The sequence below is a fragment of the Ammospiza caudacuta genome, chromosome 5, assembly GCF_027887145.1.
Source record: "Ammospiza caudacuta isolate bAmmCau1 chromosome 5, bAmmCau1.pri, whole genome shotgun sequence".
Lineage (NCBI taxonomy): Eukaryota > Metazoa > Chordata > Aves > Passeriformes > Passerellidae > Ammospiza > Ammospiza caudacuta.
The window spans coordinates 35,126,781-35,198,869 of NC_080597.1; the positions used below are offsets into that span (position 1 = coordinate 35,126,781).

General features: G+C 37.3%; 2 protein-coding genes across 2 annotated transcripts in view; both read left to right on the forward strand.

Moving 5' to 3' along the window:
• The first annotated feature begins 11,336 nt into the window (after positions 1-11,336).
• On the forward strand, positions 11,337-50,089 carry DCN (decorin). Its single transcript, XM_058804901.1, has 8 exons — positions 11,337-11,576; positions 15,605-15,840; positions 31,105-31,217; positions 41,101-41,314; positions 41,502-41,615; positions 42,735-42,828; positions 46,613-46,751; positions 48,582-50,089. Exons 2-8 carry the CDS (start codon positions 15,633-15,635, stop codon positions 48,774-48,776), a joined length of 1,077 nt encoding a protein of 358 aa, XP_058660884.1. The 5' UTR covers positions 11,337-11,576; positions 15,605-15,632; the 3' UTR covers positions 48,777-50,089.
• A 15,942-nt stretch (positions 50,090-66,031) lies between these two features.
• Positions 66,032-72,089, forward strand: part of LUM (lumican) — a 10,259-nt gene continuing 4,201 nt past the window's right edge. Inside the window, exons 1-2 of the mRNA XM_058805045.1 lie at positions 66,032-66,363; positions 69,420-70,316. Of these exons, the coding sequence (XP_058661028.1) occupies positions 69,440-70,316 (877 nt within the window). The 5' untranslated portion in view covers positions 66,032-66,363; positions 69,420-69,439. The remainder of the gene's footprint in view (positions 66,364-69,419; positions 70,317-72,089) is intronic.

The following is a 72,089-nucleotide window of genomic DNA, read 5'->3' on the forward strand; positions in this document are numbered from 1 at the left end:
ATCTCTGAGACTTCTGCTTCCATTGGGGCCCATCCTACATAAGCTACAGGAGCTTTCCAACATGCCTCTGAGAGCTTCTTACTCTTCTGTTCTTATCTTGGGTTTCTTAACTCTGAGAAACCCAAAAACTACAACAAGGCAGCCCACTGAAATGTCCAGTCAAGGTCAGAGAGCAGAGAGGCTGCTTTTAGTGCCCTCTGTACCACATGCAGGCTTGAAAGGAGTCTAGCACTTAATGATGTTATTCCAGTGTTCATTCCACTCTGTCAGTTTTCTGCCATTTAGAGATTTTTAGGAAGTCCACTTTTTAATTTAGAAACTTGGAACACAGAATTTGTCTTGTAACAATATGGGTTACTTTTTCTAGGAGTTACCCGAGAAATTTGTTGGTGTGAGAGAAAGTAGAAAGAAGTATTACCCTGTGTGAATGTTTAAGTGTACATATTATTAAAGTCTCATTGGTGAATAATGGGAGAAGATATCAGAAAAATATATGTTTCAGGGGAGGAAAACTTTAGTGATCCAATCTGGTAAGCAATAGGTTTTTAATCTGTCTCCATCTAGTACTCTCCTTCCCCCTTTTCTGTCTTATCTTCTGATTTCCTCCTTTAATTTAGTTAATATTTTAATTTATTCCCATTCAATTATCTGCATGATGTATTTTTTCCAAAAGATATGCTTATTCCTAGGTACCACTCATTATTTATAGCACTATGTACTAAAGCATAAACTTTTCAAGGCATACATATTTTTGCTTACTGGACTGCCTTACATTTAGTGACATTTACTACAAAATATAATAAGCACAACTACTTTGCCTTTTCCATATCCACCCTCCAAGAAGGGCTTTCACAAGCAAATATCTGGATTGCAAACAGTCTCCCCAATGCCAGAAAAAACCTGTGGTGTCTTTATATGATTCTACAGCCCTGTTGAGTTGAAACTTTTAAGTTGCCTGCCTGTCCTTTCATGCCTAAAAGTCACATAATTGTGTGTCTCAGCATTAATATGTTCCCCCAGTAACTGGTTCATGTGAAATGGATGGCTATAAAATCCGCATCCACGTTTTCATTGTACCAATGAAAAGGAAAACTTGCAAATTTACTCCAGAATTTTTAACTTCACATGCATCAACAAATAGGAATATATTTTCTTTACCAAATTAAACAAACCACAAGATTTATCTGAAATAATATGTGCTTCCCATTAAACATTTACAAATAATCTATGCAAAGCTAAAAAGAACTGAATCAGTCCAATTTAAATTACTGCTGTAAACCCAGTTATAATAGGTTGGACATAGCCTTATATTAAATTTTATTCTGCAATATTTACACCAGAGAAACTGAAGAAATCCAAGCCTGCAATCCCTCAAGGAGAACAGCAGTCTTTGTGCACGTCTAATTTGTTGTGAAGTCTCAGAAAACTCTCTTACTCCATTTGAAGTGGATGTCCAGTGTCATCCATTTGCTGTTAAATGCAAAAGTGTTCAGAAATAACCTCCCCACCATATGTATATTTTTGCTGCTGCCTCCAAGACACACACAATGGATCTTGGCTCAAATCTGATCAGAACTGTTTTGCTGGGTTCTGCTAGTGTTTACTGATGAGAAGTGCCTGTGGAGTCTTTGGAGCAGTCTTCCAGTACCCTGCTTTAAGATTTAAATAAGAGAATGCATGGGAGAATCATAAACGGTTTAGATTGGATGATACCTTAAAAATCATAAATAAAAGAATAAATGAAAAATCAGAATATTTGGATGAAAAGTGTAGCAAGCAAAATAGAGAATTAACAGTTTGGAGAACAAGAAGGAAGTGATGGCACTTCAAGCACAAAAAATGTTGCTGTGAAGAAGACTGTCATGAGATGTCTCACACAAAGTAGAACAAAGTGTGATTGGCTTAATTTGCAGCAGACACTCATGTTTGGGAAATATTGGGAAACCTTTGCTAACCATCAGTAGAGCTGAGTAACTGAGTTAGATGGGAATAAAATAAATGTGCTTGTATAGGAGTTACTTAGAATCCAGGAGAACCAAGTATTGAATGAAATTCTTTCCACAGAATTTTTACATGGAACAGGATGTAGAAAAGTGGTCTGTAGTAAGAATGGAATTTTTCATTGATTTTACATTTGATTGTGTTGGTTGTTTTAAAAATACTATACAACATTAATTTTGATTCTATTAAATATTATTGTACTTTTTCAACACACAATTTGGAAAATCAGATTTCCTCTCTGATGATTTTGTGTCTTTTTGCCTTCAAAGTGATAGATGATTATAAAGACAAAGAAAATTATATGCAGATAAAAAGGTTAATTCTACGGTTTCTAAAGCAAAATATTCATTGATGTAAAACCATTTTCATGGTGATAGAAAACATCCTTTTACCCAGTTGCTGCCTATATGGTATATGTTGTTCTCTAAGAGCTGAGAGATAGAAAGAAGAAAAGGATGCACAAAAGGATTCTTGGACTTCTGAAAAACTAACACAAAAATCCAAAATTCAGTAAGCAGTAGATCTAAACTAAAAATCAAGCTTTTACACATAAGATAAGCCTGGAAAGTCTGGGAGAAGGGCACACTGCAGGTCAGAGATTGGTAAAGCTGTTGCACATGTCACATCAGTCATTTCTGTTCACCAGCTTTATACAAACAAAATGAAACCATGGAAAAAAAGAGGGTTAGGTACTCTGAATGCCTAGAAATTCCGTATTTAATTAAGCACATTTTGTACTAATTTACTATTAAATTGCCAGCTGCCCTAAGTCAAGAGTTCATAGTCAAAGGAGTCATAGGGTCAGCACAATATTTTTCATGGTCCCACTTATCATCCAACACAAGGCTTATCTATCCTCACCACCAAAACACAATTCCTTCTCATTTAGTCTACAAACTGGCAAATGCCTAAATGCACATCACATCTTAACCAGACAAGATGAAAATATAGCCTTGTGTCTTGGTTAAAAGCTAGAGTATGTAAAAGGTAAAATTCACATTTTTCAGAATAGGCCCAGTAATTCTCAGACTGGTAAATATTGTACAAACTTCTGTCACAAAGCTGTAATTTGCCTCTCTTTTTCATTGATGAAAGATATTTAGTATTATTTTTAAAAGTTCTGACCTGAAATACAACAATGTGAATTTTCATCATCTACATCTGCTGATCTTTTATTACAAAGAGAAGGTCATATTATGGCTTTGGTTTTTAGAAATAAAATATACTGAGATATACCTTTTAAGAAAAGCTATAAAAAAATTGTAATCTAAAACAGGCTGAAACTTTCAAGATTCAAATACTTTTAAGAACTACAAAAGTCATTTTGTTATCTCCAGTTTATTTGACAATTACATTTCATACTTTTTTGGCATCACTAATATTGTTCTCCTTTAATCAGAAACATACTGTAATAAATTACGAGTTCACTATTTGAAAAAGAAACCATACAAAGAATGCTTGATTTGGAAAGTAGCACCAAACTGTTTTCAATGAACACAAGAATGGAGAGGCCGTGGGGAAACTTGCAGGAAAAAAGGGAAAATTTCAGTAGATGGTGCCAGCTCCATAACTCTATATTCATTCATATAAAATGTCTGACCAGCAATATTTGTGGATGGGGGTCAACATATTCAGAGATGAGGCTGTGGGCCATGGGGACAGGGGGTGGCATTGAGATCTACACACAGAGCAATGTTTTGCTGTCATTGCAGGTGGATACCTGGGCTCCACAGAAAAATGAGGTCTTTGAGCCTCTCAGGCTGGCAATGCTTTCCCCTGTGTGTCCTGGGAACAGTAATAACAAAGTGGTGAAGAGATCCCGGTAACCTCAGGTTTAGCACTTCCAATCCACAAAACAAAATAAAGATGTATTAAAGTAATCCTAAACCTGAGTAACCCTGGCTTGTCCCTGCCAGCCTGCTGTAGTCCAAAATACAGATGTTGATTCTGTTAAAGCTGGGGGAATGCAACACCTCTGGGACGCAGGAAGGAAGAGAGGGTTGCAAAATGGAGGCATTCTAAACTATATTTGCTTCCATCCTGGATATTCCCTTAATAAATAGATGATGGTTCTTAGTTAGGCATCTCACACTAGATATCAAGTGTCCTTCAGGCTAAAATTGACTTAACCTATAGCCATAGTGAGACTTCTAGGGAAAAACAAACAAACAAACAAACAAACAAACAAAATAAAGCCACAAAAATAAGGGTTTGTGAGGCCAAAAATGTTCAACAGAATTTATGACCTACTAGCATTTTCTTGGATGTATTTTTAAAACCTGCTTTTCTCACACCTAATAATTTGTACAATAATTGTTTATTTTCTCTGACTTAATTCCATTGTTTCTTTTGTCAACTCTTTCTCATTTTAAATTGACACAAGAATGAACGGCATTGCAGACTAAAAGTAGGTTAGATACAGCCTGAACTCCTCAGAGAGATGAATTTTCTAATTATGACTGAAAGATAGGCATTTCCTCTTGTGTAGCTGATTCAAATTTTTTGAAGGAGGTGCAGTGTGCAGGAGCACACTGAACAACATTTTCAGAAAAAACTGTTCTAACCTATCCAAGTCTCAAAATACAGTTTGGAGTGGGTTTTGTTTTATAAGTGAACAGTCTCTGAATAGATTTTTCCTTGCAGGCACACGTGGCTTCTTCAGAGGCAAGCTTTCCATCTTCCAATAAAAAGTTGATAAACTCATTTTGAAACATCCTATGTAATTTTTACAATTAAAGCACAATATGTTGATCCTTAAATTTAGTATTTGGTATAATACACTGATCTTTTCAAAAGCTGTTAGATAGCATGGATGCTTTGCTGTTTTCTGTGTCCATCCTCCAGTGCATTGTGCAACCCCTGATTTTCAGAAACTGCACTTTGAAAATCAAAATTTGTCAGAGGTATTTCAAAAAACTGTTAGTCACTTTTACTTCAGCCTTTAAGGGTTTGTGTTCCTCATATATTTTGATCGATGAGGATGAGTCAAGAAAATCAGTGGCTAGGTTCTGAAATGGCATAAAACACAGGATGTTGCAATTTCAATAAGAATAGTATGATTTGTGTCTTCTGGAGATGTGTCCCAGCATGCTCATAAATTCATTTATTACATATGCAGATCTAAAAAACAAACCAACCAAAAGACCAAAAGTGAGACAAATAAATGCAAAACAAGAATATTCATAATAAGAGTAGTTTAACTTTTATTCAGCTGGAACACAGCGGATGTGTGCTATCCTCTAAATTAAAATTTTTGGAACATAATATTCCCAAAGGTAACTGAGAAACTAATTGTAAAGAAGGAAATAAAACAATGAGTAATGTAGAAAAAGGTCTAGAAAAAAGGATAGCCTTCTTTATTTTTCTGTTTCCCAATTAACTTTCAGCTGTAATTCAGTAACTGGAGGAATTGCCATCACATTTAAAGTTTTGTCTTGTAGAATGAAACTCTGTTTCATTTAGTAAATCTCACTTTGTTTTATCCAGGTTGGCTATGGAAAATTTCTGTTGAGGAACATCAGTGCAATTTCTTAGTCAGCACAATCCTTTGAAGAGCTCATTTACAAGAATAAAAGTGAAATATATATGTACACTTTAAATAGTAGTCAAAGAAAAGCTCATATGTGGTTAAGGCAAGTTAAAGACTCTTTAGTTGCTTAAGGCAATACAATGGATATTTTAAAGACTCTTCCCAAAATACCCAAGACTTTTATTTTTAGGTCTTTATGTTGTGAATATAAATTTGAAAACTTCTACTGCATTATTTTTAAATGTCCATTTCACCTTTCTTTCCTCTTTAATAAGAAATCACAGTCCATACTGGTAAGTTTTGTGATGACATTTCTTATATTTTCAAAGTCGCCATTTTGTATGTTTGACTGAAGTTAGGATTTTCTTCCTCAACAGATTGCCAAAAATGAGCATTTTAACACAGAGAAAAAGACACAGTGCCTTATGTAAATGTTGGTTTTCTTCCTGTACCACTGCTTTTTCTGGACTTTCCTCAGTAAAGCAATCACTAGCTCCCCCTGAACAAGTTTACTCTGTGATGACTAAATTGGAAATCCAGGCTGACCCTTGTATTCACATGTTTTTCATAATCTGGGAATAGGCTGTTCAGAGCTGCACAGGATGTGCCTCATTTCGAATGCTGGTTCATAACCCATGACTAAAGGAGTACATGCAAGGAATACAGTTACCACATTTGCATGAATTACTGTCATCCTTTTCTAGGGCATTGTGTAATTCAGCTGGGATGACGAAGCTTATCCAGAGCATGATCTAAGGGCCGTCAAAATGAGAATTAAGGTTTGTATTTTTCATCTGAACCTTGGAAAAAGTTGGACTGCAACTCAAGATACTGCAAAATATAGAGAAAGGCCAAAATCTGATGAAAAAACTTCTAAAACTTCTCACTGGAAAGAAAATTAATCTCCTCTTACCTAAACTAATCCTCTCTCCTCTTCAGTCATCACTTCCTTTTTCACTGCCCACACTCCCAAAATTATACTCTTTTCTGGGAAAACATCTTTCTCAGGAACTTGTAGACTCCTGGAACCTTTGCTTATGTCAGCACACCCTTTCTTTCATACAAGAAATTTTATGGAGGACAGAAGGTTGCTGATGCTCTCCTAGAAATCAGGCAGGAACAAAATTTAATGCTGCCTGTCACTGAAGTACAGCAAATGGAGAACCTGAGTACTGATATTGTGTCTATCAGTGTGAGAGCAAATGTTTTTGCCTGCATTTTCAATTTCTTTAATTAAAGGTGAAGAAGCAAAGTCAAAGTGAAGTTCTGAGATCTTTGGTCGACAATCACTTTTATTTTTCCCCTCATTTTTTGCTTGTAGCATGGCTAGGAACTGGTGGGACTCATACGAAGTCTAGTTTTACCTATTTCCTGCATTTTTGAGGGAGAGAGGTAAGATCAATCTGAAAATGTACATCTACACTACAAAAACATGAGGATTAGGCAGGAATGTTTTCTCCTCAAGGGTAGAAGTTAAGTTCAGAAGGTTTGAAATCCTAGTAAACAGTAAGGCTGCATCAAATATGTGGTTAACTTCAACAGCTGCTAGAAAGACCTGGACAACATTATTTGATTCAGGAGAGAATAGAAAAGCCAGTGAAAATGAAAGCCAGTGTCCAGTTTAGGAACAGACAGGCCTTTCCAAAGAAAAGACACCAAAGTGAAGGATATGATCACGCTAGTCCTCCAAAGAGAGAGCTCTGTCTTTTGAAGTTTGACTGCATTTTGTTCCAACAGTTGTACAAGTATTGCTTTTCACAGAAGCATAAATAAAATGCTACTGGTAGCACACATCCAAAGTCTGATACATTAGCTCTTTTGATCTGTAAAAATGTGAAGGAGTCCAGGCTGATAATTTCTGAGGTCACAGAGCACTGAAGGAAACTTTCATACTCAGAATATCCAGAAATTACATTTCTTCTCTTTAACTACCTTGTTAGGCTGTGCCTGGGTCAATATTTACCTGGATCAGTGTTTACTAAGCTGGGGTGCATATTTACTCACATTTTTAGTAAAGGGACTTCACTGCTAACTGTGAAGAACAGTTTATTACACTTAATGGGAAGAAATTATTATGCCTAGTGTAGGAAGAAGAGACAGTCTGTAGTACCTAGTGAATGTGGAAGGTGAAATGCTAGGAAGCTGTTCATAAAAGGCCAGGTGTGAGATACCAAGGAGGTGGAAAGAGTTCCCATGAGGCAGCCAAGCAGGAGATCTGTTTTCATCCCTTCCTGATGGGGATTGGCACTTACCTGATGGGGATTGGCACTTAACTCTCTGTTTTATGAGAGCTTTGAGGCAGACTTGCCTGCCCTTCTTTACCACAACAACCACAACAATGCTAACCTGACTTTGATCATCAAAGCTGGGATTTATTAGAAGGCAGCCCAAGAAAATGCCTTCTTCTCTAGTGAAAACTTAGAATTAGTAAGAATCTGTATCTCTGGGACACAGGACACCATGTTCCTGCAGAATAGATCCTGTCCTCCTGCTTTGGTTTCATTCCAGGAGCTTTCTGGATTGCAATAAATGTTACCCATTTTTTCCCAGACTCCCTTAAGAAAGCCTTTCTTTCCACACCCAGGGACAGATTATGTCAGTTCCTCTGAGGAGTCTTCAACCTGTTCTGGCAGCACTGAGTGCCTGCTGGACATGCCTCTCTTCCAGCTCAGCCACATGCTCCAGGAGCAATTTCCCCAGGAAATGCTTTCTCCTTACAGGGCAGCATTCACCTCTTTCCTGCAGAGATTTCCACTGGACCCAGGTAAAGCACTCACCAGCAGGCAGGCCTCCTGCCTTCTTTCCCACCACTGCCCTTTGAAAGGTCCACAAAATAAGCTAAGAGCAAGTGAAGCAGATGCTATCCATCAAAATTTAATAAAAATATTGTTATATAAATAACATTAACATGCAGTTGCCTGTAACTTTCTGGGAATCCGTATTTGGAGCAGCATGTAGCTCTAAAAGTTTGTTAAATTGGAGTAATAAAATCACATAGAAACCAAAACTGTTCTAATGATGATTTTTTATATTGACTAAGCAGTAGTCAAAGTAGGTCAGACTGGGAAGGATAGCTGATTGACACTGGGCCCTGTGTATGACCAAGGGCTGTAAAATTACATAATCACTTAATATCGTTCTTTGGTTGGCAGTTTTTTCTATGGTTGTTTATTTTCTGTGTGACACAGCAGGGGGCAAAGAGTGGGATTCAAGGAATGCTTGTATCAGAAAGGATCCGCATTCCCATGGAAGCACGAAAATATTGTGTGTGCAGAGAAGGGCAACGAAGCTCGTGGGGAGTCTAGAGTGTAAATCCTAAGAGGAGCAGCTGAGGGAGCTGGGATTGTTTAACCTGGGGAAAAGGAGGCTCAGGGGTGACCTTATCACTCTCCACAGCAAACTGATGGCAGGACCTAGCCAGGTGGGGGTTGGTCCCTTGTCCCAGGCAACCTGCGGTGGGATAAGAGGAAATAGCCTCAAGCTGCATCAGGGCATGTTCAGGTTTGACATCAGGAAGAATTTATTCATGGAAAGGGTGGTTTGGCACGGGAATGGGCTGCCCAGCAAGGTGATGGAGTCACTATCCCTGGAGATGTTCAAGAAAAGACTGGACTTGTCACTGAGGGCAATGGTCTGGTTGGCAAGGCAGCGATCAAAGTTTAGTCTCAATGACCTTGGAGGTCTTCTCCAGCTTAAACGATTCTGTGATTTCTTGATTCAAAACAATTATTAGGATATTACATCAATAATCTATGTCATAAATCCTCTCCCATTCAGTTGCTCTGTTCCACCTAACTCCACTTTGCATTTCAGTAAGGGCTGGCCACCTAACACACTAACTCTTCTACTTCTGGGTATCAACAGGTAAAATAAATGTTTTCATTGTTTCTAAAGCTCATAGCATCTTTTCCCCTCTGAACTTCTTCGAATGGACTTCGTGAAAGAAAACAGAACCCCCAGTCCATCCAGCAGACACCCTGTGCTCCACCTGTTACCACCTATATCTTCATATTTTGGTTTGAATCCTAATAATGCCTAAGACAAGGAGAAGGAGAGATGGCTGTTCATCCCCACCCTGCCTCCAAAGAAATTACTGAGGCATTCAATTACAACACCCTTCAACCCCATGACAGATATCAGAACAAATGTATTAAGGCTTTGCTGTGAAAGGATACGAATGGGTTTTGTGAAGCAAACTGACAAAAAGTTTACCCTGACCTGTTCCTCATCAAAATCTTGCTTTGAAATGTTTTTAAACACCAGATGCAGCTGGTGACCAAGGTTCAAATAACTGACATTACTAAGATGCAGCCAAGATTTCAGCAAGCCTCGTGGTGACACTTCTGGACAAAGATAAGGCTTTGTTGTAAGCATGAAAGCTTGGAACACCACTAATCATATGTAGGAAAATGTCACAACAAAAACCATTAGCAGTCTTGAATCCAGTGGAGAGGCAGGGAAAAGAAGTTAGCTTCAGAACTAGGGGTGAATAACTGATCCTTAAGTTTTAGAGTGAGCTATATAAGGAATCTGTAATGTAAGATGTCTGATTACACCTTTGTTCTACAGAGACCAAAACTAACAGACAATTACTCTACCATGCTTTCTTCCACCAAAGGAGAACAATTTTAAGATCTGTTATAAGGGCTCTTCTTGAATTTAGATGAGAAGGACAGCTAAACTTTCAAGAGTCTATTATGTTTCTAAAAAATCCTGACTTCTTTTAAGCATCATTTTACAGGCTTTAATTTCAGATTTGCACCTGGTCTTTGCCTAGGGGCAGAAATAAAAAGGATGCAAGTCAAAACACAGAGACACAAGCCTTCAGCATTTAGATAGGACAGCTAACAGCACAGTGAAGTTACACATGTTCACAATGTGTTCAGTTTACTAAATAAATAGCAATTATTGTATTTTCTCTCATTTCAGTTCAGACTTTCAAAAGTATGTAGGAATAAAGATTTTGCATTTTGTCTTCCAGTGACATTTGCATAAAACCAGAAATTACTAAAATAAAATATAAATTTAAACAATAAGTCAGATGCCTCTTTCATCCCATATTTTTAAAAAAATCTCTTCTGTCTCTTAAAAAACCCTAACTAACCAAAAAAAAACCCACTAAAAAAATTAAAATATACAAAAAACCACCAACACAAAACCCAAACAGTTAAAGCTAATTTCCCCTCTGTTTTGCTGTCCTGGTGAGAAGGCAGCGAAGGAAAAAAAAAAAAAAAAAAGCAAAGTTTATATAAAGCAGCTCTAACCACAAATGTTAGAATCATTTTACTAATGAAAACATGATTTTCCTATATATCAAAATCATGCTGTCATTTGAAAAAATACATGCAAACTCTATTATTAGACAAGAGAATAATGTATTAAACTATATACTACTTAGTTTGACAATGATTATAGCATAAGCAAAGGCAGGTTGATATCTGTTTAAATAGTTTTAGTCAAAGCTAACTCTTTTCTTTTGATACTAATCTCTAGTTTGCCTAACTCAAAGATTAATTTTATATAATTTCCTTGATTTCCAAAATCTATAAACAAGAGAGAGAGCTAAACATTTTTTTCATTAATGAATCGTAAACCCCCCTGTAGTTAAAACCAAGAAAACTTTCCTAAATATATGCTGTGGGGACATAAATAAAGTAAGTAGGATGAATTACAGCTAAGAATCTGTCTTATAATGTGCAAGTAGTTTGGGATTGTAAACAGATGAAAGAGAAATAAAGCAAATGAAAAGGAAGAAGGAGGAAAAGAAAGCAAAAGAGCTGATAAAGTTTCTGGCTGCAATACAGGAGACATATCATTACCATATGATCTAATGTGGGTGTCAGCCTGGATTGTGTTCATTGAGAGAAACATTTTTTAACTGTGCTATGGAATAGAAGCAGGAGGGTTTTCCACCAAGTGACAGTCACTGAGCTGAATTTACCCCCTCCTCCTTTCCACACCTGCAAAGCCTTCTGCCTGGGTTGAATATTTAGTTTAATTACATCTCAGCTTTGAGAGCTCCTGTTGCAAATCCCTGGATTAAAAGGTACGGTTTTTAGTAATTCTCTTGAACTATGCTGCACTAATAGAACTTCGGGCAAGTCTATGGCAAGAACTATTTGAATTTTAAAAGAAGCAAGTTAAAAATCCTCCTAAATGTTTAGTAATGTTAAGTTTTCTATGCAGCACTTTTGTTTCTTGGAAACATGAGAATACATTCTCAAAGACTGTGCAGATTTCCTACTGTTTATTTGACTGTTCTGTCTCTTGTTTTGATTTGTATAAGCACTGCTGTAGTCCTTTCTTTTTCTTTGCTGTAAACTTTTACAGCAGTATATTCTCTGCAGTCCAGTGTTTAGAATCGGTGATATAGAGAGTGTAAAAAATCCGTGTATGCTTACATTTCTGCTCTAAACTGCGCTCTGTGATTTCTTTCTCCTGTGTTTCTTCATATACTTTTCAGACACTGATGAATATAATTTCGATTTCAGAGAAAAAAAAAGCGTAGTAGCAAGTTAAACGGGCTCTGTGTATGCCTTTGTAATGTTAGAAAGTGCTGTGTTACAGGCTACAAACAAGGGAATCATGATTAAAGAAAGTTCTTATGAATGAAATAGTGGAAAAGAAAATTCATGCAGTTGAAACTCCTGTTAACAGAGTTTTATTCTCTAAAACTTCTAACTCCTGTGTTTGCATATATAGACTTTACTGCACAAAATGGGCAAAACATAAAATGGAGGGGAATTTTTTGAATCTGGAACGTATTGTTTAGCTTGTCTTTGTGGAATTTTGAGAGATTTCTGACAGTAGGTGAACTAATAATTTACCCTTAATATTAAGGTAAACTGACAAGAAGACCACCAGTAGAGTGGTGACGTGAACTGATGGAGCATATTTTCAGGGGTATTTTAAAATGAAATGTGGCCAAGCTACATTTGAATCTATGGTATAGACTCCTATGCTTGTGGAAAGCTCTTCTTCCTTGTAAACACATAATTAAAGGAATTTTAAACAGTTATATCCTGCAGACATAAATATTGTGTCACAGAATTCAGACTTTTTTTGTTCTCCCTACTCTTTTTTTTTGTAAGTGAAGTGTAAACATTTCTTGGTCGTACAGCTTTGTGTATATCTTTCCTTTTGTTTATGTTCAATTACACACGCAAACAATAGGAATAGATACACGTGTCTGCAGAATGGATGCCTATATGCCTGAAGATATCTGCTCCTATATCCTTATCAATATGTGTCTGCTGTTTTCTCTGTTGTACCCTCAGATTATATAATTGATATCCTTTGTTGTCCGGCAGTTTTCCTTTATAGCCAACTCTTTCTGATTTCATTAAAGTTTTTACTAAACAGGCACCAAAGGAAAGGTCTGCTACAAGGTTTAACTGAGATAAATGAAGTCATCAATATTAATGTGAATAAGAAGCAAAGTGTGAAGACACTTCCAAAGTGCCTTTGCATTTGTTTTTCTTTTTTGGCTTTTCTGAATGGTAGCAATTAAACTACAGGATAAGATCCTGATTGTGCATTCTTGGGATGGGTGGTACTTCAGCAGTGACCCTGAGAGGGAATAAAGAAGTTTTAAGTATTTTAAAATGTTTTAAAAACGTATTAATACATAAAAAAAGACTGAGGATGATCTTTAAAGGTCCTGACTGCCACTGCCATTCAAGGACTAGCATGCAGCATTCCCATTTTTATTGTTGTTAATATATATTCTGAAAATTAATTTGCACTGGGGAAATGTTTTATTGGTCATTTTCACAAAGCAGTTTTTGTGATGAATGGTGATGGTTTAGCAAATTTTTCTTCTCATCTGAGATTATTAATAAATTGCATTGTTATTTTACAATAATTTGCACATGATGATTACTCTTTCAAAACTCATATTTTAGATGAAACCCTGGTAACAGCTCACTGCCATGCATCAACAGCACTTTGCTGTGACACCCTGACACGTCCCTGTGCACTCTGCCTGCCTGGCAGGGGTGCTGGAGGGAAAGGGACACAGCCCCAGTGCCAGTGGGGAGCCAGGGCAGGAGGAAGCGCAGGAGGATGATCCACATGGGGACACAGCCTGCCCCTGCTACGTGTCATGACTTTGCACAGCTCTGGCTGACAGGACCCACTAAAACTCTCCAGCTGATGTTGGGGTCTGTGATCCCCCTCAGCACATGCTGTCAGTAAGGTGTCTGTTCCAGGAACAGAAGTACTTTCCTGTCCAACTAAGAAAACAAATATGTCCCTGAAAGAGGCAACATAAACAGTGTTTTACTCCACGTGGTTTCACTTTGAAGTCTTTGGGATATCTGAAGATAGTAGACACATGTCTTCCTGTCAGGTAGATCACAGCAATATAGGCTATGATTTTAAGACACCAGCATATTTTATTAGGCAACCTAATCATCTTCTCAAGAAGCAGACCTAAAGGTTTCTGGAGAAATGTACTCTTGGCACCTGTAGGTAGAAATTCATAAAGGAAATTAACTCAGACACAACATATATTGTATCTAAATCCAGTCTCATAGCTTTTTTATGTATTTAGCTTTTTTCTTAACACTAACCATTCCTTTTAGCGTACCTGGTGGTAGCATGTTAGAAAGGCAGGCTTCAGTAAACTCTCACCTAATATCATCTGTCCATTCTTGTCATCTACCTGGTAGGTTCCATATGTCAAAGTAGAGAGGGAGACAGTTCTCCCCTTCTGCCTCTCCCAGTTTTTTATCCAACAATGAATATGGAGCTGGAAATTGCTCTACCACACCCCAAGCTGTTGGATAACTTCTTCTAGAAAAGGAAATAATCCCAGCTAGCACCTAGGCAAGGTGTTTCTAAGATATTGATCTGAAGATGCAAGTGGGCATTTTTGCTTTCATTACAAAAAGCAGCATCTGTATTTAGGACTACACCCTCCACTTTAAGAAAAAGCTTATATATAAATGACAAGTTTCCCTTTGTGTCACTTGGCAATTTGAAGGCAGATTTGGTTTTTGTTGCTTTTTTTTTTTTGGTTTTTTTTGGTGGGTTTTTAAAATCCATTAAAATCAATAAAGTATGAACTCCATTTTATAAATACACAGTAAAAAAATAATATTCAGAAAATTAGCTATTCTTTACAGCTTTGGTACAAAACCTGCAAACAGTTGTGCAATTTCTCCTTAATGGACAGCAAGACAGAGTGTGTTGAAATGCATCTAGGCCTAAGTCCTGAGAACATGTATTTAAGCAGCTTTTCTTGTTAATGTCTATGGCAATACTTACTTGTAAAAGTTGTTCCTGGCCATGAAAGTCTGCACAATGAAGCCCTGAAGTCCCATTAGAAATTGTGCACACAACACTTCAAGCATCAATTCAAATGCTTATGCAGTGCAAAGCAGAGGCATCGCAGGGTGTATGTCAAAATTTAGAAAGAAAGCCAAGTATATTCAGTATAACACAACATTGTATTCCATTTTATTGTGCTGTTCGAACTAGGAAATAAGTATAGTGCATTTAAACAACTAAAGACCTTCCCCTCTCTTTCCACCCGGTCACTAAATCCTAATCTTTCTCAGTCAGTTTTACTAGGCTATAATTTAAAACACACAGCAAGCTGACGATTAAAAATATTTCTCAAGACATGAAATACTGAACTACAGTGAGTTTGGGAACCTCAGGTTTGTCCCCAGGGTCAAACCCATTGCTATGAAATAAATGCTAATGAAATCAAATAGACTGTTACGTTGGCAGAAGAGAGGCGCATGGAAAATGTGGCTTATTGCTTTGACTCTTTTGCATAACAAAGTTAACAGTGCTGCCTATTCCTAAAAAATATTACTCTAAATATGCTAACAGATGAGTTTACAGTTGCCTTCAAACTGCTCTGCAAAAAAAAAAAAAAAGGCCTATTGACAAGCAGCTACCAGACTCCTATCACATAACTGTCCTATTTTTACAACTCAGTTTTCTTTTGTTGAGAGGAATGGTTATGCAATTGGTGGATGTGCTGGACCTCCTTCAGGAGGAACTTTGGGAAGCTTTGGGAAACCGCTACTTTTGTTGTTAATCCGCTGCTTTGAATCCTAGGTCCTGCCGGGCGTCCATGAACTGAGCCATGAGGAGGCTGGCTCTGCTCCTTGTGCTCCTGCTGCCAGCATGCTTGGCCAAGCCGTTCCACCAGCAGGGCCTCTTTGACTTTATGCTGGAGGACGAGGGCTCGGCCGACATGGCTCCGACGGACGATCCCGTCATCTCCGGCTTCGGGCCCGTGTGCCCCTTCCGCTGCCAGTGCCACCTTCGCGTGGTGCAGTGCTCGGACCTAGGTAAGCCCAAGGGCACCTGCAGAGGCTCTGTGCTCACACTCCAGTCACGGGCCAGCAGCTGGGATGGTGAGGCTGCCATGGACTGTCACTCCCTCACTGGCTTTTTGCAAAGAAATGCACTGCAACTATCCTTAACCAGAATTTACAAAGTAGGCCACAAAGCCCTGGCAAGATGGGCATTGTTGTGACCATGGAGGATGTTTGATTTTTTTAAATGTATATTTTGAATGTGTACATTTCATTTGTTCTTTGAAGTGCCACAGATTTCTCTTGCGGAGAAAATAACTTTTCAAAGTATTCCTTCAGATTAATATTAAATAAATGCAGTGAGGTCAGATGTGGGGATGGAAATATTTTAGAAGGTTCTAAATTGTGTGGTCTAAGGTCCAATACCTTCAATCATACTGTCTAGTACCTCAACATAGAAGTCATCCAATTTCCATAGGAATATATAAGCATGAAATAAGCAACTGAATCCTGGAACCAGCTTTTTGGAGTAAAGAGCTTGGAAACTCACCAAAATAATGAACACAGCGTGGAATTCCTTATTAAATATCTTCCTGAGCCACTATATGAGCTGAAACCATGAGAACATTTCTCACAAACTCTCCTTACTCCCTTATGTAAGGGAGGGGCTTGTGTGCACAGTCAGAGTAGCAGGATATGAAGCCATGTCTGCCATCATTTGGCTTTTCCATGCAGAAAAGTCTCAAGTAATGAAGTTGACTTCACTGAGACTGTTCTTAGTTTAAACCAGTATAATTCAGTCTTAGTGTACCGTGCAGAAAATCAATTAGAGTTGGTTTTGCTCACAAGAAAACAGACAAATAGCTTCTCATGATTTTATAGAGCTTTTTTTTTTGTTGTTGTTTTAGTCATCCTAGCTCTTTAAATGCATAGCTGGGTGTTTATTTTTTCTTGTTATGACGTTGGCTTTGATAATTACTGTAAATCATGGCACAAATCCACCAATTAGGACCTGTGTCTCATTGTGTTAGGGGTTGTATAATTACAGAAAGGAGGTGAAACTTTAGCTACACCCCTAGAAACTTCTGTGAATTTATTAAACTGAGCCACGTAATTATGCAACGGATATGTTTGGCAAAGACCCAGTGAACAATGCAAGCCAAGCTGCACGAAACAGAGTGGGCTAACCTAGCCATAATTTCAGAAAGCTTCCACAGTACTGTCCCCCTTGAAAAATGGGGTTTATATTGTCATTTAGGTGTCAGAGAGAGCAAACATGGAGTGGGGAGTGGGGAGTGGGGAGGAGGTTGCCCCACATGCCATGAAAGCCTTAGGTTTTATTGTTGTTACACTTAGTAATGCTGATGGAATTTAAGTTATTTAGAGAACTTGTTCTCAGTCTGCTTCAGTTCTGCAGAATGTAATGAGCTTTCACTTGGTGAAAAAGTAGAGACATTCACACAGGGACCCTTCGCTCCTGTACTTGTTCCTGTGGTCATGCACTTCTTCACACACACATTGCATAAGATATTTCTGGGCTAGTAGAGTCCCATACTGACAAGGAGACTCAGAAATACAGCAATTAATGCCCCAGGTCAGTGTTTCCCAGATAATTTCAAGAGGGGTGAAAAGAAAGAGATATATTTTGAGCTTTCTATATACCCACATGCTGCATATCATGCAATTAAAAGATTGTGCTTTTGGATCAGCTAGGCTGATAACATCCAGCCATCTGGTACAAAGGAAAAGAGATCTCCCTGGGCTCAAAGTATGCATCCCTGAAAAATAATAAATAATATTTCCCTGGCAGAGCTCAAGGAAGTATTTATCAAGCAGTGCCAGCCTTGGCATTAAGTTCCAGCCATCTTTTTCCCAGCCCCAGATGGGAGGCTCATGGAGACACAGTTGTGCTGGCTGCCCTGCAAGCAAGGACAGGAGAGCTGTGTGCCACCTGCTCACAGGCAAACCTGCCATCTACTCTTCTGAATTCACTTCTGTGTGACACACCCGGGCAAAGCCATATTTGTACTGACTTGAGACAAGGCAGTTATTTGCCTTTTGCTGCAAACCGTGGAGGTGACCTCGCGCGCTCCTCAGCTGTGGGATGAAGGACGCTCGTGTTTCAGGGATCAGGAGCACAATTTGCACACATGAAAATAGCAGTGACACTTCTGCCTTTCTGTTAACCTGTGCTCCTGGCCTGCTTCTCCCTTCAGCTCTGGGCTTTTCCAACCCAACCAAATTAGCTACATCTGTCCTCCAAAATTGTCAAATTTAGTTATCTAGTCCCATGGGTACTAGTTGAAGAAAAATTTCAGGCACAGTAACAAGGGTCCTCACAAGGACATATTAAGACTTCCTAAATAAATTCTCACAAAGGAAAGTTGAAACCTGAATCAGGATCCTTTCCCCTACTCACTCTCTGGCATGGAAGGAGTGTTTACAGCCATGAGTCCATGGGTGCAGGGGACATGCCAAGCAAGGCAAATGGAGGACCCTAACATGGGCAGCATATGGAGACATTTCCTCTTCCTCAGCCTGTTTCTTTTGTGCCTAAATGGGCATTTGCTATTTGTAGGTTTTTGCTTCATAAGGAAAAAAACCAACCATCTGACACAGGATTATGTGAATAAACCACAGGAGAACTATTGAATCCAGAGTCCAGAGATCAGGTTTGCCCCTTTTATCATGAGCATTGGATGGGAATAGCAAAAAAAAATAAAATCCAAGTTCAATAAAAACAGTGAACAAAAATTCCCAGTAGTCCAATTACACTCTTGTCAGCTGAATTTTTGCATTCTTATAGTCTTAAACTTCAGTCACATCCTCCTAAACACATACCTACAAATTAATTTATTTTTGTTTCCCAGCCAAGAGCTGAGTTGACAAGAAGGATAATGCTGCCTTCCTTCTCACATCCTCAAAAAGAATTCTGTCTAAGTTTTGGTTACTGACGGATCAAAACCAGAACCCCATTGCCTAGATTTCATGAGATGTATTACCTTTGCGAACAGGCTCAAGGATCTTATCAAGGAAGGCCACTGTGCTGTCATTATAAGAGTGCTGCCTTTTATTAATCTACCTCCTGTTGTTAAAAGGGAGCCACAGGTTCACTTTTTGATCATGCTTCACTATGAGGCATTGCTATGCTATACCCAGGCTTTCCATAGGAATCACAGGCATCCTCCTTATTAGAGCACAGTACAGGTGGGGAGTAACTGATGTAGCTGCTCAGAGGCCACTTTTCCTGCTCTAAAGTAATATATACAGGGAAGATGTGCAGTCAGCTGGGCAGGCAAACACGCCTCAGAAACCCCAGCAAGGATTAATAGTTCTGTTTAAAGTCTCATCCTCCCAAAGGGAGTCTCAAGCAAAGTTCATCCCAGAGCGTCCTGGTCGGCAGGAGGATGCATTTGTGATTACTCATCCCTGCAGCAGATGCAGGATGCTTCATAAGCACACTCAGAGGTGGTGGTCAGAGCTTTCTTTCACCTTCAGATAAGTCTGGCAGCCCATTCTAAAGGAGCAGTGTCTCTATACAGGATGCAATGAGATTGCCCTCCTTGGAGAGTTACAGGACATACTGGGGGGCTCTCCATCTGTGTCACTTGGAGTATCCATGGAGGTTTTGTGGTTTCCTAAAGGTGTGTGAGAGAGACATGCCAGCAAACAAATATCAAGTGGTATTACTTCTAAAATTCAAATCTTGCCCACACCTCAGAAATGCAGGGTTTCTCCAGCTTATATAAAGAAGAGTACATTAGACCTTGGCATGGATGCTGGAGGGTGTGTTTGAAAAGCACTTTGAGATCAGGAGATGAAAGGTTCACAGATATGTAAAGTATTATCAGTAATTATTATCTGGTAACATTAGGCAGTTTATCTGAACACATAGAGTGTCTCAACATATCAACTGATGGCTCTTCTACACTTGAACCATCGTAACATGGCAATTTATTTGTTGGCAAAAGATAATTTATCTCATTGTAAGAAATCTTCCAGAAATATCTGAACAACCATTTTCTGATTTTGACTTCATGTGAGAATCTCATTTTTCACTATAAAGGAAATTATCTCCTTTACAATATACCATGTTTTGAAACATAATCTTTAAGGCTAAATGCTCAGCTCAAAATCCTATAGGTAAATAAACATGCAAAAGAAAGCATGGATTCTTAAGTGACCAGGCATTAACAAATACAATTTTTAAATAAAAAAGTTTTTGTGAATTTACGTCATCACTGATGGGCCTTTAGGACAAGTTATTCCATTTTTATGGGTTTTTTTAAAATTTTTCTTTTTTTTTTTTTTTCTTACAATAAAGATTAAAGTCTTACTCCTTTTATGTTTAATAGAAGCTGATACTCTCATGAAATCCCCTGGCTTCATAGAACTGGATCATTTACCAAACTATTGTTATTAAAAAGGAGCCATGAAATCTGGGAAAGTATTCTGTAACTTATACTGAGAATAGCATCTACACCACAAGACCCTGGCCTTAAAACTGACATTCTTCAGCCCAACATAACTAAGCCTGTCAGCAAGCACAGGCCATTGGGCATTCCACATGCTGACTGGGTGAACTCTTAAAGTGTTGGATGTCAGACTGGAGGATCTATAGGAATTATCATAGGATGTGAAGGATCTGAGAGTGGTCTGCTTCCCTTTCATAGTCATTGGGTGAGTTAGGCTGCCCATGCAGGGGTTCATCCTGCCTAAGGTAGATGTCAGTGACAGAAACACTCCTCTTGGAGAACCAAACTGCCAAGACAGGGCAATCACCACTGCAGGTTATAAAACTTCTTTCAGATTAATGAAGTTATGTTTTTTTAAAAAATTAAGGCAAGGAAAAATAAACCCACATTGCCGTCTTTGTTTAGTTATAAATTTGGCATGGATTATTAATTTTTTTGTATATGCTCTGGTTCAATACAATTTTGGGGACGCCCTGGAAGTTAAAAAACATTAATTAAAGCCCTGTGCTCAGTACATTCTGAAAATGTATTAAATGAAGAACCCAATAATTAGAAAACACTCTTGAAAAATTGTCAAGAAAAAAAATATTGGCCTGGATGTAGACTATTTCATATTAAGAATAAGCCATTATCTTTGCCAGCATGGCAGTAAAAGACAGGCCTTCTTGCACCACCACTTGAATTACTGATGTTCCAGTTTCAGCTGATAAACATGATCCTAGATGAAAATTAAGCCTCTCTAAGTACATCCCTTCCTATTTACTGCTTACTCCAAGGTAACAGCGACCAGTTTTGTATGTTTTCTTTTTTGGTCTAAGTGTTTTTAGATTTGTTTGCTTGCTTCAGACTTGGAAATGCCATTTATGAAATCCTGGTGGCAGGAATGGAAATGCAGACTGCCAAGTCTAAGTGATACAAGAAGTGACTGTTTTCTGGCTTGCTCTGTCACAATTGTTCATTTCTAAAATCTCCCAATGCCATAATAAATAGCTAATAGATAGCTAGTAAAATGTGAGTAAATTCAAAGTGATTATAGGTCATTATAATGTTTAAACCATGCTAAATAAGCATTCCTTACATGACCTAGTGTTATGGACTAACAGGTGTGACTGGTATGTGTGTTATGTTCTTAACACATTTGTAGGGAGTGTTACTTGGTAAGGGATATAGCTATTTTAAAAATACCTGTGTTTTCACAACAAAAAGCTTTAGGTATTTAATTGTGGAGGGTTCTCAGCAGAAGAGTTCTCAGTAGAAGAGATAAAGAGACCAAAAGCTCCTTCCCAGTGTTCACTGAGAACCCATAGCAACAGGGAGGAGATCTAGGAAAACAGATCCTGTGTGAAAGATAACCAATGATAACAGCCAGAAACTTCTGGTATCAGCACCCAGGTCTCCAGAAAAACTCTGTTCACACAATCTAGTTACCATGGTATTTTGTAAATCGAATTTTAAGCAGATTTTCAAAACACCAGTTTCAAACCCAAATTGGATTGTCCCAGCCTTATCAAATTTGGATTTGGTGGTCTATAATTTGCTTTACAAATGCCCTGAATCTTTGATTCAAAGGAAGTGGTCCAAAAGAAGGTAATCAGGTTACAGGAAAATAAAATATTTTTCTGAATATATTTTATTCTTTTTCTAAAGTTCATATGAAAAACTATCTTTTTCAAACTATATTGCCATTTTTTAAAATCTATTCATCCTGTTTTCCATGTCTGCCCTGACAAAAAAAAATATTTATAAATGCTGGAATTATATGTCTCTTTGGCTGTATTGTATTTAATATGCTTACACAGAGCACTGTTGTCCTTTACATTATGAAAGCAAAGTAGATAGATAACCACAGAATCACAGAATATTCTGAGTTGGAAGGGACTCATCAGGACCATCGAAGTCCAGCTCCTGGCCCTGCAGAGAACAGCCCCAGGATTCACACCGTGTGCCTGAGAGTGTTGCCAAGTTATTCCTGAGCTCTGCCAGGCCGGTGCTGTGACCCCTTCCCTGTGGAGCCTGTGCCAGTGCCCAAACACCTTCTGTGTGAAGAACCTTTTTGAATATCCAGTCTAAACTTCCCCTGACACAACTTCAGGCCATTCCCTCGGGTCCTGTCACTGATCCCCACAGAGAAGGGATCAGTGCCTGCCCCTCCTCTTCCCATCATGAGGAAGTTGTAAATTGCAATGAGGTCTCCCCTCAGTCTCCTCTTCTCCAGGCTGAAAAAAAGAGTAGAACTTGCTATAGGGCTTCTCTGCAAAGACAGAGGTGGAAAAAATAAACACTGAAACACGGGGATCTCAAAACCAAGGACCACGCCTGCATGGGTTTTTTGGGAGGAAAAAAAAATATATTTGTGTTGCAGTTTTCAACTTATGGAGCCAATTAAGAGATTCAAACAGCTCTCTACAAATGACCCTGATTTTAGTGAGATTTCATTTGCTATGCAGGCAACTCTACTGCAAACCTCACCTGCAGTAAATAGGAATTGAAAAAGGGGAAAAGCAGTATTTAAAGAATTTATGTACTCTCTGCATGCATACTCACGTGAGGGCGCATCCAAGAGGGAACCCCATACCATCTCTGTGTTTGTTACCTGTGACATACCTGGAGTGTTTTTAGTTTCTACAAAAACCTGTTAAGGAGTGACTGCTTACAGTTTTAATTTTAATAAGAAACAGAATGCAATAATTATATTTTACAAATAGCAGTGAAAGTGAGAGACCACTTCTGCCCACCTAATGGCAACTTTAAGAATTAATGGCAAAAAACTCAAATGGATAAATTATTATAGAAATGTCACAGCTTTTAAAACATTTGCAAGTTTAAATGGGGCTACAGTCTGGTCTTGTAATACAACATTATCACAACAAAAATGTGCAATAAAACATCTCAGAACCAGTTTCTGCACCTCCTCTACCACTTAAAATGTGAAAGCCTAGAATGATTTCAGTTTCTATGCTAGAGTACATATTTTCCCTTCTACTCTTCCAGAGTGGACCTCAGAAACTAAAGAGTTTGTAAATTAATTAATATTTTAGGGTGACGTGGAAGAAAAGTGTCTGTAGTGGTGCAATAAACAAACTCATTGCTGAATATCTCTACCTAAGAGATATAGGAGCAAAGGCAAGTAATTGAATTAAAATCTTAACATTTTCAGGATTAGGGGATAAAATTTACTTTCTCTTCTTTATTCTTTCACTCTGCGGCAGAGTTTACATCTTTTGGGCTGGAGATGACTGGTAGAGTTGCAGAAGACCTGGGGAAGCTCTATCACTAAATGTCTCACAAAATAAAAGGAGTGACAAAGTATATGTGCCTAAGAGTTACAAGGGTATATAAAACACCTCTAGTAGAAAAAAGGAACTAGCAGGTCTGTAGATTTCCTAATTCAGTCAGGGAATTCTCTTCCAAAATTTGTTATTCACTGTGTCCAGTCATGACCACAGCAGCTTCTTCCATTTTATGATTGCATGACAACAATTCTAAAACATTTATGAAAAATGGCTGTGTTATGTTTAGAAGTACCTGAAATAACCAGGAACATATCTCTGCCCTCAGGTTATAAACTAGGGCTGTGTAATGACCATGTGGTCAGAACAGGAAGGGGTAAGTTTGCTTGAAACCAGAAAAGACCTCCCCCAAATGATTCTTTATGACATTATGGTAGAGCCAATTCTGGTAAATCTCAAGGTAAAAATTGAGGGAACTATCCTCAAATTGCAATGTGTTGCCTCTTGCTAACTTAAACTGCAGCAGAGGTAAACATCAAATTGCATTACTCCAAAGGGTCATTCAAAACATAATTTGCTATATAATGCTCACTTTTCTGAGTCACTGAAATGCTCTCTTATGTCTGCTGAAGGAATAAATGTTTCACCTTACTGCGTGAGCACTTGTAGATAGCACATCTGCCTTGCATCCCCTTTGAGTAAAGCCATTACACACATGGTGCTGGCAGATTGCATGAATCACACGGGTCACTTGCTGCTCTCTGATGGGATGTTTTATGTCTGCAACCACAGCAGTGGGAAATGTAACACTGATGATTCCAGGAGTTAACTAGAAAACTCATAATACTTGATTTTTGTTTCATTTAATGTCGTAATCCCTGAAGTCTAAAGATTATTTCAGAGTATTTTTCTGCCTATCTAAAATGATAGGATTCTTCAGAAGTCATATACATTTGAGACCATTGTAATTAAAAGTCAGAAGTAGAAGTTACATGAATTTTAGCTTCAAAAATGTATCATTACTCTTAGGTATTAACTTTTGGAGCCAGGAGAATAACTCTATCTGTACCAAAAATGTTATGAATTATGAAAAATAATTCATAACAGCTATGCCTTGCAATATTCGTTATGCTTTGAAATATGTGTTCACTACTCAGAGTGGGTGGAGGTAGAAAAGAGCAGAGAAAGCCACGCATTCACTTTTATACCTTTGCTAGGGCTTTTATCATTATTAGCACTATCATAGTGGAGAACTATGCATTTGATCTCAGTGTGTGTGATTTCATGTCCATTTTTCTGTGTTTCTCACCCTGTTCTGGGAAGCAAAGTTATAAGTACTTGGGGGAGGAAAATACTCCATGTAGTAATAGGTCAGCAGGTCTACCCTTGTGAGAGGCCATCTCAGCAGGGAATGGAGTTTGTTTTCTTGTTCTTTCCCATGGGAAGGGTCAGACATATACAAAACCTAAAATGGATCTTATGAGACTTTCAGACTGCCGAACAGGAAAAGTATCTGAAAAATGGTTGTGAATCATCCTCAAGAAGATATATTTTAAGAACCTTATTCATTCCATAGTGGTTTTTATATCTAATTTATTAGCAAGAGAGGAGAAGGTAGAGAAGAAACTTTTAGTTTGAAAGTGGGAGAGAGAAGGAGGCCATGGATACTTGTCTGTAGAAAAAGACAATGGTTTCTTATTTCATGGATGCAAATAATGAAATTACTCCTATTTGCAAATCCCACACAATAGAGAACAAATTTCCAGTAAATACTGTAGCACATTGCCTGAGAAAGTATCAGCAAACTTTTCTAAGTCAAAGCATTCAAGGCAGTTCCTTGCCATCCTTCCAGCAAGCAGTCCTTGGATCCAGCTATTTTTCCGTGACTAATTGTCCTGACCCTGTAACCTTGCCTGTTTCCTCATGTGCCCCAGAGTCCACTCGGGGCATGGCTGAGGTCGTTCACCCTGGGAGGATTGCTGCCCGTCAGTGGGATGCAGCAGAGCTGGGCTCGGGGCAGGAGAGCACACAGCAGAGAGCAGAGACAGCAGCTGGAGAGGCTGCCTGCACTGGGAGAGCCGCCACTGATGATCACGGCTGGGAATTACACACAGCTCAGCCCAAATTCCTCAGCTGGCAGCAGCTGCCTGCGGAAACTGAGAGAGCCTTGAAACGAGCCCCATTTTATGGCCCCTGTGATAATAATCGTAAGTGTTGCAATGTAGTAACACATGTATCCGAGCTAGAGCCTTCAGATGTCTCTCTGCCTTTTGGCCCGTGCTCTCCAGCTGGGAAAGCAAAGGTTTATTCAGAGGAATGAGCCCCATCCCTGCTGCTTGTAAAATGGATAGGTGAAGGAAAAGTCTACCAAAATACCCTCAAGACAGCAAAAAAATCAAACCACAAAATTGTAAAAGCTGTTTATCACTGTCACTGTTCACATATTTGTGACTTAGACTTTGTGGTCTCAGTCTGGGAAAGATGCAATTGTCAGGAAAGCGTCCTCATCTCTGGGCTGCAGACTCAGATTTCTACTTGCTTGGTTTCCCTCGCTGGCCCCATAAATCTTGCATTCCTTTTTTGCACAGTCGTATGGCTTCAGAAGAAGTGTGGCTCCATGCCAAAACACAGACTAACTTGTGGCTCTCGCTGCCGAGAAGCTGGAGTAGCGGGCTGAAACCTCTGCACAGCCAGGAGGGCTCACAATTCTCCCTTCTCCTTTGTGGTTTGAAAGATTCCATGGCCACTTGATCTCAGCTCCTGTAGCTGAGCAGGTTATTCCTTCAGCTGCAGAAATAATAAAGCCTGCTGTGTACACCAAAACCCATGACATCCTGACACTATTCCCAAATTCCTGCTGCATGTCCCACACCTGTTTGGCCGGCTGAAGAGCAGCATGTGCTAGCTGGGCTGGTGCTGTGCTACCCAGGAGAGGGCTAGCCACTGATTGATTCTCTCTCAGGGCCCAAACAAGGGGTGAATTATGCCAGTCTTGGCCCTTCTCTGCCTAATTTCCCATCTCATAACATCTCCAGGCCCACCAGCCTTCTGTCCTCTCCAGGAGGGGAGGCTATCACAGCAGAGCAGCCAGACACTGCCATTTGCTTAAGAAATGATGACAGAAGGCTACACCTCACAAGGATGAGATCCCACAGAGACAAGCTTGATTTCTGCAAAGTTACCTTCTCCAACCTCCCACTAAGCAGGGATTCCTGGTCCATGTAACATCTCCCCACCAAAGGTGACTGCGGATGAATCTTTCTTGTGTGAGAAAGAAATTGGTTAACAATCCAATTATTCTGGATTTTATTGAATAAATTTTGATGGTGCATGTTTTCTCAAAAATCTGTTCAGTAGCAAGGAAGTGTTCAAAAAAGTTAGGAAAACTTCTGTCATGAATAATAAAAGCTCATCTTATCCTAAGAAAAGAAAATACTCAAACTTCCTCACACAATTTTTTTTGCCATTTTGTAGCTCTGTGGCTTATTCTGTTCTTCATTTTAATATGCATATACATTTTTACACAAGTAAAAATATACTGGTGGGAGTAATTGTTTGCTCCAGGTTGACAATGCAGAACAGTAGGAAGTTTCTGCTTATAAAAATTCATAAGGGATATGAATAAGAGATCTGAGCTGGGCTGCAGGAACTGATGGCTGTTAAGTTTCTATAAGGAAGTAAGGATTTCTCCCAAAGAAATATTTTAGTGCAAATCAAAAGGGCATTTTGACTAAAATACATGAACTGGTTAATTAAACATCTTTTCTTTCCAGGAGCTTTAAACTCTTAATCTCAGTGTAAACAAGAATTTTGGAAGGGTGGAGCTATACCGTTTCCTCTTGTTTGTGAATAAATTAATTTTTAAAAAAATTATTTATCAACTTTAATTTTATTCAGCAAAAATTTAAAAGAAAACATATGTATTTTATACATATAAAATATGTATAAAATACATAGATATATGAATATATGTATTTTCAATTTAACGTTAGAAAGGCAGATGGATCTAAATTTTTAATAAGTTATAAGTTAATTTTAGGAACTAGAAACCTGAAATTCTTCTGGGGAGTTAAATACCCAACTGTGTAGCACTGATTATTGACATAAAAGCTCAGACTGCTATGAGAGATTTTCATATGGCTTTTCAAGAAGCAAGTTTTAATGTACGGAAACATCACAGCTAAGAGCTGGAATATCTGAGTATACTGTTCTTAAAATGATGGAGAGGAAACTCAATTGATATTTTCTGACACCAATTTTCCTTTTGGTTGGCATTACATAAATTTCACCAGAAGTTATCAGTAGGTGGGTGTGTGATCACACTGTGCAGCATGGCTTCAGAAGTACACGGGCATCTCCTGAGTCTCTCAGAAATGAGTAGTAAGGACAGCCCACAATTCCCCTCTAAACTTCTGTCTCCCAGACAGAAGAACCAAAAAAATCTCTCTGGGACATGACAATTCTATCCCAGGAGCCATCTGAGCTTCCAGTGGGATTACAATTTTGTCCATTTGATTTAAACTCTGCCTCACTGTCACGTCAGTTCAGGCTCCCCACTCATCCGAACTGGCTGCTGTTGACCAGAAAGGTTTGGAGCTTTCCTCTCCAGGCTGGGAGCCTGCAGCACAGGGGTGAATTTGCACTACACCAGTGCTCCTCCCACATAGATCTCTCTGGAGGTTCAGCAGCTTACACAGAGACCTGGAGCTGCAGGCTGAAGCACAAGCCAAGGTAGATGTGGGTCTGGTGTACACCTCAAATGCGGTTTAGTCCTGAATTATTAAATGCTGATTTTGCAGGTCAGTGTCCAGGTTCACACATTTATACACTCTTCCTCCACTGAAGAGCTTTAGATTATGCAGGTTTCAGCTGAAGGATGTATTCAATTGCTTTCACTGATAATGCAAGATCTCCACAGCAGCTGGTATGCATCCTGTACTCGTCTACACTTTGCTCTTCAAAGCCCACACAAATCAATTAAAAAAAAAAATATAATGTTTATAGCTGGTTTTGAAAACATTTTAAAAAATCAGCTTAAGGAAATGCATTACAATATAGGTGGGTTAGGTAATAAAAAAAGCTCAACTCTTCAAGGGATGGCAACTATACTCCGCATGCAGAGCTATTATTGCATTGTACATCCATCTTAGTTTCTAGTACAAGACAGGAAAATAATGTTATAAATAATTTTCAGAATGGATTTCTGATTATCAAATTTGTCTTATCTTTATAATAAGAGACATTAAAAAGTCTAACTTTATTGCTCTGAGAAATTATCAGTTCTACTATGTTAATGAATAACACTTAAGCTTTTAGAAACTGAAAATTACAGCTGGAAGTTGTGGGGGAAGTTTAGTCTCTGGCAAATTATCCCTTCTGTAGCAAGCCAAGTGTTCCCCAAGTGCTCTTACAAGGTGTGTTCCAAGGGCATCCCATAAAGCATGGCTGCATAGCTCTTGCACCCTTTTGTCTGCCATAACCCTTACTGGATGTACCAGCCTACTAATGCTAACATGCGGACAACCAGAGCACACTAATGCTACTTTGAGTATAAGCCATTAAACCCTTCAGGTTAGGTTGTTTTGTTTTTTAATATGTGAAGAATGCTAGAAAAGTTGCTCGACTGTAGGAAGTTATAACAAAATTATGGTCTGGAAAAAGCAGAGTTTTTGGGAAAGAATTTTATAGTTGCTGACATCAGTCCTGTTCACTAAAGACAGAAACTGTCCAAAGACAACCAACATGCAAATTATACAGTATCATATTCTTATATGTTTGGAACTCTAGTACTACACTTCTGGAAGTAATGAGGGTTTTGCAACTGTTGAAGTAAGAACCAAGTCCATGCCTAAATGAGGAAAAGTTATTTTAGTAATATGAACAATCTTAATCTGTATCAAATATTTGTGCACTGAACACCAGTAAGGTAAACAGGATGGGATGTGAGTTTTGGCTGGTGTCAGTTTATGAATCTTTTATTAGTTCATCCCAGGCCACATGATTCTGCTTTTTAAAACCTTTGAAATCTGGTGTAATTAAAACTCAGATAAATTTTTATTGCATTCAGTTTTAATAAAAATGTGGTCAGAATATTTTAATATTTTTTATCTTACCACACTTTTCTCTTTACATATACACACATATATTCTAAGAAAGGATTCAAAGAGAATGAGCTTTGCTACACACAGCAAGATTTTGACAGAGAAACCAACATTCTGTGTGTGAGAACACATGTTTGATGAGCAATAAGTATCACAGAATCACAGAATTGTTGAATTTGGTCATCAGCTCTTGAGACCCTCTAGGCCACTCCCCTGCTTAGGGGGGTGCTTGGGGTGTATCCAGACAACTTTGGAGCATCTCCAGGCATGGAATCCCAACAGCCATGGTGGACAAAGCAGCTTTTCCCTGGGAAGCATTTCCCACTGTGTTTGCAATGCCGTGCTTTAGTATACAGGGATTAGTGTACAGGTTTAAAAAATAACATATATAGGTATATATCTTTCGTCTGAGAAGAATATTTTGCAGTTCACCATCATTCTGGGGAGACACTGGAAATACTTGCAGGAGATCTTTCCCAGAAGAGTTCAAAAAGAGCTTCAGGTATACTAGTTAAAACCTTTACTGGTAAAAAGACAATTTTACCCAGAGAAGTTCACTTCTGATACATGCCCATATAGAGACTTTATTAGTGTCTAAAAAAATTTTCCTAACAACTATTCATTTACCATTTCACATTCTGTTAAAAAAAAAAAAAAAAAAGCTAGTTAGGAAAGAACATTTTAATTTTGTGGTAAATCAGAATGACTGTAAAAGGTTTGTTTTATTCCAAGTCACAGTATGAAAGGAAAGCTGGGTAAAGCAAGTGTTATTTAACATTAAATAATTTCATTTCCATGACTTCATCAGACTTACATATCAGCTATTCAGAAAATAGTCCCAAAGAGAGTCTTTAATTTAAACTGTCTGATGTTCTTTTGGCAGTTGTAGTGAAACCAAGAGATTTGTTCTCCAGAAAACTTGGACATAGTTTCAGTTCAGAGAAAAGGGGGGAGGTGGATTGGTAGTTTGGGGTTTTTTTAAGGTGGACTTTACTACAATTTACTCAGTTACTGTCAAACAAACTGTATTTTTTCTGGAAATTATTATAATTAACTATCATACTTCCTTCAAAAAGCCTAGTACACTTTAAAAGCAGGAAAGGTTCTCTGTTTGCGAAAGCTAACACCCAGAGAAAATAACAAATACTATGTCTCTGTCCAAAAGAATTTTTTATTCACACAATTCAGTGGAATAAAACATGTTAGAAATTATTTCCCCAAACTAAATCCTTTGCTTCAAGCCATACCTCAGATATTTTCTCAGAAAAGGCATAATGGAAATGTGAATAAATAAATGTTGGTTCAACTTAGCATAATAAAACTCTCTTTGACTGGCTGGAGACAGAAACACTTTCAAATAAGTCTTCACAAGCTGCTTCAGGAAATTAGTTCTAGAAATGGTGTTTACTGAAAGAAAAATGCTACTAAGAAAGGCACTGTCCCTTGTTTAAAGTTTCTTCCAAAGTTAATTGTTCTTTTCACTGTCACTAGGTCTGGAAAAGGTGCCAAAAGACCTACCCCCAGACACAACCCTGTTGGACTTACAGAACAACAAAATCACTGAAATTAAAGAAGGAGATTTCAAGAACCTGAAGAATCTTCATGTAAGTCTAAAAATGAACTGGTATTTACCAACAAAAATGGGGAGATAATGTGACTTTGGCCTGGCAATGCATTTTTTATTGAAAACCAATTAAATAATTTGTGATCTTCCTCCACCAACCCAGCCTATTTATTTCTATCCCCATTTCTCTCCTGCAAGCTTTCTTGCCTAACGACAGAAGTTTCTCAGCTCTTTTCAGCTCTTCATGCCTGTCTCCTGTCCATTCAGTCCCTTGATCTCCCATCATAGCTCCTCTCACATATTTATTTATGTTCTCGGTCTCTTTGGCACAGTTACTTGGTAATTTCCATCTCAGCCCTGCCACCTCACTCCCTTCTTACTGTACTCTTTCCCCTCCTACCTCTGAGCTCACAGAGATTTCTGTGTGCCACGTTTGTCAGCAGACATTCTGCACTAATATTAATTCAAGAATCTTTCCAAATTACTCTTCTGCCCCTGGACTACAATGAAATTATGTTTTTGCAATAACCTTCTCCCTGCAAAGCTCCATCCTCATCCTTTACCTGCCAGTCTCTTCTAACACTTCTGTCTGGTTTCCTCTTTGCTGAAATATTTTCCTTCCTGCTTTCAGTGACTGGTTTTTTTTTCTGGTTCACCTCTTCTTTTCCAAGTTTCCATAAGACAGCTGCCTTCCTCTCTGTTTCTATTTTTTTTTTTCTCTGTCTAAGGTCCTCCTCCCTGTCTATAGTTTTTATCAACATTTTTAAATACACACCTCATACTTCTGCCTGAATTTTGTTGAAATATTTTTTCCTTACAGAGCAGAAAAAGGCTATTTTCTCTCTTTGAAAGTAATATCCTAATTCAGGCATACACCTGAAAATATTACTTTCTAGGCTTTCAAAAACTCATTTTATTCTGTGTATTCCTCCATTTGATCCTTTATTACTATAAACAATATCTTATTTGGCTTTTCTTGCCTGGCTCTTTACAGCCTATTTTAATTCTATTCTATTCTATTCTATTCTATTCTATTCTATTCTATTCTATTCTATTCTATTCCATTTCTTTCACAAACAAGAAGCCAACTCCCAATTTTTTATCCCTAACCGGTGCCAATATCATCACTCAAAGAATCACTGTTTAAAACAAGAATCTACATTCAGCCACTCATATTTGGAAAAAAAAACCTATACAATTTTACCTCTTTTAATTTCTTCTAAAGTTCATCTTAAATATTTGTTCAAATGCAACATCAAGAAGATAATTGTAAAAATTATGAATGCCAGACTGTCCATAATGAAGGGATCTGCATGAGTGAATCATGATGAGGTTCATGTAATCTAATTTTAGCATAGGTGTCTATAGTTGATCTAGTTCCACAGATAACCTCTAAAGACAACAAAACATATTTTTCCACATCACATTTCAGCAGTCTAGCTTTAAGAATGAGATAATTTGTTCCCCAGATTTTTTTTTTTCAGTTCCCTTCTTTGGCTACAGGACAGATTTGACACTGTAATTCCTGCCCGTTTGCTTTGGTTTTCTTCCACCTTGGAAAGAAGTCCTGTGTTTTCAGTGAAGTTTATCTGTGAGGTGCTAAAAGAGACAAAATTCTTATCAGTGAAATTAATCTTTTGGCAGTCCTTCTTCATGACACTGTATTAAATGAGTCAGAGCATGGCATTGCAGATGAAAATCACTCTCCCAGTGACTTCTACCCACTTGGCATTTGGTCCAGGTTTCAATTGCACATCCTGCTGTGAGCTATGCTGTTGTGAACTTATTTTATGTCATTGAAGTTAACTCTAAGGGGTTTTCTTTATTTTGTTTTTTTTTTCGGTTTTCCTGTTTTCTTTTTCTTTTTTTTACAACAAATACAATTTAATAGTGAATTAAACATATAACTCCTAGGGAAGAAATTATTTGTTTGACCTACTCACAAAAGTACCCAGGAGATGCTTAAGGACCACTGGAAATCATGCATTAGCAAAAATTTTAACATGTAACCTTCAAAACTGCAATTTTCCTGGATTTACTCAAGAACAAATAATGATTCTCTCAAGGTCCCCTTCCAACCCAAACCATTCTATGATTCTATGATCTCCTCCCCAAAAAATAATTAAGTCATGCAGTATATTTATGTAACTAGGCACCATCTTTGCTCTCAGCAGGAATATTTCTGTGTAATATCTGGGAACGATTCCCATTCCCCAACTTTCAATTAAATATTTTTCAGAGGGAGTATTGTTTTCAGAAAGTAAAACTCAAAAGCATTGTTACTGACAGAGCTCTATTATCTCATTTATTTTAAAGATATATGAGTGTGTGAGGCACATATAAAAAATGCATGTGCTTTTTAATCTTATTTCCAGAGAATCATGGCTTGGGTTAATGCCACAGTTGACAGTGTGATGTTCAAAAATTTCTTAGACTTTACTAAACTTTCTTGTACTCTACTAAAACAAGAAGATTACTAAAATTTCTGTGACAAAATCTAAAATTGGAAATTGGACTTAATTGCTTGCATGAATGATCATTTAAAGGAAAAATTCCTTAAACCCCAATTTTCACAAATAGCTCTTGAAAAAAATGAGCAGCTTATAGAGTTTTTTACTTTTAAATAATCCATTAAAATACCTTCCTAATACTGACAGATGTCACCAACCACAAGTGAATCAGTTTTAGAAGTGATTTTCATGAACAAGTTGGATTGAACCTAAGGTTTGGCTGGTTCTAAAATCCAGAATAAGTAGCAAGAAAATAAAGGTTTTACTCCTAGCTTGTTCATGGCTTCTCTTTCAGAACAAATGTAACTGCTTATGCGACACATCACTGTGTAGTGACACAGCATGGAGGTGAAAGAGAACATAGAACCTACCAAAATATTTTTAGTATTGAAAATTTTCCTGAGTAGATTTCCCAAGTACAGCTAAAATTTGCAGCTGTGGAAATATGTCAAGCAATTAGAAGAGGGCACAGCTAAAGGAATATTTACCTGCAAATAATAGATTTCTGCCAAGAAACATCACAGTCAACAGTTACAGTGCACTTGATATTTTCATAGCTTTAAATTATCCAGGAAAAAGGGGCTAAACTATTAATGTTGTACTATTAAAACTCAGTGAGACTTCACTCTATTTGAAAATGAAAGATTGTTTGTTTGTGTGGTTTTGGTTTTGTTTTTTTAGCACAGGGATTGAGAAAACAGAGGAAAATGTGAAGACTTTTTAACGGGCTGAGGACCGAGTTTCACATTTTCAGAAAACTGTCTGATATTATTATATAAAAAAAGCTGCTTATGACTTAGACCTGTGGCAAAAAAGTCAGACAGGAAATCCATTGGAAAAGCCAGGAAAAAAAGTCTCTATTTCTATGAAACAGTAAGAATTTTCCAGGCAGACTGACATTTCTGGATGGAGTTCAGTACTTTGACCCCATGGACACAATAAAGAATCCAAAATACTGCATGAGCAAGCTCTCATGCAGAGTAAAGGAGGAGCCTGCACAAACAGCACATGGAGTTGCAGGCTGTGTGGCAAAGCCAAAGCAAACCAGAACAATGCCTGCACCTGGAAAAAGAGGTGAAAGAAACTGCTCTGTGTTAGATCACTATAAGAACAGCACAAACAGCAGAATAGTGACTGCATGCTTCTCCAACAAGAATTTTTCAATTGGCAGAGTGCTAGTGTAGTGAAAGAAGATGAGTGCACTATTGGCCTGAAATCAAATGGAACATTACCTAATTGAAGCTAGCAGAACTGTTTAAAGCCATGGCTGTGCATACAAAAATGCTAAACTAAACTTTGTTTAAACTGAAGGAAAAGATCTAAGAGATAAAAGATTTAAACTTGGAACTTAAAGTTATGACCACACTAAATGTGCAGACAGAGAAACTGAAACTCTTTTAGTAGTAACAGCAAGTGGAAAATTAATGTATGGCACTAGAAAACTTAATGCCATCCTTTTTTTAAAACAAACAAAGAAACAAACAAATAAACAAAATAAAAATCCCAAAATACACAAACAAAGAAAACCAAACCTAAAGAAAAGTCTAAGATCTTTCAGAGATACAGAAAACCCCTGAGATCAAAAGAATCAATTAAATAATCCAATCTTCTGATGATTCATTACATTTTCAGTTCCCTTTTCCCAGGCATTAAAAGAAGTTAACACCTTGTCTCTGTAAATCACAGAAAGAAGAATCAGTCATCACCATCCTACTGTGGAAAAACTAAGACAGATATCTCTGTCCAGCTTCTACCTCTGAAGCCAGTTCCTATTATCATGAGTGGCATGACTGAGGTGCAGCTTTAGGTTCCTAAAAACTATTCAGAGAGGGGAACAAAAAGTTAATCTTTCTGAAATACGGCACTCCCTTAGAGAATTTTCACTTCCTCATATTCACCTTTGCATTATGCTTAAGAAACAGTGAGATTTTCCACAGAAACAAGTATAAAACAGACCACATGAACAGAAAACATTTTTCTTGTACAATGGGTAAAGATTTTTCATGTGACGAAAAAAACCAGGATCAAATATTTGAGGTCCTTAAAATTCTGGAGAGAGCCAGCATTCTAGGCTAATAAAAAAAAGGAAATTTTTATGGAATATAACAATTAAAAAATCAGATCAATTGTAATAAATTAAATGAATGATTAAAATTTCTTGCCACAGTAGACAAGGACAGGGTTGAATGAGAAAGGAAAATGCAGAACCACCTGTTTCCTCATCATGTGTGTAAGTCATGTTGCATGAGAGGTACCAGTGAGAGCTCAAAGGCCAGACAAACTAGGTCTGCAGCAGGCTCCTTTGTTTGGTGAGATTATTCAACAATGTCCTGTGCACATGATTAAAGTGTTTTCCACAGGCTTCTGTTGTTTGTACTGACAGGCTGCTTCTCCAGTGCCTTGACATCTCCTTCCTTCACAATTCATTCATCTCTATTGCTTCCATCTCATCCTTTTTTCCTTGCTTTCCTTAGCTATGTCCTCTTGATCCTAGCTTTGGATGATTAGAGAAAAATAACAACTGCATTTCTGTGAAGTTCTGGTTTTTGGGGGTTTTGTTTGTTTGTTTGTTTTGTTCTTGAGTTGTTTGGTTTTTTGGTTTTTCCATAAATGTAAATACGTCCTTAATAATTTTGAAGAAAGTCTTCCCTCTATGTTCAGGTTATAAGTATGACTTAACTTAAAATGTAAGGTAAACAAAAGGGATGAATTTTATTATTATTTTTATTGGGATGCCTGGCTCCTGAGGTTAAAGTTCTTAAGATATAACTGTTCCTAGCAGAACTGTAATAAAAAACAGGTAATAATATAATACATAACCCAGGAAATTAAAGAAATTCCATTGGGTCAGGAATTGACTTTTCAGTTGAAACCCTGAAGGATGCATGCATCAGTAAAGAATTGATGTTAGATAAGAGTTCCATCCCCAGCTGGCAAAACAGGTGTATCACTATGTAATATGGCTGATGAAAGTTTGCTGGTAATTTTCCATTTTAATTCTGGTTTTGGCAAGGGTCTCACTTCTAACTATACTAAATTAAGATGAATGGGGATTGAAACGCCTCAGAACAATCTCCTGAGTTTCTCATATAATGAAATTACACCAGAAAATTTAATTCATCACCCCTAGACAGGGCAAAAATTGGAAGTTTTAGTAACCACAACAAGAAGAACCCTATGCTAATTCCAGCCTGCCTGCCACACGCTGCCTCTGCAGCTTGTCAGGCTGTATTTTGACAAAAGCCTGCCAACAAGGATTCCAAAATTTTCCTGAATTGTGAATCCTCCTTTTTGTGTTGGGAATGAATATTTGATGTAGAAACCAGGTCAGAGGGAGCTAAATGGCCAGGCTCCCACTGACTTCAACGTAGCCAGGGTCTATTCCTGTCATACAGTGGTTTTTATTTTTCTCCTGACTACAGAAATACCAGAGGTGTTTCACTAAAAGAGAAACTCATCTTTGGAGCAAAGCTTAATTTTTTTTTCCTCTCTGAATGCCGCTTAAACTGCTGGTCATGATAAGGTGGTGCAATATTACAACTGAGTCAATGTTTACTGTGCATTTTACATGCTATATTATGACAAAGGAAAAAAGCTTTATCTCAGGTAAATGAGGATGGAAGTTGAGTTTTCTCTTATCCATGGGAAATTGCTATGAAACATCTAAGCCTAAAAAACTGATGTATTAGTACTTGATGTATTTTTGCCTCTTTCTCTTTCTTTCTTTCTTTCTTTCTTTCTTTCTTTCTTTCTTTCTTTCTTTCTTTCTTTCTTTCTTTCTTTCTTTCTTTCTTTCTTTCTTTCTTTCTTTCTCTTTCTTTCTTTCTTTCTTTCTTTCTTTCTTTCTTTCTTTCTTTCTTTCTTTCTTTCTTTCTTTCTTTCTTTCTTTCTTTCTTTCTTTCTTTCTTTCTTTCTTTCTTTCTTTCTTTCTTTCTTTCTTTCTTTCTTTCTTTCTTTCTTTCTTTCTTTCTTTCTTTCTTTCTTTCTTTCTTTCTTTCTTTCTTTCTTTCTTTCTTTCTTTCTTTCTTTCTTTCTTTCTTTCTTTCTTTCTTTCTTTCTTTCTTTCTTTCTTTCTTTCTTTCTTTCTTTCTTTCTTTCTTTCTTTCTTTCTTTCTTTCTTCTTCCATATATTTTTGTATCCATACCAGGTCATGCTGAAAGCTGTGCATTTGTTTTCTCAGTCACTTTTATTGTCAATTCATGATGTGCTTCAATTTTTTTGGACAGGGGAAGTTAGGATTAAGGGAATATATTTATTCTAAATGAAATATCCTTTTTCCTCCATTAGAAGTGAAAGTGTAGAAGAGGGTAGATTTTCAAATAAGGGCATCAGTTTATGTGACTTTTGTTCTAGGATGTCTTTTCTGCCAAATTATCTCACACCAGCAGCATTGCAAGTGGTATCTGTAACCAAGGGCTCCAGCATTCTTGAGCACTTTCAGGATGACCCTTATTTTTCTCTCCAAGTGGTTCTTGCCCTGTACAAAATTTTCATGTCCTTTAACACACTGAATGTAATGTCCCATGGTGCCATCTGGGCTTTATTCTGGATAGCTGGTCCTGTGACCTGTTTTTGCCTAAGATCCATTCCTCTGTAACACTGCCTGCAGATGTTTTCCCTAGGTTTTTGTCCCCTAGTTCCTGTTTTCATTGACCTCTAAATCCCCTGAGTTTTTAATTTTATTTTATTTTGGTTTGGTTTAGCTTTTGTTACATGCAAACCATACGGGACACATTCTGAGGAAAGTAAACAGCCTTGCTGCAAGGCTAATAACTTAGTTCTTTAAGTAAGGGATATAATAGAGGCATTGTGAAGTGGGAAAGGAATCCAGGGCTATGGCTTGCCAGGTGCTATACTGGTGTGTTATCCTCATCATTTGTTGTTGCTCTGGGAGACAGCAAAATGTCTCTTACAAACTGTGGTGTGTGGGTTTATTTTTCCTTCTTTACAGCTGCACAACAATGGAAAAATAATGCAGGTTTAAAATACTGGCAGCAGGGACTTGCAGAGAGGGCTCTAAGTGGGAAATATTATTCTGGTACAGAAAAAGTTCTAAATTCTGGCTTGTGTTACTTTCCCACCTTATGCCACCAAACACATGTTCCCACTCTGAAATTAGTGGCTTTATACATATCTTTGATAGAATACCATCATTTCTAAATGAGAGACTCCTTGAGTGTTTGAATAATAAAAAAATCTGTTTCTCCAAGATAACATTAACATATTCATGGGAAAGCATTGGAAAAGCATAATTCTAGGTACCTAGATAACTTCTGGGTTTGGTCAGGGGTATCAGTTCCACTCTGAAGAGATATAACAATCTGTTACTCAGAGAATATTTACAGTGCCTAGCTGAATGTATTCAGCTTGGTGTCCATCAAGAAATATTTGACACCAAGTCATCAGCTGTGATACCTGTTGCCCAATTTATTTTTTTTTTAATTTAAAAGATAATATAGTTAAAAGAAATGCAAAAAAGGCAGTCTTTTAGCTGAAACAAATGTTTAATCAGTAAAAAACAAGATACAGGATAAAAATTTCAAATATTCATAACATGAGCCAAAACTCATTGAGTGTTGACTTAGAAATCTATGAAAAAAATACACGGTGAAATTAATTTAAAAAAGACCAATGTAATTAATAATTAATACTCTACAGGTAGCTGAATCTCACTATGGGCAGAAGCTACATCTGTATCACAATTCTGGCAATCATGAATCAGAAAACCACTCCCAATGTGTATCCATGTGTTCTCATGTCAGATTTTATCATACAGGCCCAAATAAAAGGGAGTTGGTGCCAGGGCCTCCACTGACCAACATATTTATTTTGGGATGGGCTTACTGTTAGGGAAAAGCTCTGCTGAACTGTGGGCAACCTCTTCTCCCTCCTCTTGCATGTGAGTTATTTCTAGCTGGCGCCCCAAATTGAAACCAGCTCTGTTCAGCTTTACGTGCACTCAGTGAAACCATGTCCAGGACGCACTGCTGGCTTTGCCTAGGGTGATCTGCAAGAGTCCATCAGGGGAAAAACACATCACCATTTTCATCTTCCATTCCTCTTTCCAGTTTCCATGATGGAGAGCTGCTCTCACAGAGGCTGATAGTCTTGTCACTGTTTTAATACTTAACTGATTATGGAATGTCAGACACTCCATTTTCCTCCAAGAAACAGATTAAAGTGTAATTCTGAAAATATTGAAAATATGAAAACTCTCTGAAGTTCACTATAGTATTTACAACAATTTTTGTCTTCTGTTTCTAAAACTAACACAATGGAGGTGGTGAAAAAGATGCCCTATTAATGAATATAAGTAGATATTATATCAATACTTAAAAGGCACATTCTACATAATCCACTGCAAAAAATATGCAGCGCTGTAAATCTGATAAGTAGATAGCAAACAGATCGAATAATAAGAATCATTCAAGTGTCTATTATATCTGAAATAATCTCCATTACTCTGTTATGTCGTGACAGTAACGAGACCCTCTCCCTTTTTGTGTCATGGTTAAATCTATGAGATTTAGAAGTAATGTAAAATTTCAGAGGCATGCAGAGAACACCTGTTACAGATAAGAGTGCTTTCATGAAGTTCTTTCTCTGCTGACTGTATAGAGAGATAATCTTAGAGTTACCCTGAGTCTAGATATCACAGTTGTGAGAACTGGATTAGGCACTGACAAGTAAGACCAAGTACGTGTGGTCCATGATTCCCAACAGCAGGGCCTGGAGCTTGATGCTTCAGATTGTTCCCCTTCCATACAAAATTTTTCATACCAAAAAGATAGCTTATATCTCTGAAAAAAAAAAAAAAAAGGTTGTTATTTGTCCAAAATCTAGTAAGTGCTGTTTTATAAGAATAAGAGCAATGAGGTGAAGTTATGCATATTTTTATTAAGCTGGGCTGTGCCTTCACTCTATTGAGTAATAGAATTTCCTGTTCAGGAGACACAGGTTAGAAGGGTTGTGTGATGATGGATAAGGTATAACAGTATCCTTAGGATAAACAAAACCAGAAAAAAAAAAAACCAAATAAAAATTGTATTTTTTGTGACTGTTCTGTTCTTCCCAGCTTTCAAATGGAATGATTGTACTTATTCTTAAACATAAATTATGGATGCTAACAGAAGCTGCATTGCAGTCCCAGCAATGAAGTAACACTTGCATTTGTTCTATAGGACTTATGTTTCACTGTTTCAGAAGTTTATAATCTTTTTTTAGTACTGAATTATATTTACTTCAGCTCACCAAATTTGCCATCAGAAGACCTCAAAAGGCAATAGAGAATAATAATAATAGTAATAGTAATAGTAATAATAATAATATAATAATAATAATTTTAAAATGTTTCACCACAAAAATAACTTCCCTGGTGGTCATCTGAGATCTCCTTGATTATTACTCCACAGGCATTGATCCTTGTCAACAACAAAATCAGCAAAATAAGCCCATTAGCTTTTGCTCCTCTGAAGAAACTGGAAAGACTTTACCTGTCCAAGAACAACCTGAAGGAACTCCCAGAAAACATGCCGAAGTCTCTCCAGGAGATACGGGCTCATGAGAATGAGATCTCCAAGTTGAGGAAAGCCGTCTTTAATGGACTGAATCAAGTGATTGTCTTAGGTATGAGCATGAGAAATTTTAACAAACACAACTGAGTGTTTTTTTAAGATGCTATTTGTAGTTTGATCAGTGATTATAGTAGAAAGGCAACAAGTGCCCCAATAAATTGTGCCTCCAAATTAGCTTTTACCTGAAGAATATAAGTGCCTACACTGCAGCCCAGCTCACAATCATGTTTTGTTGGCAGAGCTCGGCACCAATCCAATCAAGAGTTCAGGCATTGAGAACGGAGCTTTCCAGGGCATGAAGAGGCTCTCCTACATCCGTATCGCAGACACCAACATCACAAGCATCCCAAAGGGTAAGAAATTCCATTAGTATTTCAGGAAATTGCACAGGTATAACATGAAAACTTCTACTCAGTTGGGAAAAAAATATTATGAAAGCTTCTTAAGTCTGTCCTTAAAGTATGTGGTTTTAAACCAGATTACTTTTATTAGTTTAGAAAATTTTGGCATTCGGTTACAAGAAGCTTCATGAGAGGTGCACTGTGAAACGTCATTTTATGTTATTTTGCTTTTGTTGTCTCATAGCTGAAATATAAAATGGAAGAATGTTTTCAGCCTCCAAGCCTGGTTATTGAGCCTGATTAACATTACACAACTGTAAACTCATGTAGAATTAGCTGAACTTGTACAAGCATAAAATCAGCCCTCCACAAGTCTGTGGGTTTGAAGCCAAAAATAATGTCCCTATAACAAAACAGAAATCTTTGCTATTTTTCAAAGTCCTTAATTGCAAATTCCTACAAAATAAGAACAATTTCATTATAATTTATTAAAAACAAAACAAACAAACAGGAATTATTCTAATACAGATGAAATGATATTTAATTTATTCATACTTCAGTCAACAGATTGTTTGGAAATGGCTGAAAACTTTTTGAGAGATAATACTGATTTTTTTTTCTTCCCATATTTCCTATTCTGGATATTCTTTTGAGGGATCTCAGTTAGGTAAAATGTGTTTCCTCTTTTGTTTTCCCTGATAAAAAGAATTTGTAAATTAGTATGCACCCTAACTAAAATGACATTAAAATTATTTCACCTCATACTTACAGCTGCATTTTCTACTGCTGTTTCTTGTTAAATATCTAGGTGACACATGTTTGCACACTTAGGTGTATGGATAGTCTGGCTAAAATGAGAGATCTTTATAGGTCCCATTTACATAATCATGAAGGGTAGAATTAATAAATGAGAAGAATTTAATTTTTCAAGAGTTAACTGTTTTATGACAGTTAAGTGTTTAATGACACTAGGGTTGTGAAAGCTCTTTATTTCATTTAGTGAACAGTTCATGGCCAAGTTTAGAAATATTATTTTGTCAACCGTGAAAGAACCTTGTTATGGTACAATTTTTTTTTAAATATAAGAACCCAGTTTAATCAAAATTAATTTGATGGTGTTCTCTTTTTCAGGCCTTCCTCCATCCCTTACTGAGCTTCACCTTGATGGTAACAAAATCAGCAAAATTGATGCTGAAAGTCTCTCTGGACTCACTAACTTGGCAAAGTAAGAATTAATTTCTTCTTTTCACCTAAAATATTAGTTGAAATTGCAATGATGACACACACAATTATAAAGCATAAATCTGTCCTTCATGAATACTAGAATCATTGAAATAATCATAACTTAGCAGGAAAGGCTTCTAAGGATTTGTGTGGTGATTGAAGAGAAGAAACACTTTTTTTTTTATTTTCCTGACAAAACTTTTCATCTGTTTTCAATTATGAGTGCTATATGCCCAGGATAACTGTTTATTTGATTTACAAAAAACAAAAAACAAAAAGAAAAGAGAACAAAATGCACACACACAAAAAAAAAGCTGAACAAAAACCCAGAACAAAACAAAACAAAAACCCCCAAAAAATCCAAACAAACAAGAACAATTAGACTTTTTAAATTATATCATGCTTCTTTCATTTCATGTCCATCTTTGGCTTATGCAGTTTTCTTGGAACACAGAAATGTTCATGCAGTTTGCCTGGAAAATGAGGAAAAAAGTACATGGGAACCAAAACTTCTTTCAACAGTGGTTCCTTTGTTTCTCAAGAAGGGCAAGTCTGCAATGAGTCCAGGAACATGATTAAGAAAAAAAATAATAAAATTTAATTGAAAAATTGTTACTGTCAGAGTGACTTTACTCTGCTAGTCTGTGGTTATGTTGATGAATAAGTTTCTCTAAGTGTAGGAAAATAAAAAGGGAAATTCCCAAAAATCCCTTATACAGAGTGATTTGTGAATTCATTCACATCAAAAAACATGTATCAGAGCAAAATGATCCTTTACTACAAGTAATTTTTATAATTTAATATAAAAAATTACTATGAAAATGGTTTTTAAAAAGACTGATAATCAGACTTCTAACCAGATCACTGCATTAGTGGATTTTCATCATTCTGCTTGCCATAATGAGGGTAGAAAATAGAAATCAGAGAGAGATTACTGAGTAAGGGGTGTTTAGTTTACAACAATTTATAGTTGCTTGAACAGTAGTTCAATGCAATGAAGTACATAGTAACCTAGTACTTATTTTGAATCTGAAAATTCCGAGATATAAGTTTAGAACTGCTTTCCAGATCTTATAAGTTAAGACATTTCATCTTATGTTTTATGTTAATATTTCATCACAGACTCAAAAAGAAATCTGTCCTAGATTTTAATGAAAAAATAAAAATATTATAAATATGGACTACAGGACTATGGAACAGTTATTGTTTGTTACAGAGGCTTAGAATAGATTATAAGATTCTTCAGAGAAATTATGAAGAAAACTTCCAAAACCAAAACAAGATGATAACTACTCAGGTAGAGAGTATTTACATTACTGGGGGTTGTGGGGCATGTGAGCTTTCCTGCAGATGACACAGTTTTTCTGTTTTTCTCATTCACACTTGGAAAACACCACAGGCAGCATCACATGGACAACACTGTTGGAAGTCTGCCTTCAGGCATAAAGTTTTAAACAGCAGGTGCCAGTGGAGTCCTAAAAATATCTAAGCTTGGGCTGCTCCTATTGCGGCTGTACTGTACAGCACAACAAGATACTCTGCTGACCAGGATGTGGAAATGTGGAGCTGCTCAGAGCAGGCTCCAGGTTTTAAAGCACTCTCTGCCCTGTGCTTAAGCAGGCATCCTAAGCATAGTCAGAGATGCTCTTTTGCAAAGGTGAGAGGTAAGGAAGAGCATGAACAAGGAGCACCTTGCACAAAACAGACAGATGGGGAAAGGAGGGAGCTATGGAAGAGCTCTAGCCCACCATAAAGAACTCCAGCTTTTTTTTAATATGACAAAGTTTTCAGAGATATTAGAACAAGGTCAGAGAATCCTGTTCAAGCCTACTCAAACTTGACAGTCTAATAGCTGCCCTAAAGCACAAATAAACTTTGAGAAACAGGTTATTTTTCTGGCTGTGTTAAGGAATTTTAAACTGTAAAACAAGATCTTGGTGTATGTCAGTTCATTCTCTTTTGAGTTTTCTTGCATTCTAGTAGATGCACAATATTTGTCATTTTTGGTGTTTTTACTTGTAAAATTATTCCTAAGTCTTTCAAAAGCCTTCATTGAGTGATTCAGTGAAAAACCAATAATCTTCTGAAAGTAAATCCAAAAAAGACTTTGCTGATTACACGTAGGAATGAGTTCCAAGAAAACATTCACATTACACATCCTTACACATTATGTGTTGATATTACCAACATCTATATTCTAATGAAACTTACTGAAATGGTCTAGCTTCAAACAGTGGAAATTGAACCAAACAAAGGGAGTTTTTGATTAGACATTAGGAAAAATTTCTTTACTGAAAGGGAGGTCAGGCACTTCAACAGGCTACCCAGGGAAGTGATAGAATCAGCTTCCCTGGAAGTGTTCAAAAGGCACATGGATGTGGCTCCTGGGGACCTGGCTTAGTGGTGAATGTGGTGGGACTGCACTAACGTTTGGACTTGCTGGTCTCAGAGGTCTTTTCCAACCCTAATGATTCTATGATTCTAAACCCATAACGATAATAACAGTGCTGAGCATCATGAAGTTTCTTTCAAAAACATAGCGGAAATGATTCAGCGGGGATGTTGGAGAAAAAAGGTGAAAAATTATTTGAGAATTTCTTCAATTTTGAGATATGTTTATGATGATGCTCTTCAATGATTTAGAACACTTGGATGAGATTTACTGAAACGCTGGGAAAATGTTACTTATTCACTAATGAGAAAGGAAGTAATATATCAAATGTATGAAGCAAGAATGATTTGTGAAATTCTTCCTTTCTTTTCCTATGGGAAGGGCAATGGAGACCATATTCTTTCCAAATCACCCTCTGTTTTATACAATAATATTGACTTACTTCATCTGCAAGCATAGCCCCAAGTGACTGAGAGTTTTTGTAAGACATTTAGAGGAGATGTAATTGCATATAATTTCATTCCTTCTGGGATTTAGGTCCACTTCACTACAGACTCCCATAATTTCATTCTTTCCCTAGAAGACTGTGCAAAGGGACTATTTTTCTTCAATAGACCAATGTGAAAGTCAGAACTGGTTTTCTTGGTACTGGTCTCCCAGGTTTGACACATCTGCTTGTCGACCTGTGTATGTAGAGAGCACATATTTAGATATGTGTCAAACAAGAATTTATAGCCCTCTGAAAAAACATGGAGGTTTTTTTTCCAATCTTTTCAAAGATATTCACTATGAGTACCCATCACTGAAGTCCATTGTAAGCATTCTGTAGAACTTCAGAGAGAATTGCTATGTAGGATTCAATTCCCCAAGCTATGCTAAATCTTGGTATACCCTATTCAAAAGAAAGTTCATTCTAATAACTTTTAATGAAAATTCTTCATTATCAAATTCTAGCTAGGAGAACTGTGAATTGATTTCTGAGTGAAGTAAATTCATGTTATGTAAGTGGGAGCTCACATTAAACTCTCCATTGTCAGTTAATAGTTTGAAAGCATTGCCATATCCAAATTAGTGGGATAAGACTATTTGCATTATATGTAATACTAATTAATACTAGGAAACTTCTCATCCATAAAGATCAAGCAAGAATTTTCAGTCCTGTAATTTTGTTCTAGTTTCCGGCCCTGACTTCTGAAACTGCTACTAGCTACAAGAATTACAGGCTATTAGATAACTGTGAAGAAGGCTTCCTTTAAAAGTACTCCCCCATAGCAAATTATTTTAACATGAGGTCTCTTATTACCTGTATTAAATTCTCTTATCAATTAAGCTGTTAAGAAGTCTCAGAGCATTTTCCCCCTCAATATTAAATTTTTTTTTCAAACTTTTTCAGACTGGGTCTCAGTTTCAACAGTATTTCTTCAGTTGAGAATGGCTCTCTTAACAATGTACCTCACCTGAGGGAGCTCCACTTGAACAACAATGAACTTGTCAGAGTACCCAGTGGACTGGGTGATCACAAATACATACAGGTAAAGTTTATCATACTGTATCAGAGAGCAATAGATGAAAGATTCTTAATAGTATTTGTGTGTTTATTCAGTCTTGAACAGAAATGTGCACAGGATTTTTAACTTGATGCTAGTTTCATAAGCACTTGAATTATGAAGGAAATGTTGAATACAATAGGAAGACTCTTATTGCAATTTTTTGGTGAAAATGGTTATGGAGGTGTATAGATCTGGAGGTGTACATTCGTTGTGTCTGTATGTCTGAAAGGCCACAAAAAATATGGCATAATTTTTGAACTTAGGTTTCCTCTTTACTCAAAAAATAATTTCTAAGACAATTTCTTCTGTTGTTTTTTTTTTTTCATTTCTACTGAGTGACGTTTTGCAACCTTTCCCAATAACCTTTCCTTTGTTATCTCACAAAACAGTGCCATCAGGAGGACAAACAGACAAAATAGGCATTTCACATCACCAGAATTTCTGAGGTCGTTTTGACCAGATATCTAGAAATATTGCCTCTTGGAAGCAATTCAAATCTGTCTTCACCCAGACTAAGATTTTACAGGAAAGAAAGCTCTCAAAGAATGAAGACTCCTAAATGTAAATTGCCCCCTTCTTGTTGCTTGGAAAAATGCTCCAGAAGTGATGAATCTGGAGCTGAATAATATTCATCAGCTACTTTAAATTGTCATTAGTGTTACTTTGGCTCTGAGTCCTGTATAGTTGCACTCATGAGAATGAAAATATTAGAGCTGGAGAGAAACCAATTGGCATCAAATATGGTCTCTGTATGATGTCGTTATAGAGCACGACACAACACAAAGTACCACGACTCCAACAGAAGGGTGCAAGAGAGATTTATTATAGCAACATGTTGCTTTTATACTTTTTCAAGATATTTACATTCACTTAACATACACATTCACTGCCCATTGGTTATAGGAAAGAAACAAAGTTTTCAGTGGGTGACCAAGGAGCCATGTCATTCTGTGAGCCAGATAGAGTCCGTGTCTTTTAACTTTCTCTCCTTCATCAAGTCGCCATGGTGACAACCTTGGTGTTTTTCTCAGGAGAGATATGGGGGTTTCCTTTATCTTCAGGAAGCCTTTGCTGGCTCACAAGAACAGCACAGAATGTCTTCCCTACAGTATACAGTGCATGCTCCAGAGCCACAGTGCTGTATTCGTAACTTCACATCTTTGGCTCCTCTTTTGGTTACAGATCCACCAGCTGACAGCAACATTATTGTGATGATGCTCACAGGGGTCCCAGGATGAGGGAAGAGACAAGAGTGTTGACTCCATATTTCAGAAGGCTTGATTTATTATTTTACAATATATAATATATTAAAACTATACTAAAAGAAGAGAAGAAAGAATTTAAACAGAAGGCTAGCTAAGAATAGAAAAGGAATGATAACAAAGGCTTGTGACTGACCAAGACAGTCTGGACAGCTGGACTTTGATTGGCCATTAATTAGAAACAACCAACATGGACCAATCAAAGATCTACCTGTTGCATTCCACAGCAGCAGATAATCATTGTTTACATTTGGTTCCTGAGGCCTCGCAGCTTCTCAGGAGAAAAAATCCAAAGGAATAGATTTTTCATAAAACATGTCTGTGACACATTATTAGACTCCTTGCACAGTTTGTGCACTTTCTGTAGAAATTATGTCAATTGGGTATATGCTAGGTATTTCAAAAGGTAAACAGAGTCAAGGATTTGTTTGGAAAGAAGACATATTTGCATAATGTTGCCAAAACGCATATGAAGCATTTAATATGAAGTATTTTCTCTTATTTGCCGCGATAGCTCAATTTCTCACTTCAGCACTTGTATGCTTTTCAGGTGGTCTACCTTCATAACAACAAAATTGCTTCCATTGGCATCAACGACTTCTGCCCCCTTGGCTACAACACCAAGAAGGCCAGCTACTCCGGCGTGAGCCTCTTCAGCAACCCCGTGCAGTACTGGGAGATCCAGCCCTCTGCCTTCCGGTGTATCCACGAGCGCTCCGCAGTACAGATCGGGAATTACAAATAGATCTCTAGGGATGGGGGTCGGTTGTGTGCCAGCTAAAGTGTCTGTCCTCATAGGCCTGTTCAAAAAACCGTTGCTAACAATTAACGCGAAATGCCAGAAACTTCACTTTTAAGTGGAGATGATCCATTGATGTGGAATTAATGAGACATAAAAGATGTACAAGAGCGAGCATACCACCAATCAGAATTGCCCACTGTGCTTTAAACTGACTTACTTCAGCCTTCTTTTCCAGCATGCTTTCTGTGGCATTTTTCAGTTTGCTGAATGCTGCAGGTTTTCAGATTCCACTGTATAGGAAATTCGGAGTAAATATTTGTCAAGTTATGATTTATTAAAAAAAAAAAGACAGTGATTGAGGTTATTTTTATAGCCACACACAGAGAAAAATAGCAGAGGGGAAAAAAGACTCTCAAATCATCTTGAGACTTGAGAAGGTAAGAGTTACCTCCTTTAAATTTATTTCAAGCCCTGGAGGTTTAAAAATATCCACTATAAGATAATTCTGAATGTATCTATTTAGCAGAGGCAAATAAAGTTGTTGCTAATGTCATTATTTTTGAAAAAAATAAATAAATTTGTATTTTACACATAGTTCTTTAAAGTTTGCCATTCTTCTAGAGCAATGCTATTCAGAATTAGCCTAACATCGTCCTAATGAATAAAATATTGAGTAGTCTGCAGTAAAAAACTTGTAACCTATATCTGGAGCTCGATGACTAAATTTCTCTAGAGCAAATCCTTCTTACCTTAGTCACAAGAGCAGTTTTTATGACTGTACTGCCTTGCAGAGTATGGTATAAGGGTTCAGTAATTGTTATCAGTCCATGTATTTATCTAAAAAAAACCCATAGCTGTTCACTTTTCACTTGTTCTTCATTGTACATCTATCAACATCCTTTACTGGTTTTGGTTTTTAAAAAATGGAATTAATTGTGAAGTAGAGATATGCAGGCTCCTCTGTCCAACAAAGTTGTGGAATTTTAACTATAGAAGCAAAACCATAAGTATAGGAATACATGAAGTGAAATAACTGCTATTGTGGACATTGTTGAGACATCATTTGTAGATGCATCTATTTAGAGTGATTTGGAGCCCTCTGTAAATTGGGATTCTTCAACCCATACCAGCGGGTAGCAAGCACATCAAAGGTAGGCTGTACATATCTACTGTCAATCTTCAAAGCTAAACATATACTCAATAAAAACATCACCTGAAAAAAATCTTCTGCAGACTCTTAATACTCCAAGGTCAATCTCTCTAATTTGTAAAACTTATATGTCATTTATATTAAAGAATAATGTAATACAGGCAAACTCCAAAGTGTTTGTCTTTCTTCTTTTGTTTTGATAGAACAACATACGTGTGTCAGAACTTTAAATAAGTCTTGAAAATTGAACATCTTTGGCATAGTGATAGCTAAAGTAAGAATAAGTTATGTGAAATTCTTTTGCCTCAAGGAATTTTTTCATGCCTGACTTTCATAGGTATTTTTTCAGGAGCAAACAAATATAGTCTTTTTATAGCTGTCATTTATTCAGTAGTAAATGATTGGAAACAATATGACTCACTATAACCACTACACAGCAAAAAGCATGTTTGCACTCATCTGAGCTATCTTCTTCATATAGTAGCCAATGATTTCTCTGCTTCTATGTGTTTTCCTTCTGGATTTCACATTTTAGAGAGTTATTTTTAAAGAAAACAAACAGTATATGATATCTTTCTGTCACAGGGGGGAAAACACTGCAGCAAATCATCAGTTACGGGTTTTTTCCTTTTGGTTCTTGGTTGGATGTTGACTATTGTGCAGAGACTTCATGAAGAAAACTAAGTACTGGCATTTCAAGAGAGGACAAAGGCACTGTCTTAGCCTGAAAAACTCCACAGAGTTTGTAAGTACATGGTAACAGAAAGATATTCACACAAAAAATAACAACAATTACATAAAGCATCATGTAAACATATGCACAAACTCTCCATTTCTCCATCCATAGTTTTAACATCTCACATACTAAGGCTTTTCTTTCAAATTAGAACAAACTTCAACAAGTCCAGAAGAAAATATCTGAGTCTGCTCCTCCTCTGTAATACCCTATCAAGCTTGCTGCTGTCTGTGAAAGTGGAAGTTATTTCCCATAAAATACATTCACTTCTAACAGCCAAAGGCTGCAAAGATAGCAGGATTTCCCTGATTTCCAGTCTTTCTCAATAAAACAAAACAAGCAAATCCTGTAACAAGAGACCTAAGCAAGATAATGAAAAATTTGAAAGGTAAGCACACTGTAGGTTTTCCATAAATTGTGCAGCCACACCAGTAATATTTGACTGATGGGATTCTATCCATGCACAGCATCTGCAGAGACTTCAAAGCAGTGGGAAGCCCAATACTTTCAAAACTGCTCTTCATATAAATAAAGAACAGATGGTTCTTCCACTTAAAAACAAAACAAGGAAAGAAAAAAAAAAAAAAGAAAAAGAACAAACACAAACAATCTATAAACAATTGGGTGGAAAGAAATAAGAGAACTAAAGCAGAAAAATTTTGGGTCTTGCAGTGCATCCTCAACTTCTTTGTAAAATATGAAGACAGTAGATGGTCACAACTGTTGGACTCAAACACATAAAGAATAACTAATACCTTGTTTCCTGGTGCAGCCTAAAGCAAACCTTACTGCCAACAAGGGTCTGGCCGTCTTTTAGTCTTGTTTCTCCTACAGTGCACCAGGTTATGGACAGTTGTCATATACTCAATTGCTGATGTATAAATGGCATTAAATCTAATTTCATTTCCAGGAAAGGACCAGCTCTTAAATCCTTGGCATCAGTGTGTTTCTCTCATTTCCAAGACTGTACATTTTTTTAATTGCCTCCACAAACTGTTTCTAAAATCATCTAAGCACAAGGTTTGGTAAAGATCTTTGGCCCATAATTTGGTTTTGGGGGCCTTTTTTTTGAAGCAGGGGGCAGGGGGTGGGGAGGAGATTGGTTGGGGTTTTTTGTTTTGTTTTTTGTGGGGTTTTTTGAGCTGCTAGTGAACCTCTCTTATAATCGATTTCTGCCTATGTTAGCTGTTTTTGAAAACTGAGAACATTTTCTACCTCACACTCACTCATGTGTAAAAAATAGGAAAAAGCTGAAAAATTGTGTTTGTTCAAAGCAAGCATTAACTTAATGTATTTCTAATATCATATGCAAAACAATTAAAAAAGATTACAAACTTTCTGATTCCATCACTACTCTGAAGTGCCATCTAGTGTCACAGAGGGACAGTAACAAAGGTACTGTTAACTAGAGAAAACCAAAAGGAAAAGGTTTATGAAGCTTTATGAGAAGAGGGTACTTAAATTCACATACTCTGTTGTTTTGGCTTTCTCTTTTTATCAAGTCAGAGATGCAGAGCTGTGAAATCAATAGTCTTTTTGTACACCCACAAATACACTTGCTTTGAACAACGATGTGTTTTTGCTCATTCTTTCTGTATGCACACATTGCTCTGAAGTCAGTTTTGCTTCAGAGACTTGCCTACATCTGTGTTTTCTGTTTTGGTTTTTTTTCTGAAGAGTTGCCCTAATTTAGCTGAAAATAGTTCATTCAAGAAAAAGGAAGATAAATTAAAGAGTCATGTTAGTGACAATTTGCAGAGCACTGAGGGGAAATATGGGCTATGAGATAGAGGTTCAATATTAATTGCCTCATCTTCAAAATGAAATTATGAAATGCAAAATAGTTGATAATTTTTAGCATAAAACTTTATCTTAAAAATGCTCCAGCAGCTCCATCTGCAAAAGAACAAAGTTTTTGTGGATGTCCTGAAGAGGCACAAAAACTGTTGAGCTGTTTGGATTACACTCAACACAAACACTCAAACAGCTAGACTCATCAATGGCTGCATTTTAAGTGACACAAACCAGCCTTTGGCCTCCTGCCCTGCTTCCTGCTCTGGAAGTTCAGGGCTGTTACTGTGCCATGAGAGGATCAGTCTGCACACAGGCACTACTGAAGGCTGCTTACCCTGCCTGTTAAACACCACACTTTCCTTTCTGAGATTTAAAGAAGTGGTTTCTTCATAACTGCTTTGTCAGGCAGTTCTCTTTCTCAGTGTGTACATTATGCTGCTTGAAAGCTTTGGAGATTACCTCTATGTGGGTGTCTTAAGTCAGCAGACCAGAAGAATGTTAATGCTCTGTTACTGCCTGCTGGAATTGAACTTAAATCTGCAGGAGAAAGAATGGGGAAAAAAAACTATGAGAAATTTTATTTTCCTAATTATATATTTATTTATATATTTCACACCTCTTTTTAGACTACAGCAGAAAACGAATAACAAAATTATAACAGTGTGATGAGAAGCAGTGATGGTTGTGTTTCTATATCCACAAGTATTTCTGCAGCATGAAACACAGTTAAGAAGCTTTTGAAAAGCAGCATTAATTGTAGGCCTTGCATCTGCAAACACTTAGCCACACAAATAGCTTTAATAGTTTCACTCAGAGGAGGTGAAAAAATACAGATGGGCATCAATTTTGAAGGTAAACAGAAAAAAAAAAGTCATCTCCTTAAATATAAAAGGCTGTTTTAAAACAAAAAAATCCAGAACTGTCTAAAACACCTCAAATGAGAAATTTTTCATGCCAGGAAATGTCCCAGGTACTTCCTTTGGCTCACTCCCAGAAGGAGAGAATACTTGAAAATTATTATGATTTCTAGTCATAAATGGCATGATATTTTGTTTAGATGCACAAATATTAATTCATAGATGGGATGATGTTGTTCCTAGCTTTTTGCAGAATGGACAGTGGAATATGTACTGCTTTATTCTGGATATTCCCTGGATGAAAAGATAGAATTTACCCTCAGAAATTTCACTGATGATACAAAACTGGGAGGGAGGGCTGTTGGCTGATCTGCTGAAGGCTGTGCCTCAGTGGGACCTTGATAGACTGGAGAATTGGGCAGAGAGAAACCAATGAGGCTCAACAAGGGCAAATTGAGGGTCCTGGACACGGAGAGGAATAGCTCCAAGTGCCAGCACAGGCTGGGGCTGACCTGCTGGAGAACAGCTCTGCAAGGACGGGCCTGGTGTCCTGGTGGGTGACAAGGTGACCACGAGCCAGCAGCACCCTTGTGCCCAGGAGGGTCAGGGATGTCCTGGGGTGCGCTGGCAAGCGTGTGGCCAGCAGGCCGAGGGGGATGATCCTGCCCCTCTGCTCAGCCCTGGCGAGGCCACTCCTGGTGCTGTGTCCAGTTCTGGGCTCCTCGGGACAAGAGAGAAAGGGAGCTACTGGAGAGGGTCTGCAAAAGTGATTGAGGGACTGGAGAATCCCTCTTATAAGGAGAAACTGGGAGTGCTGGGCCTGTTTAGTCTGGAGAGGAGAGACTGGGAGGGGATCTCACCAACACCTGTAAATATCTCAAAGGTGGGTGCCAGGGGAATGGTGCTAGACTAATTTCAGTGGTGCCCAGTGACAGGGAGAGGAACAGTGGCAATAAATTAAATGACCAGAAGTTTAATCTCAACATTAGGAAAAACTTGTTTACACTGAGGGTGGCAGAGCAGTGGAACTGGTGCCCAGTGAGGTTGTGGGGTCTCCCTCTCTAGACACATTCACAACCTACCTAGACAAGTTCCTGTTCAACCCGTTCTAAGTTGCCCTGGCAACTCTCAAGGTCCCTTCCAATTGTAATTCTGTACAAATTATTACAATTTACAAAGCTTTCTATATTCATATTTAACATGAAATCGAGCAAAATTTTTCACACTCTTTATGTTATTGTCTAACCAGCATTACAATATATATTTTGTGGTAAATCTAACTTACACCTTTTATTCATTTTTAACTAGTGTATTAAAGCATATATTATATTTGAATAAAAAAGTTTTAAGAATTTTGTTGCTATTTTTGAAATTACAAGTTTATGCATGTTACATTATTGCTTCCAGATGAAGACTTTAATTGAGATTAATTAGGCTAGTCCTGCTCTACAGAGTAATTTTTGAAAGTGTTCAAATCCCTAAAGTCATGGAAAATAGGGACCATGTGTCTGCTACTAAGCACATGTTAGAAAGTCCTTTTAGCAGGAAAAACTCAGAACCAATTAAAGCTAATCATGTAGGATTCTGATGCTGGATCCTTTAATCTTTTAATATCAAGGTATTGAATCTTTGCAGGAATCAAAAGCTTGTAAAGAATAAACCAAATTCCAGAGTGCAGAAAAAAAAGAAATTTCAAGATGCATAAAATAATCTCAACATGAAAGAAAAATTCTAACTACTGCTTGCCTATGCTAGAAACTCTAGACAATTGAAATGCTTCAAAAGCATTTCATATTCCCTTCTGAGAATAAACCTTCAGAGGTTTGCCCATATACATCATTCTAACATGGAAGAAAAACATGGATACATTACAATGAATTCTTGAAACAAAGCACTGACTTTGAAGTGTTGGCTAACAGAGAGAGATTGAGAGATCCCAAACCTCGAGTGACTTCATATTCCATCATGCCATCAAGAAAACGAAGCAAAAAGATTAGCCTTTTGGCTATATTTAAGATTTCTATCCTTTATTGCTAATTTTCAACACCAAATTCTTTAAAGACATGCCAATCTTTTATATACAGGGGAGCCTCTGCATGTGTAGATTACAGACAGATAGAGAAGACTGTGTGAATTTCCCTTTAACAGTTAGAAATAATTGGATTGTTATGGAAAAACTTAAACATATTAGCTCTTTACTGCTGTCAAAGGACTAAATTACAATGAAGTGGCTATATTCCCTTTGAACTGCCTTGTTAGAATTCTGACACACAGGATTGTCACATTTCCTACATCTCAGACAGTGAGAATGGCTTCACACTATGAAAAAAAAATGCACAAGGATTTTAGATTATTCTGCAGAACTGGGAAAGAAATAGCATTAATATGAATTGAAGAAGACATTTACCAAAGCTCTGTCCTACAGAGAAGGAAGCTGACGATGCCTCCACCCTCTCTCGCCTTTCAAGTGAGTCATTTGAGATAAAAGAGCTTTCCACCCCTTGGTGACCTCATGGACAGCTTCTGGGCTGGTATGAGAGCAGGTGGTACCTGAACACACATGGACCTCATGAGCACCAAAGCAATCCCAGCATTGGTACAGACTGGGTGATGAATGGTCTGAGACCATCCTGCAGAGAAGGATTTTGGGGTACTGGTGGATGAATAATTTGGTATGAACCAGCAGTGTGCACTTGTGGCCCAGAAAGCAAAACATAACCTGGGCTGCACCAAAAGCAGCATGGCCATCAGGGAATCCAGGGAGCTGATCCTGCTCCTCTTCTCCACGTTCCTGAGGAACCCACCTGCAGTTATGCATAAAGTGCTGGGGTCCTCAGCACAGGAAAGAGCTGATGCAGTGGGACTAGAGAAGAGCCACAAGAAGGGTCAGAGGGTTGGGCACCTCTCCTGCAAAGGAACTCTGAGAGAGCTGGAACTGTTCTGGGGGAAGAAAAGACTAAGGAGAGACATTTTTGCAGCCTTTCACTAAATAAAGAAAGCTTATAAGAAAGAGGCTTTTTACCACAGCCTGTAGTGAGACAATATAAGTTGCAATGGTTTTAAGTTGAAAGATGGTAGAATTAGGTTGGACATGGGGAAGATTTTCCTTAAATTAAGGCTGGTGAGACACTGGAACAGGTTGCTCAGAGAAGCTGTGGCTGTCTTGTCATTGGCACCGTTCAAGGCCAGGTGGGATTGGATTTTGGGTAAGCTGGCCTCATGGAAGGTGTTGCTTATTACAGGGAGGTTGGACTACATGATCTCTAAAGGTCCCTTCTAAACCAAACCATTCTGTGATTCCAAATGCAGTATCAGGGCCCTGAGTACACCAGTGGGCTCTTGCTGCCATGACCATCTCTTCTGCAGCCTCTGTCCACCTAGACTTCCACCACTCATTGTCCAAGAGCTGCATTTAAGCTCAATTCCTTGTCTTTTCCCTGAGCTTACAGCTGGGTTTCAGCAGGAGGAGAAGGCAAGCTGGGAGCCAGCACTCACACAAGGCAGAGAGCAGCCTCAGGACTGAGGTAGCAGTGCCACAGCACCCCACGAAGCACAGCAAAGCTGTTTGGGTGGCTGTAACAGATGTCCCCTGAGAGGGCAGGCTCGAGGTCGAGCTCAGATTGCCAGTCAATGATATAATGCCAGGTACAAAATTAGGAACAGCATTCCCAGAGCAGAGCTAGGACTGGGATTCAGCCGGAATGCAGCTGCTGGACAAGAGGTGTCGGCAGTGTGGTTGGAGAATGATGAGTGATGAGACTGGAATAAAATCTGCATTATCTGAGTTAATTAGGAACCCAAATCCTGTTCTCCAAAGCCTGGAAGCCTCCAAAGCCTTTTCTAAAAATGTTTTGATGTATGTGACAAGTCATTAGCGGTGGCTTTCAGAAGAAGGATTTCCTGCTAATTGGTAAAGCAAACACCTTCTTCCCTTCACCAAGCTTTGAATCAAAATATTGTGGGCCATCATCTGCACATCTATTCCCTGCTTGCTTGAAAGAGCAGCCCTCATGTGGGCTCCCTGGAAGAGTAACCATTCTGAGACAACACATATCTGATGGTCTCAGGGTTATTCAATTATGGTTGTATAAAAAGGTCCATAATAATGGCAAAGATTTAACTGCTAAAACACAGTGTAAAACCCTTCCCTTTTTGAGTGAAGTTATTACAAATATGTGATCCTAGATCTCTCTATTTTTATGAAATTGAATAGGAGCAATGGGTTTGCTATACCACAACTGAGTAGTTATATTATCTGTGTCTATCTAGAAGCTACCTATTTGGTAAGAAAATCAAAATTATAGTGTTCCTCACCGGTACTGCTGTGGCTAAGTTTGTGTCAGCAGTTCTATGTGAAAGCAGCTTTTCCACTTAAATATTATTCCTCTGCTAAATCTTGGAATCAGATCTTGTTTCTCAAGCATATTTGTTTCTCCTTTGAAAATTAAAAATAGTCCATAGTATCTTCTTCAAAACCTCAGTGTAAGGCAAAAGTGTATATAAGTACCAGCACACACATGCACAAAACACACACTCATAAATTTTGACAAAATGGTGGAAATCATGAAATTATAATTTGATAAAATTATTTCAGGGTATGTCCACAAATCTTAGGACCTGAATGTCTACTTTCTTATTGATGGCTTAGGTTATATTGTAGAGTCTAAAGCTACATTTCTATTATTAAGTGAAATCCTGCCATTTTCAAAGCCTGTAACATGACTTAATCCCATCTCTCTTGTAAGGCTTTCTTGCCTCATGAAGCTCAGTGGCTTAATTTAAGCTCTCTGTTGAGAGTGATAGCTCCCAAATCCTGGCTAGGAATTATTTAGTTCAGGCTAGAATCATGCAAAAACCCATTCTGGTATACAAATATTGCAAAGAATAACTTGGCAGTTTCAGGGACATTATGTGATTTACTAGTCTAAGTAAAGCCTAAAGAAGAGAGAAGTCAACAATTTCCTTTTATACAATATTTTTTTTTCTAACATTAATATTTTTCATTTATCTACTCAAATATTGAAAATGCTTTTAATCTGCCTGTTATCTGAATGCTTTCCTTACTTTTTCTTAGTCAGTTGTAATGCTTTCTGCAATCCTTCATGGTAAATTTTATCTCTGGGTTTTTATATCTTTGAACAACTGATAATATGGCATTGTGATCTGACTGAGACTTGGGAAGAGTTACAGATTGTAGTACTTTACTTTCCATACCCACAATCCAGAAACAATTCCAACCCAATTGAGAAGAGAGAAAGGAAGGCATTGCCTCTGAGTTAGCTTTCTATCACTATTCCAAAAGATACAGTATCTTTCAAAATGCTGTTCTGTTTTGTAGCATAATGTATTTATGTATTTATATATAATATATATATGTATAAAAATTAAAATATTATGGAAGCAATAAAAGGTCTACTGGGAAGCTAAAGGGCCAGATGTTGATTCCAGTTTTGGTCCAATTCAGTTTACCATTTAACAAACAGACACATGCTTCTAAAAATATACAGATATTGAATTATCCTAATACAATAATTAGGTGCTTGCTGAAGTCTGACAAAACACAAGATGAAGAAAAAAGTTAGTCTAAGTAGACGTCTGAAATCTATGGGAGGTGAACAAGTTTAATTGGCAAATGCTGTATTCTCCTTAAAACATTGCAGGATGAGGGAAAAAGTGCAGCTGGGCTATGCTTGAGTTGGATGAGATCAGCTTAGACACATTTGAATGGCACATTTGTGTCCAGTCAAAATAAGTTCATGAACACCTGTGATACAAAATGTCTTTAATAGTTTCTCTCCTTTCCAATGCATACAACATATACAGCTATATATGAAAAGCTTTTCTTGACTGAAAAAAAGGAAACTGATCAGTGAGGCTGCAGGGGATGGTCTAATGGAATCAGAGAACTGTCTTCTAAATTTTTATTTGACCTTTCAGAGAATTGTTTATTTTAGCTTTTTTTACTATTGCGATTTTTAGAGGTGGTAAGAAAATGGAAAATACCTGTGGGTCATGGCTGCTTGCAGTCTTGTACATCCCATTTTGCTTGGCTCTATTTTTGTGACATTTCATTGCAGATATTCTGCTGAATACACAGCTAAGAGAAGACTGCGGAGAGAATTGTTGGAGACTACTCTTCAGACAGTTTACACAAAGTGAAGCTATTACTTAGGAGACTGATTATTTCCTGGACTGGAGCTCCAAGGGCACAATTTAGCTTCCAAAAGATAAGGGTCTAATATCATTCTGGATTGCTTATATGTGCCTGGCATCCTGCTGCTGCCTCAGGACAGGAGAGATCTCAGAACTCCTTAGCTGTGCAGATCTCCTAAATCCCTTAGCTGTGCTGTGTGTGCAGCCCAGGCCGTGTCAGAGAGCAGTTACATGTCCTTGCACTTCTTGACTGAAACCACAGGCAACTGCCTAAATGCACATGTCTTGCTATTTAACCACTGCTGTTTAACCATTTCTTTGCTTTGCCGTCAGCAACCATTTGAAAAGGGCACAAGTGTTAAAGTCCTGTTCCATCATCTACACAGTTGAGTTGGACACCTGAGAGCCTCTCAAATAATGCTGGATGCCTACCTTTAGGTAAGTGAATATGTTATAGTGTCTGTGTTGACAATTGACTCACCCTCCAGGCTCCACAACTGTTTATTACATCCCCACTGATCCTGAGCAGTGCCTGGACTCTTATCACACATGTAGACAGACACCTGTGTTTGCTGTCTCTCAGGACCAAAATGTCAGATTCATCACATTTCTGACACTATTTATAATAATAGATAGATTGCATCTTGCAGAGAAGTGGAGGCAATCTTAGTGAGATATAACGTGGAATAACTTTTAAAAAAAAAGTAGTTTTTTCAATGGGAAATTTGATTTTGCGAGATGCTTTTAGCAGTGTCATGTGGCCGTATAGTAAAGCTTTTGTAGAGTTTCTCAACACTGCACAATTCCTAAGACAAAAGGCATTTCATACAGCATGAGGTTAATCCACTCTGGATCTCCTGATAAAAATAAAGACAATTAAATCACTGGATTGGAATCTGTGGTTGCCAAAGCTGACCATTTAATATGGCCAAAAGCATGTTTCCAGCCAGCTCTTTCAGAGGAGCTCAATGTCCAAACAGGAAAAGGATGAAAAAATTACTCTGGAAGGAAAAAATTGTAAGAAAATTAAAAATACTTCTTCGTATATCTCTTGTTTCTTGATATAACACCCCCAAAAGGCCAGTTTTAACCATAACTTGCTTTATTTCACTTGATAAGTAAAATGTTAGAAGAAGGGAAAAAATTATGAGACGTGAAGAAAAAAAAGAATGGTTAAGATTAAATGTGTCCCTGTACGTATTATTAATAAGGAAAAAAATAAAGCAGTTGCACTGAATATGTCAGTGACAGATCCACAGATAGCATGGCAGAAGATAGTTGGAAGAAGATGGAAGTTTTGATGAGGAAAAGAAATTCTAGTAATGTTATCTATAATAGTACATATTATACTCCTACTATACATATATATAGTATACATATCTATCTTTACTACAACTAAAGAGACACAAGCCAATGATTAACAATGGAATATGAATAAAAATAATTATTGTTTGCTGCATTTGGAAAGGAGTAGATTTGCTTTTTCAGACTGATGCACTTTTACTATATCATTTTCTTTCTAAAAGAAAGAAAAACAACAAAAATGTTTGATAGTGAGAAATACTTTTAGATTTGGTTGTCACAAGTTAGTTTGTACTTAAGCATCTCAGGAAGAGTTGTAAGAGTTGTTTGGTTCATTTGTTTCATTTACACTCCATTTTCATGAGCCTGGGAATACCAGAACACTGATGGGGTGTTACTGTTCATGGATTTTAAATAGGTATAAGGTGTCTCTACCTCAAGGCTATTAATCTGCCACCAGTCCTAGGGAAAATAATGCAAAAATCTCATACAGCATTCAGGGGGTAATGAACTAAGTGACAGCTAATGTCAAAACAGATACTAACAGGTAGCCAATGGTATAATAGATATCTATCAAACTTTACTTGCTGATGAGGTTTTAATTTTGGTAAAAGCAGCTTCTGTAGTTGCAGTAGATTTGTCCAAGGTGCTTCAGTTTAGAAATGACAATGGGCAGTATTTTTAAAAGCTGCATGTTAAGTGGCTCCCAAAACTGTCCCACCATCATGGCAAAGATGATTTATGACAGTGCATCTGTTTAAGTCCAGGGTCACATAAACTAGCAGAAGGTCAAATGATATATTCTCATTGTTCAGCAGAATACGGATGAATTAACATCCCTGCAGACCTTAATCTGTAGTGATCTGAATGCAAACAGACATTGATAATGCTTAGATTCTGGGAGGTGAATGATTTTCAAAGCAGGTCTATGTTGGTACAACATTAGCATATACAAATAATAGGTGGTGAACTAACCAAGTTGGCCAAGTCCAACTCTTCCTTTTCCATAACTTATCTGTACTGTTCCCAATACAGAACTACAGAGATTCTGCTATAATTTTTACCTGCAACCACAATTTACTCACAAATATAACAGCTCCTTGAGATACTCTTCGATTCTGGACATTGGGAAGAATTTGAGTTGTCTCATGCTCCAAGGCCACCTAATTTCCTTTTATACATGTATCAGCAGATTTTAAATGCTATGACAAAATATACAGGATATTTAAGGAGTCTGGTTTAAAAACAGACTCTGGTCTTCGTGTTTAGTCCTCATCAAAAAAAAAGCTTTGATCAAACTTTGGATCAACTCAAAGAAACTTTTCTGTTGACCATTTGAATAAAATCAAAAACAGTCTGAAAAGCAACAGAGAGGAGGATAACAGTACAAGAATACAGACACTGTCAAGTTTGAAGAAAAACAGTGAGCAGACTTTCAGAAGGACAAAAACAAAGATTTGTGCTCAACTAAAATATCTGTTGCGGTCTGCTAATAGGTTGTAACACTGTTACCATTTTTGTAAGTTTCCATAGCTGGCATTTCCTTTTTTGGAGAAAGGAAAAGAAGGATTTGGATCACCACAAATTTTGTAATGCTTATAGTATGTGGTCTAACACTTTCCATTTAACATGTAAGTTCAGTGTAGAGATTGAAAAAATAAAATTTCAATTAGGAGGAATGGAAGTTTTCAGATGAAAAAATAAGCACCTACAGCCTCCAGAACCTGGAACTGAATTGTTTGTAGTGGAACTCATTAAATATGAGTCAGCCTTCAGTAATATTTTCAAAATGCTGCAGAACTTTACAGAAATACGTAACTAATTGTTCCTGGAGATTTGTGCCAATATCATATTTTCTTTATTCACTATATATAGGCTAACAGGCTGTATATTCACTGTTTAGAGACATAGAAAACATCACGTAGAAACACTATGTTGCCTCTTTATAATTAAGTGTCTTGCTGCATGGTGTCCATTGAAGCCTTTGCCTTTGATGGAGGTTTCTTAACCCCTGCTGCAGGTAGCCAAATAAAATAAGCTAACCTTCATTTCATCTTGAGAGTAATATTTAGTTTAAATTCTGAGTGACCAGAGGAGGAACCTCATTGTTCACTTCATATGGCAGTGTGAAAAGTTCCATGATGAATTTTTCTGGAGCTATATATGTCCCCATGGCAAAACCACCCTACTCCTGATACTGGGCACACAATTCTCTTGGTTCTGTGCACCAGGTGTAGGCACAGGTTTGAGATGAAAACAAAGCAGCAGTTGGTTTAGATAGCAGCTACTAAGTTTCGGTCACCTGAGTTTTTTGGGGAAAAGGATATTAAATCCTAATAGATTGGGAGGCACTTCCATTTATGCAGAAGCTATAAAGAGGGCAGTTTTACAAGAGACTAAAAGCAGAGAGGATACCACTGATGAGTGTAGAAACAAAATGGTGACACTGTAACTCAACAATATTTGGTGGCTAGATCTCAGCCAGTGCAAATTGACTTGCAGTGAGCTCTGCTTTCAGATTCTTTCATCACAACCCATTAGACTTGGCCATTTCCAGCTATGAAAATATGAATTTTAAAAAACCTAAAAAGGAGCTTTGTATCACATTAAAAAATATTTCTATTCATATATCACAAGACAAAGAAAGTTAGATTATAATAGGTTTTGATCATATTTCCCATCAAAGAAAGATGAATAACTACAAAAGAAAATAAATTTTGAAGAAAAACTGGAGCACAGTAGTTGTAAAAATGAAATACTAATATGTCCTGACATCATCAATGTGAAGCATATTTATAACCACTTTACAACTTAGATGACATAGGTGAATTTACATATTACTTTGTGTATTCCTTAGAAATTAGGGAATTAAACGCTGTTTGATGACTTCTGAGACCTACTAAAATAACCCCTGCACAGAACACAAAATAGGACCGGAAACCAAGAAATCACCCAGCCACAATCCCACCCTCTGTTGCAGAAGAAGCCATACCTTCATCTGCTGGGTTGTAGCACCTACCTGCTCCCCCAAACAGGTTTATGAGGTGATAGCTTCATGAGTTACAACTGTAAGATAGGAAAAGCATCAAAATTATGCCAAAGGGCAGTATTAAATAACAGATTGGAGAGACAGTAAAAATCTTATTAAAAAGAGAGGAAAATCTATTGGTTTTTTATCTTAACCTCAGAAGGCATGTGATTCTTCATCTTGACTGTGCAATTTCCATAGCTAATTTAAAGCAGTCAGCAAGACAGGAACTATATGAATGAACTAGTCTCAGCTGAACTTTATTTACCCAAGCTTTTACCATATGTTAATTTCAAAATACCATCAGTTTGATCAATAATATTTGTAAGCTATAAAGATATGCATGTTTTGTATTTCTGTTATCATAATGAGAAAAAGGATGTATACTTGATGTATAGAAAAACTCGTTCATAAATACAACTGTGCCAAAAGCATATCAAGCCTGGATAATCCTGAACTTGCAGCCAATGTTTAATTCTATTTGTACTGCAAATGCAAAACTACACCTATTACTGAGGGTTCAAAATATACATTAATTTATCATAATATTTGGCTTGTCCACCAAAACAAATCTGTAGTCAGAGGAAGCCAAATTAATGCCTTTCCTGTGATTTTAAAAATTCTCTTTACAAATATTATGCTCCATTGCTCACCTTGTTATATATTCTTCCATAGGGCAAATCTCAATATTACATTAAATGTTATCTCTTTCTGCATGAATTTTTTTTTTTTCTATTCCAACTGCTGAGTGCTGCTTGTTGCTACATTTGCAGTCAAGTCACAGTTGAGGTTTCCTGGGTCAACTAAAGCTAATGAAGTAGTTTTCAGATAAATATCATTCTGTGCATGAGAAACTCCATCTGGTCTCCATTTGTCTACATGCATAACAACAGCAGCTTTGTCCACTTGTACGTTTCTAGTCCTGATACCATGCAGTTTTTCACTTAGATTAATTCACAATTGTGATCCCACTGCTGCACATTCACTTCTTGGCACCATGCAAGCAGTAATGCAGTCACAATCTGTCACCAACCTGTTTCCCGGAGTGCAAATGTTCTCCCACACCAGGGAGGCAGGCATGATGTCAGAACATCAAAAGCATAACATTCCCTCCCTGTGGGCTGCACTGGCACGTGGCACTCTGCGCGGAGCAAATTGTTTGCTGATTGGGGCATTGCAGAAGCACAAAGGTCTGGAAGTGTTGGTTGTCTTTCCTGCTCTTGGTGAAGGGCGCTGGCTTTTCCCTGCTCCCAGGAGCCTTCACTGCTGTGGAGACTGAGATGCATCAGCAGCAAATTTTGGGAGAAGCTCATATCCAGGCTTCTCTTCAGGAAACTGATAGGGTTCTCTAGCCCAGACACATTCTGTACTACAACTTTTCATAAAGATAATAAATTGAAAATGGACAAAATCTCTGAATTTCTACCCCAACAATTACAATGCAAATAAACACACAAGACACTTTAAAATGGCTTGTGTGTGCTTTCTATCAGCACATTTGACATTTTCCCCTACCCAAATCTATCAAAAAAATATGTTTCCCATAAAAAGGAAGACATTCTCCATTTAGAGATAAGGGAAAGTTCTTATGGGAGCATTAAGATCCACTTTAAACTGTTACTTTCTTAATGTAATTTTTTTCGACATTGCCTGGTGAAAGTAACATCTCATCCAAGCCTTAAGATACATTCTTGAACTACATCCATGGAATAAGAAACAGACAACATAAAGCTGAGTAGTTCCAGATTCTGAAAAGCAGGAGAAAACTGTAAGTGCAAAATGAACGAATGTATGGAGTGAGTTTACAGTAACTACTCAAAACCCATTCCTGGGATGTGTTTTTATTAAACAAACATACATTCGACCACCAAAGAAAATCTCCAGACCAAATCAATTCCAATGATTTGCAGAAGAGTCTTTGAACTCAAATATGTAATCTTTGAACTCAGTATGTAATGTGGAAAGGGATATGATTCAAAGATAATTTTGAATCTGATCCTCAGGCTAAAGTTTTCATTAAGGATATTTTACTGTGGTCATAAGACAGTTAAAGAAAAAGGCAGAAAAATGAATGAGTCACTTGGCTGAAGAAGAACAGCAGCATTGAGGTCTGAGTGCTGTGTGTTAGCTCATGTCTAGCAGTATAAAATAAGGTGGAAAACAAAAGCCTGTTTGCAATTTCTTTTACAATATAACATGTTTTCCCTCTGAAATACAAAAAAAAAAATATTCTTGTATAAACCTGTGGCTTTTTAACTTTCTCAGGTTTGTGAAATATCATTCTCTGATCCCACAGGAGGAACAGATGGGTTGTCCTTGTACAAAATATGGTATCCACCTGCACTTCATTAGAGAGCTGCATTTTTGTACATGCCACACCACAAGATCACCATGATGACATAGCAGCTTCAGAGAACAGCGTGACTAGGGCTTTTTTTTTTTTCCCTCTTGTAACACAGAGGATCTGGCAGACTTTTACCTCCTGACACTGTTTAGAGCATATATTGGTCGATACAGCCTCTTATTGCATCTGCTCTGGGAATTAAGGAAAGCAGCTTGAAGGCAGTAAGGTAAGTGCTGCTGCATGCTTTAACCGTAATGTTCAGCTGTTTAAATGTAGCTGCAATGGGAACATGAAAACATGACAGGATAAGTTTGCCAATTTGTAAATTGAGCACAAATCAACAGTTTCACTGTCGATTCACTTTCTCAGTTTCCTTAAAACAGCTTCACATATTTTGTACATCAGTGCTGCAATTTTTTACAGTCTGCTTTGTTCTACATCGGAATAAGATTTGACACACCATACAAAGAAGTGTGTAAGAGTACTCACTGTTTACTTTTTCATTCATAATATTAATGAGAGCTTTGTAAACCCCATTTGCTAAATCATTTACTCCATTCTACAAAAAGACAATATATCCTGATATTTAAATAATTAATCACATAAACAGTGAGAGGGAAACAGTAGATATTTTTAAATTTCTAATTAATTTTAAAGCACATTTTAAATATACTAGTGAAACTTAAAAAATATGGTCTTTTGCAAACTGGGTAAGAAGTTAAGCTACAGATATAAGGTTGATTGACTGTTAGTTTTATATGTATTTTGTTGCATAATAAATTAATGATTAAGGAAAATAGACACGGTTAAACATAATTTGAATAGTGTTTCTAAATTAATGTTGGAAGCGTTTTCCCAGAATTATGGATTTATCATTTAGTATGTTTTGGCAAATTGCCTGAACAACTTCACAGACATTTTCACAGGTATTTTGCAACACAACTACTTAGAACAGGCACAGGTAATTAATTAAAGCATGTTTATGTTGCAATATAAAAATGTAAGAATGTTTTCTGATTTTATATTTCGGATTCATGTAGTTCAGTGCAAGAAACAAGCATGATCTATTAACCTTTTACACTTCTGACAGTAAGACATTCAGACACCTGAATGAGAAATAAATTAATAAAACAAGTTAAATAAATTTCCTATTTACTTTGCAATTTTATGGTGCACGTAGGCTCATATGGCCCTGAACTATAGAATTGTCACATAAATTCTAAAACGTTTTGATAAATTAATTCAAAACACTTGCCATCTAACATTTTTAGTTACTTGAAGGGTCCTGCAGAGCAGCAAACTTTTTACTCTATTTAAAGGACTGTATGACTATGATATCAATACTGAAACTTAGCATTACAAATCTAATTTGAAACCAGAAAAAAAAAAGAGTTTGAATTTAAAATGTCTATGTTATTTTAAAACTATAAAATTAAGGAGGTGTGTAAAAAATGTCACCATAAGGCCAAAGAGTGTAGTCCAAGGAGTTCATTACACTCTTTTGATACTTTGAATACAGAAGTACTTGAATTCCTTTTTTTAATGTTTAGTACCTAAATAGAACTGGATTTTGAGATGCATTGTGTTACTGCAGTCTTTGCTTTCAGATGAACTGTACTTATTTATACCAGCAGGGGACTGAAGGTTGAGCTCATGTTCATGTTGCATGTTCTCATGAAGTAATGAAAGACAGGCAAAGAAAATTACACTGACAGCTACTATTTCAATGATTATCCTAGGGTTTTTAATTAGGTAAATGTGATGGGACCAACACCATGGAGATGATATATTATCAGATTTCCTTTTCTGGGGGACAGCAGTTTAATATCTAGCAGTGGGACTTTATGGGTTATTGAGTAGAGGTAACATAAGAACATTTTTAAGAAATTCTTTGTGCTGTACTGCATGAGATCAATAGGCCCTGCCTAGAGATGTTTTAAATGAGATTGTTATCTCACTAGAATACAATATGGCTTTTAAGAAGTCAATAGGAAGAAAGACATTTAGAATTAGGAAAAATTTTGTAGCTATGGCCCTGTACTTTAAGTCCTCTGTGTAACAATTCCAATAGCAAGACTAACTTACTCTGCTGGAAAATTGCCCAGATCTGAGATCAATGCCTTGTGGTCTGTTTACAGGCTTCACATACTTTCTGAAATTCCTTGAGAAAAAAAAAAGAAAGGTTTTAAGGATTTTCTTAATCCTCTCAGTCTCTGAACAGTAGTTGAGTACTTGGAGCCTTGTCATTTACTAGTGAATGTCAAAGCTCACTGACTTTATTGATACTTTTCCAGCAGAAGATCTATCTAGCCAGTTAGAGATATAAACAAGATACTAGTCTTCACAGATTAATTGACATCTTGTGGGGTACCTGATAAGAAAGCAATGGCCTAAAAGAGTTAAGTGACCCTATGTATACTGAATCACAAATACCTCCAAGGAAACCAAATGTCCTTTTGCTGTATGTGAACTGAAAAACTAACTATGTAAAGCCAGTGTTTTATTGTTCAATTAATTTAGAAGGGACATAAAATGTAACCAACACCTTTGTTGTATAGAGAATTTGCAAGGACATTTTCACTATCTGAAATTCAATCACTTCAGGTCCACTCTCAGATTCAGTCATTTCAGATCCACTGCACACATATGCAATACTGGTTGTTTGGCATGTTAAAGATAATATGCTTTATATTCCTATTAGTTTGTTCTTTAGGTGACTATGAAATTTAGTGGACCATGCTTCAAAGAATATAATCCATGAGAAAAAGAGATTTCAAGCCACACACATCTTAACAACCCACTATGCATGAGAACATTACCCTCAGTTATAATTTCCCTGTCTCTTTCAAACTTAAGTCAACTAGCAACATGTTTAGAAATGAGACAATTCAGCACATTAGGAATGCTTGGTAGAATTTAAATGGTGGAACTGTCTCTGAATGTGGCCTTCAGCAAAACTGAAAACTTCTGTGTCAAGTTTAAAAACCTTGTACTTCATCATCTTTCTTGTGCCTTAATCAATGAATGCAGAAAGATATAAAAAAAGTTTTACTAACAACAGCAAAATGGCCAGAAATTTTGCATTGCAAAGAAAGATTATGCAAGACAGGGGCAGTGAGATAGTATTAACAATGAAATACTAACAACCCAATATATTTTTCTATTAATTAAAAACTTTAAATAGGAACCATAATTAGTTTTTAAATATAATCTTTATGTGGTAAAATTTCAAATACTGCTGAGAGAGATGAAAAACTAAAGTTATATCCTTTCATCATACAGGAACAGGACACATTAGAAAGATGACTCTAAACTCCCTAGCTGTCTTTCTGCTGTTGATTAGTGGCATTTTTTGCCAGTATGACTACGGTCCTGGAGATGATTATGGCTATGATCCTTTCGGGCCATCCGCAGCAGTCTGTGCCCCAGAATGTAATTGTCCTTTAAGCTACCCTACTGCCATGTATTGTGACAATCTTAAGCTGAAAACCATTCCAATTGTACCAAGTGGAATTAAATATCTTTATCTCCGAAACAATATGATTGAGGGAATTGAAGAGAACACGTTTGACAATGTAACAGACCTACAGTGGCTGATCCTGGATCACAACCATTTGGAAAATTCAAAAATTAAGGGAAGAGTCTTCTCTAAACTAAAGAACCTGAAGAAACTTCACATTAACTACAACAATTTGACTGAAGCTGTCGGACCACTTCCCAAAACTCTAGATGACCTGCAATTAAGTCACAACAAGATCACAAAAGTCAATCCTGGTGCATTTGAGGGGCTGATGAACCTGACTGTCATTCACCTCCAGAACAACCAGCTGAAAGCAGATTCTATTTCTGGGGCTTTTAAAGGCCTGAATTCACTTTTGTATCTTGACTTAAGCTTCAATCAACTTACAAAGCTACCAACAGGACTGCCTCACTCCCTGCTCATGCTGTATTTTGATAATAACCAGATTTCCAATGTTCCTGATGAGTACTTCCAAGGTTTTAAAGCCCTACAGTATTTACGCTTATCCCACAATAAATTAACAGATTCTGGAATACCAGGTAATGTCTTCAACATCACATCCCTAGTTGAGTTGGATCTCTCCTTCAATCAGCTGAAGAGCATTCCAATTGTCAGTGAGAACCTGGAAAACTTCTACCTCCAAGTCAACAAAATTAACAGTAAGTTAAATTTGCATATATTCATTAATGTTTACCACAGTCTAGATACTGATGGCCAATGCAAGTATCTGAAAGAACACATGAACCAGTCTGAAAAAATATTACTGTTTAGACTGTTAGCACACTGACATTTACCTAACAGTTGTCCACATTCATGTTAAAAGACAGATATTTACTGGACAGCCACTCAATATATCCTTAAAATGAGAAATTTATGCTTTCATGCTAAAGTGGATTTTTTCCTCAAACTTTCATCTTTTGTAAGTTGGAGTAGGTACATAGAAGCCAAGGAAGCTGTCTTGTACAATTCAGGGGAAAAAAATGAAAAGTTTGATCAGTACAAAAAGATGTTCAGAATTCTTAAGTTAACAAAAAAGAGAGTAGTCAGGTGAGGATATGACTATGGTAACCTTTCAGGAGCTGGTAATCAAAATACTGGAGGGGGGAGAAAGAGAGAAAAAACAAATTCATAAGGTAGCAGGCACAAGATGTAGGGAAAAGGATACATCAAAGTAACTGCATTTGTTTCTTTCCTCCCTTGCCTCATGCGGCATCCCTCCAAACCTCTCTTGAAATCCAAAGAGCTGCCCTTGTTCTTTCTTTTCATTCCCATTCTGCACATCACATAATCAGGTGGCAAGTTTTCTCCATTCACTTATAATCTGAAAAATGTTCCTCGTGAAGCCAAGAAATGCCACACCTTGCACGAGGCCACGAAGGTTTCTGCAGAGACAGGGCTTTCACAAGGCTGTCCCCTTCCTGGGCTGACAAGGAGGGGTTGCAGAGCTGCAGAGGCCTCACCACCACCATGCCAGAAGTTCCCCAGCTGCACCTTCATCAGTGGCAGTCCCTGATGGAGAGGGAGATATTCCAAGTATGACTGTGGTTCTTCAGGAGAATTTACATCATCTTGCTTGTTTATACAGAGTAAACCGCAAAATCCTCCCCTCTGTTTGCCTGCTTGTATCCATCACGGATTAACAGTATTAATGTTAGCTACTCCATACATACCTAACTCCATGGAGACGTAGCCTTGAAAACCAAACATTTTTAGTACAGATCTTACTAGATTTAGGGCAAGATATTTTGAAATGTTTTGTATTTACTTTTCATTTTTCTCAGTGGCTTTTTTTTTTCCTAGAGCATCTCAGTTTCTTGTTTTGATGAGGGAAAACAATGAGTTAGTACTTCCCACCCAAGGCACCACATACAGAAACCTCTGGAACTCCACCAGATACTCTGCCACTCCTAAAATAGCTAAAAATTATGATTTTTAACTTTTCATGAGATATAAGCACTTTCCCCTACTTAGGATGATCTGAGCCTTCTGCAAGATAACCAGGTACCAAGCTTGGCTGCTATTCACTTTTCCAGGGACATCAGAGTCAGGGACTATGACAACAATTTTAGCTTTTCAGGGCAAGCTGCATTTTCAAGGGGTTAGTGTGGGGAGTGGATGTTCACCAGCTACTGCTACACTATCATCACTACCCTATGGACTGATGCAACAGAATTATAATTTACTGATTTTTTTTCTTTATCATAAAATCTAGCAGACTTCAACAATCAATTTTCTCAGCTATCTAACTTTACAGGCATAATATATAGTTCCCTAAGATGCTGATTGACAATGTGGTATAAAAATTAATTAAAAATAATCATCAATATAGGTCAAACAAAGCCCTTGGATTTCACCATTCATGACATCTGACCTACAGCTGTGAGTGCTTAGTCTTTTGGGAAATTGAGTTGATTGGTCTGTGATTATTTAAG

Excerpts from the sequence above, each read along its gene's own strand:
- DCN (XM_058804901.1), top strand. The coding sequence starts at position 15,633 with ATGAGGAGGCTGGCTCTGCTCCTTGTGCTCCTGCTGCCAGCATGCTTG. Across the intron at positions 31,218-41,100 it reads AGAACCTGAAGAATCTTCAT|GCATTGATCCTTGTCAACAA; the intron begins GTAAGTCTAAAA and ends ATTACTCCACAG. Across the intron at positions 41,616-42,734 it reads CATCACAAGCATCCCAAAGG|GCCTTCCTCCATCCCTTACT; the intron begins GTAAGAAATTCC and ends TCTCTTTTTCAG.